At 43.0% G+C, this 72,089-nt stretch overlaps 1 long non-coding RNA gene across 1 annotated transcript; it reads left to right on the forward strand.

Moving 5' to 3' along the window:
* The first annotated feature begins 4,195 nt into the window (after positions 1 to 4,195).
* LOC110218960 (uncharacterized) lies at positions 4,196 to 31,212 on the forward strand. The gene is made up of 2 exons (XR_002327455.2): positions 4,196 to 4,284; positions 21,598 to 31,212. It is a non-coding gene; the product is annotated as an uncharacterized LOC110218960 (long non-coding RNA).
* The last annotated feature ends 40,877 nt before the right edge of the window (positions 31,213 to 72,089 follow it).

Below are 72,089 nucleotides of genomic sequence, written 5' to 3' on the forward strand. Positions count from 1 at the left end.
AGAATGTGGTCTACATTAGAGGGGATTGGGGAGAGGAATTTAGAATTGAGAAAGAACAGAAATGGGGATGTCTGTAAGTCAACAAGAATTATTCCAAAGCTACTGTGGTGCTAGGCACTGTACTGAGCACTGGAGATGCAAAGAAAGGCAAAACCAGTCCCAGCTCAAGGAGCCTGTACCTCCCTTCCATAATGCATGCTCTGTCTCTGGGTTGACTTTCCCACCTTTAGAATGTGGCTACAAACTCCGTGTTTTTAAACTTTCTTCTTAGCTCTTGGATTTGATTGTCCTGGAACCTCTGGCTGGACTTACCTACTGATTGTGTAGGGATCATGTTCTCTCTTCTCTTGACTTGGACCACCCCCCTTTCTCCCCATGAGGTTCTTTCCCTCTCCCTATGTCTGAAGGTAGGGTGAGGGAAAGCACCTCTTTCTCCCAAGACGGGGAGATTCATTCAGTCAATAAACATTTATTAAGCACCCACTAAATGCCAGGCATTGAGCTACGCACTGAGGATATAAAAAGAGACAAAAAACAGTTCCTGCCCTCAAGCAGCTCATAATCTAATGATGGGAAAACAGATGTGTCGAATAAGCTATACACAGGATAAGTAGGAAATAATTAAGAGAGGTAAGATGCCAGAATTCCGAAGAGTTGGGAAAGACACTTCCTGCAGAAGACTGGATTTTAGTTGGGATTTAAAGGAAGTTAGGGAAGCTAGTAGGTCAAGATGAGGGGGGAGAACATTCCAGGCCTGGAGTACAGCCAGAGAGAATTCTCAGAACCAAGAGATAGTGTCTTACCTGAGGAGCAGCAGGGAGGCTAGCGTTCTGGACTGAAGAGTATGTGGAGGGTAGTAATGTGTGAGAAGACTGGAAAGTTAGGAGGGGACTGGGTCATAAAGGGCTTTGAATGCTAAACAAACAGTTTGGTGTTTGAAGGAGGTAGTTTGGGAGAACAGGTGATGGAATGCCTGCTACTTATCTGCCTTATAGTCTGTTTTAAGTAAATGTCCTTTTGCCCTATTGTGGATGTCATGTATATAATCTGTCCAGGTTGAAGAGAATCAGCAGGAAATGGGGCTCATGAGCAGTGGTTTTGAATAGATGATGGACCCCAATTAGGGTTTTCCTGGCAAAGATACGAGTATGGTTTGCCATTTCCTTCCCCAGCACATTTTAGAGATGAGGAAAATGAGGCAAACAGGGTTAAGTGACTTGCCCAGGGTCTTCCTGACTCCAGGCCTGGCACTCTATCTGTTGTGCCACTAACTGCCTTCAATTGGCTCTGGGAACCTGGAAATAAAGGAAGAAGGGGAGAAACTTAGAGTTTACCATATTCTTCCTGTTGCTTCACTTTTAACTACCCAGTGTTCTGACATCATCTGAGCATTTAATAGAGAGTTCTGAGTTCAAGACTTGTAAAAAATAAAGCTGGTGACACCCAACTTGGGCAATTCAACAAACATTTTTGGGCATCTACAATGTACAAGGCTCTTCTTTAGACCAAGAGAGTGGAAATAGAGACTGACCCAGGGTATCTCTGAGGCTGATGGCATGAATGATGGAGCCCCAAGGCCTTGGGTTTCCTTCATCTGAGTGGCTTCTCTTTCTTTCTCTGAGCCTTTTGCCACCTTCTCAAGGTTACTGAAGGGTGTGGTAGAAACTGGATTGGGACATGGGGTCAGAAGACAGGCACTCTGGCTCTGCCATTTGCTAGTTGTGAGGCTTTGGGCAAGTCTGTAAAATGATGATGCCACATGAAATTGGAGGTAGATAAAGCATTTATTTAGTGATTATTATGTGCCAGGCACCGGCTCCTCATCTTTGAACTCCAATTCAAGTTCCCTGGGACAATTTGGTTCCTTGTGTCTAGATATCTACTCCACCTAAGTCTTAATTCAGAGGCAGCATGGTGTAGAACAGTGGTGTCAAACTCAAATAGAAACTCAACAATACACAAGGATCCCTGTAGGCCACGTTTTAACGCAGAAAACCACATATGAACATCATTGTTGTTAATCAGTCTTTTTAGTCATGTGGACTCTCTGTGACCCCATTTGGGGTTTTCTTGGTAGAGATACTGGAGTGGTTTAACCATTTCCTTTTCAAGCTCATTCTGGAGATGAGAAAACTGAGACAAATAGAATTAAGTGACTTGCCCAGGATCACGTAGCTAGTCAATGTCAGAGGCCACATTTGAACTCTGGAGGATGAGTCTTTCTGACTCCAGGCCCAGCGCTCTATCCACTTCACCATCTAGCTGCTCCACATATTAGCGTTATCTATATTCTATTGTATTTTTCTTCATTTTGTTAAATATTTCCCAGTTACATTTTAATCTGGTTCCAGTAGTATTGGGCAGTGTTGTGGGCTGCATATGGGCTACTGTGGCTGAGTGTTTGACATTTCTAGTGTAGTGTGGTTTGATACTTCTGACCCTGGAGAGACCATTTAACCTCTCACTCCCCCACTAGGCAATTCTTTAAAGACTTATAAGTCATAGAGCCCATGTTGAACTGAATCAGTCAAGGCTGTTAGTTTCTTACTGGGAGCCTCCTAAAATGGATGACATCATAGGCCCATTAAAAAATGTCCTAGTTCCCTGTTCTTCTCCACTACAGAGTGGATTTCTGCATCAAGCAGGGAATTGGATCAGTGATCTCCAGCTCTAAGATTCTATGAATTTGCATACTGCTGTGATGTTTGTGATCATTTAAGATCCAGGTTTGCAAAGACAGCTTTGGAGGCGGTAGCTATTTTCTCCTGGGTTCCTTTTTTCTACAATTCAAGTTAGCGGTCGCCCGGGGGAACGACAGTGCCTTAGGGTACCAGGCTAGGCAACAGGGAGATGCAAAGATAATTAAGACATGGTCCCTGCTTTAATGGTGCTTCCTGTATAGACTTTCCCTAATGTGTATGGGCCCTCGTGTCTGTCATCTGGACTTGTACAAAAACCTCCCCATTAGTCTCCCTGCCTAAAGTCTCTTCCCTCTTTAATGCATCCTCGACACTGCGGCAAGAGCCATATTTCTAAAGCCCAGCTCTGACTATATCGCAGTCCTATTTAAGAAGCTCCAGTTGCTTCCTATTACCTCCAGGATCAATTGCAAACTCTTTTGTGTGTCATTTACAGTCAGGATCTAACCCATCTTTCCAGGCTTATTATATGTCACTTCCCCTTCACACTTTCTATAGTCTGCCATATTGGCCTCCTCACTGTTCTTCCCATCCAGCTCTTCACCTGTCATCTTTGTTTTCTTCCTTTCTTCTCTTAGAATCCCTGGTTTTTTTCAAAGTTCAGTCCAGGGCCATCTCCTATATAAATTCTTCCTGTTCTTCTCAGCTGCTTGCGTATCCTACCCACCCCGTCCCACAAATCACCGTGTGTGTATGTGTGTGTGTGTATAGTATACACATAGGCAGACATATGTATATACACATGTACATACATGTATATGCAAACACATGTATATGTATATTTGTGTATACATATATATACACAAATATATGTATACACACTTGTGTACATGTTGTTTTCCATGACAGAATGCAAGCTTTTTTTTTTTTTGGTTAGGCACTGGGGTTAAGTGACTTGCCTAGGGTCACACAGCTAGTGAGTATTATGTGTCTGAGGTCGAATTTGAACTCAGGTCCTCCTGACTTCAGGGCCGGTGCTCTATCTACTGCGCCACCTAGCTGCCCCCAAATGCAAGCTTCTTGAAGGTAGGCTCTGTTTCATTTTTGTCTTCGTATCTCTGGTGCCAAGCTTAATAAATACTCCTGATTGATTATTTACCTGAATGGATAAGTTTCAGAGCTTTTAGCATATGATCGTGTCAATTTGTGACTTTTAAAAATTTGTCTTTATTGAAGTTATATTTTTTAATATAGATACAATATTCTTTATGAAATTATTTGAAAGCATTAAAGGGTACTACTCTTTGATAAGTATATGGACATAATTCTTTAATAGTATACGTGTCAACCTATTGCTGATAACTAGTAAGGTATAACACATTCAAGTTAAGATGTAGAACTTTTGAAAATAACTGTGAATGCCCAGGTACAATATTGTATCTCCTTGGCTAAATTTCAACTGCTTTCAGCCCTTGTTTAATTCAGCCTTGATTTTTTCCTGCCAGGGTAAGTACAAGCTAACCTTGGACTCACACTGAACATTTGCTTATTGTCAACAGTCTTCCAGGTTTCTAGTCCATGTCCAGCTCCTGGTACTGCTTGGTATTTTACCGTTCCTGCCTTTTGTAGCAGCTTGGAATAAAAGGTAAGAATATTCTCTGTGCTGGTCACCTACCCAGATTAGCCGCTCAAACAATTGGTTAAACAGTTAAAAGATAAATTTGATTCATCTGGGCATGTCTTTCTTGAGCCAGGACATATGCTTGGCATGAGTGGAGGTAGGGAGCTGAACCAGGGGCTCCTGACCCAAGAGGGGTGGGCTGTGATGGTACTGCTATCGGTGGAAGGCAGAATTCCTGAGTCAGACATAGTCCGCAGTTAGCTAAAAAGCTAAAAGATAAAGAGTCCTTTCACTTCTGCCTAATTAGATAGTAAAGGTCTTGCAGCAAGGAATAATGTTGAATGAGGAGTCGGGACACCTGGGTTGTCATTTTGGCTCTGTGTAAAATAGGCCGGGTGACCTTGGGTATCTCTGAGTCCCAGCCTCCTTGTCTGTAAAAGGACTGGATAGAACCTGATGATTTCTAATCTTGGAGATCTTCCAGCATTTAGTTAGTGAATTAGTTAAAAAGTTAAAAGGGATTGCTTTCACTTTTAACCTTCAAAATACAGTTAGCATTGCATCTGGTTGTATCAGTTCTGGGAATATAAAGGACCAATGACTTCTGGTCATAGTGGAGTAAGAAATAAACTCAGTCTTTTTCCTTTGCTTTTCTCCCTCCCTTCTGTTGAAATCAGAAAGATAAGGGCTGGGGGAAACCCTTAAATCACCCTGGCCTGGTTATGTATCCCACCCTGTGATTCTCACCTAATTCAGAAAAGATTCCCTTTGGGGCAGGACTCTCCTCTCTCTCAAGATCTTTAAAGCTCAGAGTTTATATAAAGGAATTAGAGAAAAGGGTTAACTGTGTTGGGTAGATTCCCTCTGGAGGAGGGATGGAAAAATGCAGACTCCAGCTGCCCAGGATGAGAAGGTGTGGAGTGACCGTCATCTGCATTTGGAAAGGAGAACCCACCGGGGTAGAATTCATTTCACACAAAGTACCAAGGTAATCGGCTATAGTGTCACTTATCTTTCTAATTAGTTTGCAGAGGCCTATGTGGTACAACAGCAGTGTCAAAGTCAAACAGAAATGGGGACCACTCATCTGTACAAAAGTATCCCCGTGGGTTCCATATTGACTTAGTTTTCGAGCGTAATGTTATTGACGTCTTATTGTATTTTTATTTGCTTTGTTAAGCATTTCCCAATTACACGTTCATGTGGCTTGGGCCCCACTTGAAGTATCTCCAGGGCTTCTTGGCACGGTATTTTGGTACATAGTACATTATTAAAAAGTGTTTGTTGAAATTAATTAAACTTGACCAATATTTATTAAACATTGTGTGTCAGACACTGGGTTAAAGCTGGGCATACAGAGACAAAAGGAAACATCCCTGCCATCAAAGAGCTCATTTTCTTTTTTTATTTTCTTTATTTTTTTCTGATTTCTTTTTTTATTAATTTATTTTGATTTATCAACTATCACTTCCACATACTTTTGAGTTTAAAATTTTTCTCCCTCTTCCTCCCCACCACCCTCCCCAAGACGGCACATAACCTGATATAGGCTATACATATACATCCCTATTAAACATATTTTCACATTAGTCGTGTTGTAAGTAAGAATTAGAACCAATAGGAGGAACCACCAGAAAGAGGAAACAAAACTCAATGGAAGAGAAAAAAAAAAGCAAATAGAGTGCTTCGATCTGCATTCAAATTCCATAGTTCTTTCTCTGGATGTGGATAACATTTTCCATCATGAGGCCTTTGGAGATGTCTTAGATCCTTGTATTGCTGAGAAGGGTTAAGTCTATCAATATTAGTCATTGTGCAACATAGCTGTTGTTGTGTACAACGTTCTCTTGGTTCTACTCACTTCACTCAGCATCAGACCATACAAGTCTTTCTAGGTTTTTCTGAAGTCAGCATGTTCATCATTTCTTATAGCACAATAGTATTCCATTACATTCATATACCACAACTTGTTCAGCCATTTCCCAACTGATGGGCATCCTCTCAATTTCCAATTCTTTGCCACCACAAAAAGAGCTGCTATGAATATTTTTGTACATGTGATTACTTTTCCTATTTGTATGAGCTCTTTGCGATATAGCCCTAGAAGTGCTATTGCTGGGTCAAAGGGTATGCACATTTTGATAGCCCTTTGGGCATAGTTCCAAATTGCTCTCCAAAATGGTTGGATCAATTCAACTCTACCAACAATGCATTAGTGTTCCAATTTTCCCACATCCTCTCCAACATTTATCATTTTCCTGTTTTGTCATGTTGGCCAATCTGATAGGTGTGATGTGGTACCTCAGAGTTGTTTTGATTTGCATTTCTCTAATCAATAGTGATTTAGAGCATTTTTTCATATGACTATAGATGGTTTTAATTTCTTCATCTGAGAACTGCCTGTTCATATCCCTTGACCATTTATCAGTTGGGGAATGGCTTGTGTAAAGAGCTTATTTTCTACGAAGGATCCAATCAGTCAACCAGTATTTGTTATTTTTGTTTATTTGTTTCTGACTCTTCATGACCGCATTTGGGGTTTTCTTGGCAAAGATACTGGAGTGGTTTAACCATTTCCTTCTCCTGTTAATTTTGTAGATAAACAAACTGAGTTGCCCAGGGTCACACAGCTAGTCAGTGTCTGAGGCTGGATTTGAACTCAGGTCCTCCTGACTCCAGTGCTAGTGCTCTATCCACTGGGCCACCTAGCAGCTCCTTGAGCTATTTATTTAAGGAGACTGAGGATCCTAAGAGGCAGAGATGAGGAGACGAAGTACATGCCAGGCAGGGAGGACAGACAGTGTGTGTGTGTGTGTGTGTGTGTGTGTGTGTGTGTGTGCTGGAGATGGTATGTTGGGGTCAGGGAATAACAACTGGGACAGTTTGTCAGTGATATAGCGTGTATAAAGTGGAATAACACAAGCTAAGAATGGAAAAGTTATAGGTTGGAGCCAGATTTGGAGGGGTTTGAATGCTGAGCTGAGGACAGAGAATGTTAAGCTTTTGTCTTTGTATCCCCAGAACTTAGCACAACATCTGGCACAATGAATAATTGTATGGAGTGGGGTGGAGTGAATGTTATCTGCACTGGTCCAGAGAGGAACTACCCTGATGAGAACACATACTAGGCAAAGCGCTTCAAAGTAATTGGACACTTATTGGTTAATTGATTATCGTAGAAGGTAATAGGGAGCTGCTCAAGGTTTTTGAGCAGGGGAGCGACCTGGTCAGGGCTACTGGAGAAAGGAGACACTGGAAGTAGGGAGGCCAGAGAGAAGGTGATTGCAGTGGGTCGGTTAAACAGTGATAAAGGTCAAAAATAGAGCTGGGGCCATGTGAATGAAGAGAAATTGGGAGAGCCTGTGGAAGTAGTAGCAGCAGCTATGGAGGTGAGGGGAAGGAAAGAGTCAAGGAAAATGGGTTTTGAACCGCATGACTGGGAGGATGGTGGTTCCTTCAATAGGAAGGACATTTTGAGGAAGGTAGTTTTAGGGGACCTCGATGAGTTTAATTCTGGGCATGTTGAGGCTGAAAAACATCAAGTCATCTAGGCAGTTGGGTTGGAATTCAGGAGAGTGATTAAGGCTGTAAAAAGGAATTTGGGAATCGTCTGCTTTACACATGATCATTGAACATAAGGTCAAAATTGAATCAAGGAGGGCTTCATAGAGAAGGAAGCATTTGATGAGTAGAAGTGGCATGCAGGGAAAGGCATCGCAAGGACTGCACAGAGAAAGAATATTTAGGGATGAGAGTGTGGAAAGAGAAGAGCAGGTGTCCTTAAGGGACTCCTACATTTGGTGGATGGGAGATGGATGATGAACCAGCAAAGGTCCAGTTAGACAGGCAGGAGAAGAACCAGGAGAGATCAATGCCTGAGAAACCAATGCAGGAGAGAGGAAGCAAGGTGGAGAGTGGGATGGTATGCAGTATTTAAAGCTGCAGAAAGGTCAAAGAGGATGAGGACAGAGAAAAGACCACAGGATTTAGCAATGAAGAAATTGCTGGTAACCTTGGAGACAGAGTTTCAGTACAGTGCTGAGCACTGTAAGGGATTGAGAAGTGAGTGGGAGGTGAGGAGGGGAGGGAACAAATATAAGTGATTCTTTCTAGGAGTTTGGCATGGAGAGAGGGGGCAATAGTTTGAGGGGACGGCAGGGTCAAGTAGAAAGGTTTAAAATTTCTTTTGCTTTGTTTTGAAGGGAAAGGTTGTTTGTAAGGAAGGAGAGACTGAAAATAAAAGAGGAAGGGAGGGAGGAAGAGGAGAGAGAAAGAGAGAGAGACAGAGAGAGGGGAAATGATCAATGAAACAAGGTCCCAGAGGAGACTAGAGGGGATGGAATCAATAGCACAAGCAGATTCCTAAGGTTCAGCTTTAGGAGAGAAAGGGTTATTTCTTTCTCAAAGACTGGAGAAAAGGAGAGGAAGGTGTGTGATGTATAGAGTGATTTTTGAGGTGTGGAATCAGGAGTGATGGAGGAGGTGATGATAGCTCACCTCATTTTTTCCACAAATTTCCAGCAAATTAGGAAGTGAGCTTTGGATAGAGAACTGATGGACTTAGAGTGCAGATTAAAACATTTTTTTCTCTTTCTTTTTTTCCCCCCTTTTTTGGAATTTGGCTAAAGCAGAAATATATTTTGCATGACTTCTTATGTGTAATGGCTATTTGTATTTCTTGCCCTGTCAATGGATGGAGGAGGGAGAAAATGTGCAACTGAAAATAAAATTGAATAAAAAATTAAAAAAAAATTAGTTGGTGAAGTAATCTGTTGAGAAAGTCATCTAGTTGACAAGCATTTATTAAGTGCTGACTAGGTACCAAGTCCAGTGCTAAGTTCTGGGGATACAAAGAGAGGCAAAACCAATCCTTGCGCTCAAGGACCTTGCAGGTAATGGTTGGGGTGGTGTTGGGGTCTTAAAGAGAGAAGAAAAAGTTTGGAAGAACCGTCGTGGGGAGAGCTAGAGAGAGTCAATTGGTGAGGAATTAAGGCCCAGTTTGTGATGGACACAGCCACCACATTGATGTCACTCAACATCAGTCACTCAAATGAACAGTAATACCTTATACTTCACCATCCCACAACTAGACCAACTCCATGACCTTGGACTCTGACTGCCACTCTGATCACAATCTCCTCTTCTCAGCCTCGCTCCTCCCAAGCCTAACCCATGAGAGGTGGTGTGATATGGCAGATAGAATGTTGGACTTGGAATCAGGAAGACTGGACTAAAATCCCCCCTCACACCCTGACTAGTATTACCCTCAGGAAGTTATCTCTTGTCTGTGAGCCTCAGTTTCCCCCTCTGTAAAATAAGAGGGTTGAACTTCATGATCTCTGGTCCCTTCCAGGTCTAAATTTGTGATCCTTCACCAGAACCATGGCCTCTATTCTCACCATCTCTACACGATATTCCATTCCCATCTTTCCCAACCCCATTTTCCTCCCTTCCCAATCTTGGTCCAATAGTTGACTAGTTCAACCATACATAGTTCTCCACCCTTGCATCCATTGCCCCTTTATTCTGCCACTATTCCTATTTCTGTCCATCCTCAACCATGCCTTACTCTTTGCCAACCTTCTCAGGTGCTCTTCCAGTGCTGCAGAATGCCTTTGGTAGAAGTGACATCAATGTGGTGGCTGTGTCCATCACAAGCTGGACCTTCACTACTCCATCCCTTAATTCCTCACCAATTGACTCTCTCTAGCTCTCCCCATAATGGTGCTTCCAAACTTTTTCTTCTCTCTTTAAGGCTGAGGTGGCTGGATCATCTGAGCTCTGGAGAGCTGAGCTACATGGGGCTAAAGTTGAATGGGTGTCTGAACTAAACCAACATGGCGAGCCACCCAAAGGGGGAAGGCCACCAGGTTGCCTAAGGAGGGAAAAACAAAGCAGGTGAAATGGGATTGGGCCTGTGAAATGCCACTGTACTTCCAGGCTGGGTGGGATAGGGAGACCCAGCCTCATCACAAAAAAAAAAACAAAAGAAAAGGGAAGGAGGGCTAATATTGCCCAGAGTACCTAATTCACAGGGTGTGTGTGAAGCTACAGTGAGATAATTATACCAAGCGCTTTGTGAACTTTAAAGTGCATTGTAAATGGTAGTTATTATTATTTAAAAATTTTAAAATTACCAACAGATACCAACAACCATGAATATTTCCATAGATAAGAGCAAAAGAGGAGACTTATATAGGAAACTATGAATCTATATTATATACAGCTAGCTCATTTTATTAAAATGATATGATGATTTTTAACACAGTAGGACCAACATTGCTCTGCGGGCCTAGTTATCGCTATTTTTACAAGGCCTGGTAGGTCCTGTTGCATTGCAAAGGCTTTGGGGTGAGGCCCTGGGGGACAGGTGGCGTTCTTGCTTTCTAAGCTGGCTAAGTATAGGGAGGCAGACTGATTATCAGAAGGTTGGCTGCCACTGGGTTTGCTTTGGCAACAGCAACTTATGAAGTCCCAGATCCTAAAATATGGGCGGTGGGGCTGGGTTCTAAGGCTGTCGAGGGAGCATAATTCATGATCATAATCTTCACAACATGCTAAGCAGAGGGATTGTTCTTCTTAGATGAGGGCTCCTAGTCTACAGTGTCTCCCTTTGTCAGTCTGTCCTCCCAGCAGCTGCCAAAATGGTAGCCAGGAGTGGCTAGGTGCTATGGTGGTTTGAGCGCTGGACCTTGAGTCAGGAAGATCTTGGGACAAGTCACTTAACTGCTGTTTGCCTTGATTTCCTCATCTGTAAAATGGGGTTAATAATAGCACCTACTGCACGGGGTTGGGGCAGCTAGGTGGTCCAGGCCTGGAGTCAGGAAGACTCATCTCTTTGAGTCCAAGATCCAGCTTCAGACACTTAATAACTGTGTAACCCAGGGCAAGTCGCTTAACTCTGTTTGCCTCAATTTCCTCATCTGTAAAATGATCTGGAGAAGGAAATGGCAAACCACTCTAGTATCCCTGCCAAGAAAACCCCAAATGGGGTCACGAACAGTCGGACACAACTGAAAATGTCTAAACAGCAACAACAGCTGAACACAGGGTTGCTGAGATGACATATGTGAAAAGCTTTGCCAGACTTAAACCGCTATATAAACACTAGCTATTTATTATATTCCTAAAGCCCAGGCCTGACTGGGACTTATTTCACACACGCTTATTCAATAAACTTCAGCGCCTCCTGGTTGAGCACATGGATGAAATCCAGGATCCTTACAGTAATGAGACTGAAGGCAAATTGACATCCCGCAGCCCTGGTGTTAATTGCTCCAGCTCCAGTAGAGTGATCCAGTCCTAACCCATACATCAAATGCCTTGCTGACCTCATCATGTAGGGGAGAGAGCTCTTAAGAAAAGAAAGTGAGTTGACCTGGGTTGAGAAGGACATATTCTCAGGTGCCCTGGTATTTCTCTGATGAAATTCTCTGAACCTGTATACACAGGCAGTCTTTGAAACACACTGAGTCAGTGTGAGACAGAGAAACTCGTTTGGCAGCTCCGGACAGAGAGATAGGCAATTAATTTCGCAATGGGACTGACAAGGGGAAGTGAGTTAATGACTGGGAGTTTTGCTTCAGCCAGGGTGTCAGTTTTTAATGTCAGCTCGAAAACCAGTCCCAGAGGAAAAAAAAAAATCTTTGTTCCTCCTAAGTGTGAATGTGTGCGTGTGCATGTTGGTGGGGTGGGGTGTATGTATGTGTGTGTGTGTGTGTGTGTGTGTGTGTGTGTGTGTGTGTGTGTGTGTGATGCATTTCAAAGATAAAAAGAGTAAGCAAAGGAGACCAGGTTAGGAAAGGGAGACTGTCTGGGAGATGCCAACAAGTGGCTGGCAGGTTAGCATGGTCCCAGCAGGGCTGTGATTTGAGGCCAAAGCTGGGCAGCCCAGATCCTGGCCCAGAAGTCCTTGTCCCATAGCCTGCTCCAGTGACTCTTCAGTTTCTGATTCCCCCAACCTGGCCCCTGCCTGTCACCTCACATCCACTCTCCTAGGTACTTCTCTTCTATGTTTAGCCAGACTCAATCCAAAATTCCCAAGCCACTCTGGGGCCATGGAAACCGTGCTTTCAACAGCGTGGGTAGCTGTCTGGGCACCTGTCAAGGCCTGTCTTTATCTCTGGCTCCCCTGCTCCCATTGCCCAGGACACACCCCGAAGTTGCCAAGCCCTGGAATTGGTTCCTGCCCTTACAGGAAGCCTCGAAGAGGCTTCCTATTGACGGTGAATTTTGTTTCCTCTTGTGACTCATGCTTTGATTATGTCTGCCTGCCTGGTTTCTGAGAATCACCAGGCTCTGAGGTAGTGTGAGCCCCCTCGGCTCCACCAACCTGACTGTTAAACTGTTGAGATTAGAGAGGACAGGGGCCATTTTTGTTTTGATTTTGTTTCCCTAGCACCCAGTCTTGTAGTAGCAGGTGTTCAGTAAATGCTCGTTGGATTGGCTTGAATTAGGTCAGACTAATTTTCAACTTGAGGCAACCAGGTGACATAGTGGATAGAGCTCTGGGCTTGGAGTCAAGAAGACTCATCTTCCTGAATTTAAATCTGGCCTCAGACACTTACTAGTTGTGTGACCCTGGGCAGGTCACTTAACTCTGTCTCAGTTTCCTCATCTGTAAAATGAGCTGGAAAAGGAAATGACAAACCACTCCAGTACGTGTGGAGAAAACCTCAGGGGGGTCATGAACAGTTGGACGTGCCTGAGCAACAACAAAACAACTTCTCATTTATGACCCTGGGAGGCCATGAGGAGAACAGGAAGTGCTGTGAATTTGGGTGGAAGCCACTGGTGACCGGGAGGCACAAAATCCTGGCAGGTCATTTCTCAGTGCTGCAATTGGTGGGAGCTCCTTGGGCATCTCAGCAGGGAGAGAATGAATATTTATTAAGTCCCTACTATGTGCCAGGGACTTTGTTAAGCACTTTACACATATTCTCTCGTAAGATCACGAGATCATAGATTTAGAACTAAAAGGCCTATTAGGAACCTTCTTGTCCATTCCCCCCATTTTACAGATGGGGAAACTGACATGTATAAGACCTCCACCAGGGTCATACTTGAAAAATAAGGGAAATACCCTACTGGTTACAATAGAAAAGATAGCTGATGGCTAGTGTCCCCCCTACCCCCCAATTGCTTTAAATCAGCTTTGTATATTTTTATTTCATTTTCTATGTACACATTGCTTTCCTCTAGTAGAGTGTAAGCCCCCACAGGGCAGGGACTGTTTGTGTTTGTCTTTATATCCCCAGTACTCAAATAAGTGTCTAGCATGCTATGGTCATTGAATAAATGCTTGCTGAATGAATGAATGAATGAATGCCAAAGCCCCCACAGCTTTGAGGCTGTCCAGACTCATGGCAAGTGACAAGATTCCACCTGTCTTCCTGCCTTTCTCCCTGAGCACTGGATGATCTGAGCATGAAGTGAGGCCCGTAGACTTGGGACCCTTACCCTACCAAGGTCTGATGGGGGCAGGAACCAAAGTCTTGGCAATTGGGCTGGATTCCATTTGGGGAACTCTCAAGAATTCATCTCTTTATGGTCTGTTTGCCTCTACCCAGAGGTTTTGTTGAGAAATTTGAGTTTGGTTTGCTATTGACTGGGATTTATGGTAGTTTACCTGCTAGCTACAGAGGCAGCTTTAAGCATTTGGACACATTTAACGCTTAAACACAGTTATTATAAAACAGATAAACATAAATGAGATTTGGACCTGAGTCAGCTAGTAAGGTATAACTTGGAGCATTGGTGACGAAGTCCCCATAATGAGGGTAGAATTGGAACTTCTCGGTGAAGATGCTGTTGCCTCTCACATCTGGCTGTTACTGTTGTTCGGTCATTTTTCAGTTGTGTCCAGCTCTCCATGACCCCATTTGGGGTTTTCTTGGCAGATATACTGGAGTGGTTCGCCATTTCCTTCTCCAGCTCATTTTGCAGATGAGGAAACTGAGGCAAACAGGGTTAAGTGACTTGCCCACAGTCATACAGCCAGTAAGTGTCTGAGGCCAGATTTGAACTCAGCAAGATGAGTCTTCCTGATTCAGGTCCCCTACTTTATCCACTGCTCCAGCCTGGCACATAGGAGGTACTTAATAAATGTTTATTGAATTATTGAATTGTGTGCACAGTCCAATTAGATTACTGTTAGTCCTGCAGCCTCTGCCTTAGCTGAGGAAGCCTTACACACTGGCCTGACAGCTAATGTCTCTGCCCGTGCCTCAGCTATCACTGCTCACAGATGCCTTCTTGCCAAATGCTTTTGCCTCAGGGGCAGGCATATGGCTTCTCTCCCTCTTCTCCACCATGCCTGTTCTTTGCCAATCAATGTCAGAGCTCTGTGCGTTCTCCAACGTTTTGTCATCCCAAAGCATCCTGGGAAATGTAGTCTTTTCTCTTTTCTAATCACTGCATACACCCTTCTTCCTAGAAAGTCAGGGAATAAGGGAAAGAAGTAAAGACTCCAATGTATGTTTGTTATTTTCTCCCCACAATTAAAGAATTTGAAGACCCTGAAAATTATCCTGGGTATTTAGGTATGGTCTATGGGTATGCATTGTACAATATTTATCCAATTATACGTAGTACAATTTCATGCAAATTATTCCAGATACGTAGGCCACGTGCAGTACAATGAATGCAGTTTCATAAAAGAATATACATATATGTCACAAGCAGATACATACTTCACTATGTCTCATGTAGGAACATGCTACCAAAGAATTCAAGTAGGAACACACTATATAGCATCACATATGAGTTGCACACATATGTTGTATCCATTCAGTGATCTGGGTGCCATCCTGTTCTGAGGGTAGCACACAGTTCTATGACAACAGTCACCTCTGGGCTGCATAAAAGGCATCCTTGCCCATTTGTAAAATGGAAAGGTTGAATTGAATACCTTCTAAGGACTCTTCCAGCTCTAAATCTGTTGTTCTACGACTTAAATGCCCTTACAGGGATGATTTAAAGCAGAGGTTCCCAAACTTATTTGGCCTACTGCTCCTTTGAAAAAAATTACTCAGTGCTCCCCTGAAAATCTACTTTTCTTAACACTTTAATTTTTTAAAAAAAATTTGTATCATTTAAAAAAAATTTTAAAAGACGCATCTTAAATTTCCTAATTTATTGTAAATTTGTGGGTTTTTCCTGCATTGAAATTTTGATGACACAATATTGTGCTATGTCACCATATAGTATCATATTGTAAACAAGTCATTACATGCACGTTTTCCTGCCGATGCATGCTAGACTGCCCAACAATGCATGACAAGCTTGCCTGCCAACACTCGCTTGTTAAGACCTGTTGGCATACTGAACAATTATAATTTTCATCTTGTGTGTTTATTTGGAAAATAATGTAATCATTACAACTTTAACTCTGTTATACAACAGATGGAAAGATGTACAAACAGCTTTTCAAAATTCTCTTCTCTTCTTATGATTCTACCACCCCTTTATTTTTATTCAATACCCCCTGCAATTGCACCCGAGGCTACTACCACCCCCCTGGATTGTTCTAGCACCCCTTTGGGGGTGGTATATTGAGCACTTTGGGAACCTCTGAAAGAAAACATTGCCCTCCATCATCTCTTTTGCTTGGGAGATAGGTCCTGAGCCATCTAGGACTCTGGGTAAAACTTTGGGAGATGGAGAAACAAGAGATTAGAAAACAGAGATCAAATAAAGACCTGAAACCTACAGATTGTTTTCTGGCCAAAGCACACAGATTATGGAGTGCAGAGCTGGAAACAGTGGGGAAAAGTTACAGGAAGGCATTTTATTAGCATTAATAGAAGGAAGAACTTCCTGACAATTGGAACTGTTCAAAAATTGAATGTCTTTGCCTTAGTAAATGATGAGCTCCCCATTGATGGAGGTATTCAAGCAAAAGTTTCAAGGGTTCCACAGAAGGAATTTCTTTTTCAGGCGGGAGGCTGGGCTTGATGATTTCTGTCTGCATCAGAAATTCTAAGATTCTATGAATGGACATCCTTTCCTGGATAAACTGGTAAAATTGTTACTCTGAGCAAGTAAAGCATCTTTGACATGCGATTATTCAACCCTTGCTTGAATAACTCCAAGTATGGGGAACTCACCCCTTTGCAAGGCAGCTTGTTTCATTTTCTTATTGCTCCATTTGTTAGGAAGCATCTAATTATTAAGTATTTTCCCCCTACATCGGTAGGAAATCTGCCTGCCTGTAACTCCCATTCATTGCTCCTAGTTTGGCCCTCTGGGACCACGCAGAACACGTATCAGTCATTCCTCTTCTATGGGACGGCCTTTCAGATACTTGAAGCTGGCTCACATACCTCCTGCTCAAGTCTCCTTTTCTCCAGGCTAACCACCGCCCTCCTTCCCCCAAGTCTTTTTTTAGAACATATTTTATTTTTTCCCCAATTACATGTTAAAACAATTTTTAAACTTTTTTTTTAAAAGTTTTGAGTTCCAAATTCTATCCTTTCCTCCCTCTTTCCCTTACCCCCTTTGATTGATAAGCAATCAAAGATGGGTTATACATGCACAATCATATAAAACATTTTCATGTTAGTCACTTTGTATAAGAAAATTGGAATAAAAGAAAAAGAATGAAAGTGAAAAATAGCGTGCTTCAGTCTGTATTCAGACAATATCAGTTCTTTCTTTTTTCTTTTTAATTAATTAATTTATTGTTAGTTTTCAATGTTAATTTCCATAAGCTTTTGAGTTTTAAATCTTCTCCCCCTCCCTCCCACCTCCCTTCCCAAGATGGCATGTGCAATCTGAATATCAGTTCTTTCTCTGGAAGCAGATCTCAGTCAGTCTTATAGGCAAGGGCTGTCCTTGGTTGTCTGAAATCCTCTCTGGATTCCTTTGAAAGCTGCCTGCCTCTCTTTCCCTGGAGACTCCTAATCTTTGCCTTCTTCTCTTTCTGCGCTTCCATGAATTGAAATGTTTGCCTTAGCTCATACTCCCACTGGACCTCTTGGTACTTTAGTCATCTGGTAAGTTCCTAAGGAGAAAAATCATTTGGACAGAGCATTGCCCTGTTGTCCCCATTCCACTATCAAAGAACTCTAGAGCAAACCAAATTGCTCTAAATTAGGGGGTTCCCAACTTTTAGGAGTCCACGTGTCTCTTGGCTTTCAACTAAAGTGCTTAGCTCAGTGCCTGGCACGTAGTAGGTACTGTATGAAATGCTAAAAGTGAATGTTAAGTGACTGTACTTCCTATTGAATAAGAAAGAAAATAAATTCTAATTTTCCTTGTACATAAGAAATCAGAGCAATTAATTTTTCTTGAATAAGATTATTCAGTACATACTTTTTTTTTTAGTATTATAAGTTGTCAAATGATCAGAACACAATTCATGTGATTATTAATTCTGGGTTTTTTTGTGCAATTTACAGTTTTATTCTAGGCATAATTTAAAAAAAATTTTTTGGGGGGCTAGGCAATGGGGTTAAGTGACTTGCCCAGGGTCACACAGCTAGTAAGTGTCAATTGTCTGGTCTGAGATTAGATTTGAACTCAGGTCCTCTTGACTCCAGGGCCAGTGCTCTATCCACTGCGCCCCCTAGCTGCACCTCTGGGCATAATTTTTGAGAGAGTTTACCCTCATAAAATGTTTAGCCTTTAGTTTGTTTCTTGCTTTGGATTTGATGGAGATAAGAACCAAGAATCCTGATGCACAGAGGTAAACTGATATAAATGCAATTAAAACTTTGGGGTCAGGGGCAGCTAGGTGGCGCAGTGGATAGAGCACCGGCCTTGGATTCAGGAGGACCTGAGTTCAAATCTGGCCTCAGACACATAGCACTTCCTAGTTGTGTGACCCTGGGCAAGTCACTTAACCCCATTGCCTAGCAAAAACAAACAAACAAACAAACAAAAACCTTTGGGGTCATGGTTAGCAACAATAGCATTTGCGTTTCTCCAGGGCATACACCACATTTCTTAATGTTATTGATTGGAAATCACTTTGGAGTTCTGATTATTGCAGAGATTAATAAGCTCCTCTTTCACTGGGTCCCTGTTGCCCGGTTTATTTGTTTGTTCCCCCTAGCTTATTATGAAAGAGGTTTTGTATTCAAACCTCATTCATTTGATTTTGGTCAATAAGAAGTATTTCTACACAATAAGAATAATACCCAGCACTTATTTGGTGCTTAAAGATTTACAAAGCACTTTACATGTAATATCTCATTTTATCCTCACTACCAACCTGGGAGGTAGGTGCTGTTGTGATCCTCATTTTACAGATGAAGAAACTGAGGCAGACAGAGGTTAAGAGACTTGTCCAGTGTCACATAGCTAGATTGTAAGCTCCTTGAGGGCCAGGGCTGTCTTTTGCCTCTTTTTGTATTCCCAGTGCTAAACATGGTGCCTGGCACATAGTATAGACACTTAATAAATGTTTACTGAATTCAACTGAATTGTCTGAGGTTGGATTTGAGCTCAGGTTTTTCTGATTCTGTGTACAGCTTTCTATCCACTGCACCACCTAGCTGCCTCATCCTCCTTAGCTGCTTCTTCTAAATTTTTCATCTGCTCTATAAAGCTCTCTCCCTTTCCCACCTCAACCCTACCTCTTGCCTTTCTTTCTCCAACCTGCAATTCCCACCCCCACCCCCATTTGACAGTATTATTTTTGGAATATTTCATCTGGTTGTATATTTTGATCTTCTTTGTCACCAAAGTAAGATAATATAGTCTGACTCTTTTTGCGCTGCTTGCTCATGATCCCAGCCAATTACTTGAGTTTTAAACTCTTTGTTAAGGTAAGAGTCTGCTTCCAATGTGGAGAATGTATTGTCCCAAGCTTCAGGGGTTTGTGTAGCTGTTTTCAGAGATACTTGTAGGGACCTGTAAATTTTCAGTTCTTGCAAGGTGGTATGATAAGGGACGAGGTATTTACTCCTTTCCTGGCCTGTGACCACAAGTATTCCTTTCTGTCCTGTAACTGTGAGGAGGGGTTCCTCTTCACAGCCACTCCAAGCTCCGCCAAGCCAGTGCTCCTCTTCACCCCAGCACCTACGCCCAGAACTGTGACCCAGATCCACACAGGGGCAAAGCAAGAGATTCCTGCCTCAGCACTGGCAAAGAGATCCCTGTAGTCCCTCTCTGATCAGCCACTGGATTCCCCCTCAGTCTGTGGGCTGGAAGCTCGGGAAGCAGATGCCTCCCCCAGGGCCACGCTCTTGGGGAATGGAGCTGAAACCCCGCCTTCCTTTCTCAGCACCGACAGAAACAGACTTTTCCCACTGACCTTCTAAGTTGTCTTTGGCATTGGTGGATTGAGGAGTCTAGAAACTTCCACAGCTGCCCATGATTCAGTCCTCTGAGGCCTGCTCCAGGTTCGCTGCAGCCTGCGCACCTACGCTGCGCTGCACTGTGCTCCCAGCACGATACACCTTTCTGATCAACCACCCAGGTTGTCTTGGGCTGGAAATTTGTTTCACTCTGTCTTTTTGTGGGTTCTGCTGCTTCAGAATTTGTTTAGAGCCATTTTTTATGAGTATTTGGAGGCGTTTGGAGGAGAGCTTAAGCAAGTCACTGCTTTCACTCTGCCATCTTGGCTCTGCCCCTGGAATATTTCAACAGGATAATACAGCTAATTACCAAATATTTCCCATGCCCCCTTGACCAACTTCTTATATCCTTTGAGGGCACATGTACCTCAGGTTGGAAACCCCTGCTCTAAACCATTCCACCAATTTCACTGTAAGACTGGATTGGAGAGGGAAGAGATGCAATCCTCTCTGGCCAGGTGAGGCCCTATACTAGGCAATTACACAATTTCCTTCAAAACCTCAAGGACCAGGGGACAGGTAGGTGGCACAGTGGATAGAGCACCGGCTCTGGATTCAGGAAGAGTTCAAATCTGGCCTCAGACGCTTGACACTTACTAGCTGTGTGACCCTGGGCAAGTCATTTCACCCCATCGCCTCTCAAAAGAAAAAAAAAGTAAAAAAAACCCCTCAAGGACCAGTAGAATGTAAACTCCTCAAGGGCAGGAGTTATCAATTTTATCTTGGTACCCCCAGCCTTTGCACAGTGCCTTGAACATAGTAGGCACTTAGTAAATACTTGCTGAATGAATGAATGAATGAATAATCAGTGTTTTCTTTTTTTTTAATCAGTGTGAGAATTTTAGTAGATCAGAAGGTCATTGAGGTCAAGAATGGTTTTTCCTTTTGTTTTTCTACCTCCAGCCCTAGATGAGGGCCTTGTGTATCTACTATGTGTGTGCTTAACAAACACTTGTATTTCATAAGCATTTCTAGTCCTTCTACATCTTAGAAGATGATACTTGTGTGTTTCTTTGGCCAATACACAAACAACCAAAAAAAAAAAAACCCAGCCCAACAATCATTGTGTAGTGGACATAGCCAGTAATCCGGTGATGAGCCTCTTTGGATTTAACCATGCTTACCCTCAGACAGTTTCTGCACGAACCCATACACAGAGTCTTTCCAACTTAGCAGGACTTTCAAGAGCTCCATTGCCGTTTCTCTGTATCTCCAGCACTTAACACAATGCCTGGAACACAGGAGGCGCTTAATATGTGTTCTTCAACTGTTTGACCTTTGATGTCTCTTGTAGTTCTAGACCCTATGATCCATGGATCTAGAGGTGCTTGAGACCACAGAAGTCATTAATCCAGCCCCTCATCAATCTGGCCTCAGACACTTCCTAGCTGTGTGACCCTGGACAAGTCACTTAACTTCTATTTGCCTTAGTTTCCTCATCTGTAAAATGGGGATGATAATAGCATCTACCTCTCACGCTTGTTGTGACGGACAAATGAGATGTCTGTAAAGTGCTGAGCACAGGGCCTGACAAGTAATAGGCACCATATAAATTCCCTTTTACTTTCGCTATCATCTTCTTTTCATTTTATAGATGAGGAAAGTGAGGCCCAGAGAGGTAAAACTACTTGAAGAGGTCACGCAGGTATAGTTAGGAACAAAGCAGAATTTGATCCTAGCTCTTCCAACTCCAAATCTAGCACTGTTTCCATTATACCCAGAGATTGCTGTCAGAGGCGTATCCCACATAACCCTCCCCTGGCCAACCAACAGCCTTAGGTAGCAATAACATGTATGATATCCATCTTGTACATCTATATAGTGGGCAGCTAGGGGGCGCCATAGTGCATAGAGTGCTGGGCCTAGAGCCAAGGAGACTCATCTTCCTGAGTTCAAATCTGGCCTTAGATGTTTATTGTTCATCCTTCTTTCTTGAAGAAGACCAATGACACCACGAGTGATGTCTTGACCCGAGCGTGAGTTGGTTTTAAGTGAGGCAGAGTTGCACAGTCATCAGCCTCTCTCTCTCTTCCAGAATCATCAAAATCCAGGGGCAGGACAAAAGTCAAGATGAGTGGCAATGGCCCAGGATGCACTGGATGATCTCTGAGGCGTGACCGAGCTCTAAGCGTTGCTGCTTCAGCCTCCTTCGTGGCCCTTGGAACAGAGTGTTTTCATCCGCCTATTTCTCAGGGAAGTCTTCTCATGCTAAAGGCAGACAGCCCCCTAACTCATGGGCAGTTTGAGGTCCGTTGGTTATTCTCAACCTGTTTTAGCTTGTCTGCTGAGAGGTTTTACTGGGATGTGGCCACCATGCATGGTCCAGCCTCTTGGAGCCATATGTGAGAGCTGGGTGAAGGTGGACCCCAAATGTGTATGAGCATTCCTGAAAAGGGCTCGGCAAGCCCTCACACTAGAGGTGCTAGTCCTCCCAGGACACCCCTAGGAAAGTCACTTCACCCTGTTTGCCTCAGTTTGCTCATCTGTAAAATGAGCTAGAGAAGGAAATGGCAAATGACTCCAGTATCTTTGCCAAGAAAACCCCAAGTGGGGTCACAAAGAGTCAGGCATGACTGAAAAACTACTGAAAAAGAACAACAACAACGCATTTACATAGAATACGTTCTAAACAAATCCCTTGGGGTTTCAAGAAGTGCCGCAATGTATCGTAGTCCACAGATTGCCTGAAACACAGATTGGGCCCCCCCAGACTGAGCTAACACTTGCGGCTTGGGGGCATTAGCTCCCCGGCTCGTCAGCCTGCACATTGCTCTCCTGCTGCTTGCCATGTGTCCCTGATCATCACTTCTGTAGAAATGACTGTCTCCTGGAATGCTGCTTCACCTCATGCTGGCTGAATGGTGCTTTTTGGGGAAGAGCCTAACTTAGCCCCTAGTTTGACCTGTAACCCTCTTCTACTTCCCCTCGATTTATTTCCCACTTCCATTTCCCTTTTCTGAGCTGGCTGGTATATGATTTACAATCTGAAGAACTGTCCGGGTCTGCACTTGGATATGCAGAAAGAACTTTGAACTCAACATTGGGGCATAGATTTTCTCTGTCTGGGTTCAAATTCCTCCTTGAAAGACTTTGAATCTATCCTGTCCAGAATAAAGAGGAGGAAACTGAAGCTAAAAGAAGGAAGTGACATATTTATGGATCCATACACAGAAAGAACATGTAGTAAGAACTCTATAGACAATGGAGCTCTCCATATGCAAATACAAATAAGCACATTAGTCCCTTCCCTCAAGGAGCATACAATTCAAATGGGGGTAAAGATGAGGAAAGAGGAGAAGTCTGGAGAGTGGAATCATGAGTGAGGAGAAGCTGGCAATGGTAGACATATAGCTAGTAAAGAGCAGAACTGAGGTTCAAACCCAGGTCTCCAAGGTTCTCCGACACTAGATAGCCTTCCAAAACCAAACGGCCCAGCATGTCCCTCTTCTTTGCTTTCCTGTTTTTGGTGGTGGCAACACCATCCTTCAAATCACCCAGGCTCAACAGCTCCATATTTGACTGACTTCTTCCTCTATCTCTGCACTATATCTAATTACTCATTAATAATCATAATAATAGTTAACATTTATATAGTATTTACTATGTGCCAGGTATTGTGCTAAGGACATTATAATTATTATCTTGTCTGATCCTCACAACAACCCTGGGAGGTAGGATCTACTATTATCTCATTTTACAATTGAGGAAACTGAGTCAGGCAGAAGTTAAGTGACTTGCCCAGGATTACACAGCTAGCTAGTAAGTGTCTGAGTGTGGATTTGAACTCAGGACTTCCTGATTCTGGGCCTGGTGCCCTATGCATTATACCACCTAGCTGCTTCCAAATCCTATTATCTCTCTCACACACATTCATTCCTCTTCATTATCACCATTCAAGCTCAGGCCCTCAAAACCTCTTTCTTGTCTAGACTACCCCAGGTCCTGATTAGTGTGAACAAGGAATCCCTTGAAATGTTCACTTCATTTGAATTCACGTGGCATATTTCCATTTGGGCTGGAACCAATGACCATATTTTAAATAATCATTACTTTGAATAGTGCAAATTTGAACACACCTATTACTTTAGTTGATTCATTATTGTCACCAATTGGGACTTGACTATATGGAAATGGCCTCCTAGTCATTTCCCTACACTTGGCCACCAGGTTAGCCTTCCTAAAGGAATTCTTTGACGTCACTCCTCTGTCTAAAAATCTATAATGACACTTGTCGTCTACAGGTTCAAAAATATATTCTTAATATGGCATTCAAGGAGCTCCGTAATCTGGTCCCAAACTTCCTTTCCATCCATAGCTTTAAAGACCAGCCAATATAAACCCTATGTGCCAGCCAAGAAGGCTCTAACCCCAAAATTTATCTCGTGCTTTCTCGACAGTTTGCCCCCGTTTCTGTCACTCCCCAACATTTGTTAGTAGAATTCCTATCTTCCTTCAAAGCCCCAATTAAACATTACGTTCTCCATGAAGTCTTCTATGATACCGCAACCAGTAGTGACTTCTCCCTCCTTGAGTCTTTCAGAACACTTTGATTCTACTTTTGAAATGTACTTAACGTATTATAATTTCTATTTCAGTGTCTTGGCTCCTGCAGTAGGCTAAAAGCTCCATGGATACATTCTCTGGCTCAGCACTGAAAGACTTACCTCTCTGGGAGTGAACCAGGGTCCAGAAGATCAGACCTGATTACTTCCATAACACATAGAATCAAGGCATATGGTGTCTCAGAATTGGGAGGGAGTAGGATTTATCTCTACTGCTGTCCTGAAAAACAGTCCATCTGGCCTCTTAAAGATCCCTGCCTATGGCATGCCCATAATCCCTGGAGGTTGCCTACTTCTAAATTTTAGGAGATTTTTCTTTACACTGAAATGCCACCGAGTCTCCCCGATCTTCCATTGCTCCTATTTCTACCCTCTGAGACCAAATGAAATACATTTAATCTCTCTTCAAATATTTGAAGACAGTTAATCACATTTTCCCAACCCCAAGTCTTATCTTCTTTCCTTCAGACTAAACATTCTTGGTTCTGTACACCAATCTTTGTATGACATGGTTTCTAGTCCCTTCACCATCCTGTTTGCCTTTTTCTGGACCTGTTTTTGCTTGTCAAAGTCTTTCCTAAAATTTGATGTCCAGAACTGGATTTAGTTCATCCTTGTGTTCCATCCTTTTTTTTTTTTTTTGGCTAGGCAATGGGGTTAAGTGACTTGCCCAGGGTCACACAGCTAGAGTGAGTGTTTTGTGTCTGAGGTTGGATTTGAACTCAGGTGCTCCTGATTTCAGGACCAGTCCTCTATCCGCTGTGCCACCTAGCTGCCCCCTTGTGTTCCATGCTTAAGGCCTTGAACATTGTGGTCATCAGTAAATCAACGGACATTTATTAATCTCCCTTGTGTGTCAAAATTGTGTTAGATTGCTGGGGAAAGACAAAAATTTAGATAAGGCAGGTTCTCAGAATTCATGAATGTCATAGTCCTTCAGGGAAACAAGAGAAACCAGAGGCAGGGAAGCCAATTAAAAAGCCATATACAGTCAAAATAATTGTCCTCTTTCCAATGACTACCCCATCCCCCAAGGACCTATGTAGTCCTCTAGACTTATGGTACTACCTTGCATTTGAGGCTCCCTCTCAAGAGGAAAACACTTTAGGTTGATGAAAAGTTAACTACTCCTTCCTTGAGACCTATGCACTCCTTGAGACTAATAGGCCAGCTGTCTTATTCTCCCTCTGGTCTCTTCCTCCCCAGTAAAAGAAAGTTCTTTGGGATCATTAGAAAGTCAACTTCTTTCTAACTCATCACACTAAAGAAGAACAAATTCTGGTTTTCCTCTCCCACATCATGGCTTTGTTCTTTGCTACTCCTTGGCTCCAGCTCCAGCACCATATTGGTCTCAGAACAACCTCTGCTTGCTCTGGGAACTCTTCTTCTATCCAGAAAGCTCAGTTCAGGATCCTGGCTTGAGTCATGATCTCCTCTTTCATCTCATTTCTGTGTGACTGCATGGAAGGAGATTCCCAGATGGCTCTTCTTCCTGGGACCTGAATCTGGGTATTCCTTCTCTGAATCTCACCTCTCTATCTCTCCACCTCTTCATGTGTTCAGCTGCCATTTAAAGGCCAATACCAAGGGTATAGCCCAAAGTAAATGAACTGTCCATGGATCAACCCCTTGAGTGGTGTCAGTAAACCTCCCAAGGTAGCAAAATTTCATACTCTAATCAAAGAGATGCTGTTAATTCCAGAACAAAGGCCTTTTCTGTGGGTAGCCATGAAGACTTTTATAGTTTGGATAGGGAGACATTAATTAAGTCAATCTACAAGCTCTCATTTGTGCCAGGCACTGTGCTAAGCACTGGGGCTACAAAGGAAGGCAAAAACATGGGCCCTTCCCTCAAGGAGCTTATATTCTAACGGGGGAGACAACATATAGACAACTATGAACATATAAGCTATGTACAGTGTAAATGGGAGCTATTGCAGAGAGAAGGCACTAGGGATGAGGAGATACCTGCAAAAGGCCTTTTGCAATACTGGAACAAAGCAGGAAGGCTTGGATTACAATCCCATCTCAGTCATTTCCTAGCTGTGAGATCCTGTGCGTGTCTTTTTTTTTTTTTTAAAGGCAATTGGGGTTAAATGACTTGCCCAGGGTCACAAAGCTTGTATGTGTCAAGTGTTTGGTCCGAGGCCAGATTTGAACTCAGGTCCTCCTGACTTCAGGGCTGGTGCTCTATCCACTGTGCCACCTAGCTGCCCTGATCTTGGGCATGTCACAACCTCTCTGGGTCTCAGCTTCCTTATCTGTAAAATGGGCACGTTCCTCCCTGGGTTGTTATGACTGATCAAATGAGATAATAATTGTAAAGCACTTAGCACAGAGCCAGGCACATAGTAAGTGTTATGTAAGTGTTAGCTGTTATAATTATTATTTTTATAACGGGAACGATAACAACACTTACCTCCCAGGCTGGTTGGGTGGATCAAAATGGATAAAATAAAGGCAATGCTTTGCAAACCCTAGAGCCATATAGAAATGTAAACCACTTTTATTGTTGTTGCTGCTAACCTGGTTAGCCTGATTAAGAAAGAATAAACCTAGATTAGGTTTGTCTTGTACATTCTCTAAATGATTATACACAGGGAACAAAGCCCCAAGCACCTGTCAATTTCCCTTTTAACAAGGCAGGCAGACAGACACGCAGACAGACCCGCAGGAACAGCCTGTGAGAGGTGGGAGGGCAGGAGCAGGGCTGGGATATCCCCAGGGAGCTGCTGGCAGGGACCCCTGGAAGCTCAAGGTCCTGAATTCATGAAGCAGGAGGGGTCCTTGAGCTGGGTCTCTGGCATGGGGTGATCCTGTCCCCAGAAGTAGCGTTTCTGTGCCACAACAGGTAAGAGCTGATGTATGCTGCTCTTTGAAATTGTGAGCTGGAGTCTCAGTGAGGAAGGTCTAGAATCACGGGATCATAGATTCAGAGCTTCAGAGGAACTTAGAATCCTTCATTTTACCGATGGGGAAACCAAGGCCCAGAGACATGAAGGGGCTTGCCCAAATTTATGCAGCTAATGTTTGAGGCACAGCCTAGGCCTTCCTGACTGCAAGTTCAGTGCCCTGTCCACTATGGCAATGGGCCTTCCCTCAAGGTCTCACAGGGGCATAAAAACAACAATCATAGGGCAGAGCTGTGAGCCCATTTGTCTTAGAGATGGAGTATGTGCCTCCTTTTCCACTTCCTTTAATCACTGTAGCTTTGAATGCTTCATGGCAACCTGACAAATGTAGGACAGGCAGAATGGCTCTGAAGGGCAGCATGGAAGTCACGAAAGGCTGACGGGCCCAGCCTGTCCACTCTGAGAGTAGTCTGTGGGGCGGGCCTGGCTGGCAGAGTGCTGGGACCCCGGTAGGTGTCTGACTGAGCAAGCACAGGCAGGGTCCTGCTTTAGCTGGGCAGCTCCTGCCTGTCAATCCCTTTGCTTGCTGCCAGGCTCCTGATGGAGCTGCCTCCGTGGGACGGATCTGGCACAGAAGTAAAGGACAGCAGGATCTACCTTATGTTCATTCCCTTTGCACCTCATTCTGTTATCTGGAAACAAAATGGCAGCCAGAGAATCTTCAAGCGAGAATCTCATCGGTGACATTTCAGGGCTCAGTGGCATTTGATGCATGGATAGAGGTTACAGAGATGCATCCTCATACTTCATGGGTTTTATGGGTCACTGGATCTCAGATTTAGAGATTTAAGGAAACTTTGAAGTCATTTAGTCTAACCCCCGACATTTTACAGATGGGAGCTAATCACATCAACCCTGGGAAGTAGGTGCTATTATTATCCTCATTTTACACTTCAGGAAGAGGGTAAGTGACTTGCCCAGGGTCACACTGTTAGCATTCATTCATTCATTCATTTAACTTGAATTAAACTGTGTGCAAGGAAGGCCCTGTTCACCTACTAATTTGACATGAAACTCCTTTTATGCATCATATATTTAGAATTTATCTGCTTTACTGAGTTAGTTGCTTCCCAAATCAGTATCATTTGAAGCTCAATTATAAAGAGAGGCAGGCAGTTTGATGTAGTGGACTGAGGACTGACCTTGGAGTCAGGAAGACTTGTGCTCAGGTCTTCCCTCTGGCACATACTGGCTGGTGACCATGGACAGGTCATAACCCCTCAGAGCCTCAGACAACTCTCTAAGATTGTAAGTTACTGGAAGAGTCATTGATCTGTATCTTTGTGGGGAGTTTCCATACTGGGACTTTCTCACACTGAGGAAATCACAGGTCAGTGGCAACCCCTCTTTATGGGGAAAGGAAGAAGGGAACAAGCATTTATTAAACACCTACTATGTGGCAGTTAAGTGATTTACTCCTCCATGGTCACACCATTAGTATATAATCAGATGTAGAATTTGAACCCAAATCGTCTTGCCTCTAGGGCCTGCCCCTCTATTTACCACATCATGTTGCCTGTCACTTTTCACTACAACTATTAATAGGAAAACTTTCCTAATAGGAACCGTGTGAAGTATGTAGAACAAACATCACCGCCATTTTGCAGATGAGGAAATAAAGTTTCAGAGAGATTAAATTCTTTCTCAAGGTCATACAGCTAGGAGGCAGTACAATTGGGACCTGACCCTAAGTTTTTGATGCCAAGCCCCATCCTCCTTCCAATATACCAATTGAATTGAAGATGCCTTTATTAAGAACCTAATGTGTGCCAGCTATTGGATTAGGTGTTGGAAATGCAAAGACAATGCTGAAGTAGACCTTGACCTTCAGGAGCTTACTTATCCCCAGAAGCTACTGGCTCTAATGGCCCTTTGTGTTCTTTCTCCTTCCACTTTTTAAAGGGACCGGTCTTAGCCAGATCTTAAATTTATTGTTTTTTAAAAAATCCATGAGACCACATGGCATGGTGGATAGAGGGCCAGCCTCAGGACCAAGAAGACCTGCATTTAAGACCCACCTCTGACACTTACTAGCTAGCTGTGTGACCCTGGGCAAGTCACTTAACTACTGTTTGCCTCAGTTTCCTCAACTACAAAATGAGGATAATAACAATACCTACTTTCCAGGGTTTTTGTGAAGCTCAAATGATACAATATTTGTAAAGTGTTAGTATGGTGCCTGACACATAGTAGGGGCTTAATAAATGGTTGTTCCCCTCCTCTTCTCCCTCCAAGCCTAAGTCTAGACTACTCTCTAAGACCATTAATTGTCAAGAAGTTCCTGTCCTCCCCTGGGAGTCCCCTATACCAGTGAAGACTCCTTAGTCTTCTCTCTAGCCTGCGATGTGGCTTTAGAGTGAGGCTGGTGATTTTGCACACCTCTGCCTCACCTAAATTCAATTCATTTGCAAGTCAAGACATCACCATCACCTTCCTGATGCCATCCTCCTCTTCGAGAATGAAGGACAAACAACGACAATGGGGGGAGGAAGAAGGGAATAAACATTTATTAAACTCCCACTCTGTGTCAGGCACTCTGGCTAAGCACTTTACAAATATGTCTCATTTGATCCTCACAACACCTCTAGGAGACAGGTCCTCTTATTAACTTTCCTCATCATTCTTACGGCTATTGAGTAATGATACCCGACTAGATATTGTCCAAGGTCCTATTCCAGCTCTATCCATTCCTAGCTTCATGGATAATGGATCATCCAATAACTTGGGCTTAGACTCATCTCTTTTAAATTTTATTCTGAACATAACAAATACCAAATTGCATGGCACTGGCGTATATGTAGCGAAACAGAAAAAGGAAATGGTACATGAAACTGTGACCCTTTGCTCTGCACAGCTGCTTTTTGTTAGAAGTATAGAATAAGATCAACCTGTATTTCAAAGCTGTCCTATTTGTCTGTGCTTCTTTCTGGCCTTTCTTCTGTTCTTTCTCACCACTGACTTGGGCTTAGATTTCACTATGACCAATTAAAAAGACTTTTAGAAAAACAAAGGAGATGTTTGTAAAACTGTCCTGTAGTAAAGACTATCTTGAAATTCTCAGATACTGTTGGTTCAGATGATCACAGTAATGGTTCCCATTCAGAGGGTGCTGTCTGGTTACACAGAACACTTTCCATAAACTATCTAATTTCATCTTTCGGAGGCAATGCAAGCTGAATCCTGAAGGTGGAGGACCTGGGTTCTGGTCTCAGTTCTGCCACCACTGGCTATGTGACCTTGGGGAAATCCCAGAGTCAAAACTAGCAATTACTGCACCAGGGGCAAACAAGCAAAGACATTTGTCCTGGGGCAAGCAATATGACATGGTCTTAAGTAAACTTTTTAGGACAAATTCAAATGGGGATGTAGTGGGGAAGGGAGAGACTCAGGGACACTGCCTTATTGGGGGAGACAGCTATGTAGCTAAGTAGTAGTGTAGTTGGACTACTGGGCCTGGAGGCAGGAAGACCAGAGTTTAAATCTGGCCTTAGACACTTACTAGCTGTATGACCCTGGGCAAGTCACTTAACCATGCCCATTTCTTCAACTATAAAATCGGGATCATACTAGCATCTACCTTGCAGAGTTGTTGTGAGGATCAAATGATATAATATTTGCAAACTGCTTGGTATAGTGCCTGGCACATAGTAGGTACTTACTAATGAACTGATTATCTAGATCCTAAACTCAGTTGTTTCTTTAAAAAAAATTCTGAACTTAACACAAAATAAAAAGAATATTGCTTAGTATTTCAAACAGAAAAAGAGGATCATACATGAAACTGTGGGCCCCTGTTATGTGCAGCTTACTTTTCTTTTAAATATATAATAGAATTGATTTCATATCGTTTGCTTGCCTTCTCAGTGGGTAGGGGAGGTGCATGAAAGGGAGAGAATTTTGAACTCGAAATTTAAAAAAGTGAATGCTAAAAATAAATAAAGCATGTAAGATCAACTGTAGCTTTGAAACTGTAGGTCTCTAATCTGTACAATTTGCTTTTCTTTTTAAGTATATAGCAAGAGTCAGACGTGACTGAACAACAACATGAAACATAATCAATATTATATTGCTTGTCTTCTCATTGGAGAAGGAGATGAGAGAATTTGAACTCAAAATTTTAAAAAGTGAATGGTAAAAATAAATAAATCAATAAAGTATATAATAGGATCAACTGTAGCTTTGAACTGTGGATCCCTACTATGTACAGCTTGCTTTTCTGTTTAAGCATATAACATAGTCAATATCATTTTGCCCGCCTTCTCAATGAGAAGGGGAGGGGTGGGTGGGAAGCAGAGAATTTGAAATTCAAATTAAAAAAAAAAGAATGTTAAAAATAAAGACAGACACTTGTAGCTTTGAAAGAGATCCTGCTTGTCTGTGCTTCTTTCTGGCTTTCCTTCTGCTCTCTGCATTTTCTAAAAAGATTCCTCAATAACCTTCTTTTCTTTCTTTCTTTCTCTTCTTTCTTTCTTTCTTTCTTTCTTTCTTTCTTTCTTTCTTTCTTTCTTTCTTTTTTTCTTTTTTCTCTCTTTCTTTCTTCTCTCTCTCTCTCTCTCTCTCTCTCTCTCTCTCTCTCTCTCTCAACTCAGTTTTGCTAAGCTGTTGAAGGACTTAGAAGTGTTGTCAAGAGTCTGCTGAATTCCAGCACCCTGGGTGAAAGCCCTAATCACCTCTTCTTAGGTATAGTTATGGCTCCAGAAAGTCTCTAGATACTGGGAGTTGCAGTGACCAAAGTGCTTTATAAAAGAGAAAGGCTCTGTCAGACCTATCCTGTTTTGAGCCTCACCCTTCATAATCCTTTAAGTGCTCTGAAAACACAATATCATAATCTCCACCACTGGTCATAGATTCTGGTAGTGCAAATGTTATTGTTTTGATTTAGCTGGTGAGGAAAAGCGGACTCAGAGAAAGGAAGTTAATGATTCGCCCAAAGTCACTCAGCTAGGAAATTGCAGAAGAGGAAGGGAGCATCGTCTTTGCTAGCATCCCTGACTCCCGGGCGGGGCCTTTTTGCACCACACCACCCTCCCTCCGGAGCATCACTGTGGAGGATTTCTAGACCTGCCCGTGTCTCCAGTGCAGCCTGGTTTGCTGGAAGCTTATTTTCCTCTCCGGACTTTGGAAACTAAACTTTCCTCCTTCTTGAAATGTCAGTTATGACTTTCGGAATCTCGTGGAAGCCGCAGCCTGTTCAAGAGGAATGATAGTTTCATCCCGCGTCAAGGTTGTTTGCCCAAAGCTGACTTAGGATAGTAATTAATTCCCTGTAGCTCTCGGCATTCTCATTAAACTGCAGTCTGGCCTCCTGTGTCTTTCTGCATTCTGCTTCCATTTTCGTTTCCGCATCCAAGAAGTCATTTTCAGGTCTTTGTCGGAGGGCCCGCTGTAGTTAAACATGGTGGGCACCGATGGAGGCGAGGGCTGGTCTCCCGGCCAAGAGAGGGTGTGCTCAGCTTAGATAAATATCCAGCCTGTTGGCTCCTTTTATTGGACAAGCACGAGGCTTAAACCAATCTTGGAGAAAGCCCAGGAGGTGTGACGGCGAAAGAATGACTGTTAATCACGGTGTTAACAGCCCTGGCTTAATTAAAAAAAAAAAGCCCATGTTTAATAATTCATTTGAAACAGTGTTGTTTTTGAAAAGACAGAACAGTTGCTTGTGTATTGGCAGATTTTGCCTAGGGAAATCGTGTACTCTGCTCAGCTTTGGGCATGTTTTAGTTTCACATAGGATTGAACCTCTATAGCATCTTGTCCCCAGAATTCCTGGTGGGCTCCTCCTAGCCCATTTCCAGCTGCTGAAATCCTGCCCATCCTTTGAAGCCCGTGCGAATACTGTCTCCTTCATGAAGCCCTCCCTGATTCTTCCAGCTGGAAATATTCTTTTCTCTTTCTAGTACTTTGTATCTCTGCTATGCATTTTTTTGGGGGGGGTGGAGGGGGTGGAGAGGGGACGTTGTGGGAGGGGAGTGTCTCATCCTGTGGTTTCATTAGTGTGAGAAAATCCAGGTGTGGAAATGTCTTCCGTGAATGGAGATGTACAACTCTTTTGCTACTTAGGGCTGGGATTTGTAAAACTATTTTTTAAACAAATATAACTTGCTATTTTAAAATATAGTTTGATATTTAAAATAATTTTGATAACTGCTTCTCATGTATTTGTTTTCCTTCCTATGCATTTCCTTTTCTATGCATTTTATTTTATACATTTAAAAACATGATTCTGAGAAGGGGTCAATAGAACACTAAAAGAGTCCATGATGCAAAAAAAAAAGGTTAAGAACCTGTGATCTTAAGAATTTTCAGAGTTGCCGGAAGACACAGAGAGAGAGAGAGAGAGAGAGAGAGAGAGAGAGAGAGAGAGAGAGAGAGAGAGAGAGAGAAAGTGACTTGCTGGTAATCACACAATCACTGTGTATCAGAGGCAGAATTTGAACCCGGATTTTCCTGATCCCAAAGTTGGCCCTTAACCATTATACCAAATTGTCTCTCCTGTGCACTTATCATGTTACATTTTATGCTGTAGCTACCTGTATGTGTGTCCTATCTCTCCTATCAGACTGTAAAAGCAAGGCTTATATCTAATTCATCTTTCTGTGTCCTAGTACCTAGCATTGAACCTTGTATAGAACAGAAGCATAATAACTGTTGGATGAATTGAATTTATTGAGTGGACCAAAGACGAGCCCTATAGACATCCAGGAGTTGTGGGATGGTGCAAAAAGCATGGGCCTGGGAGTCAAAAGACTGTTTCAAATCACCCCTCTGACACCTAATATAACTTAGTATAACCAAGTCACTGGGCCTCAGTTTCTTCTTCTGCAGAATGAGTGGGTTGGACTAGATACCCATTGAATGGAGGCTCCTTCAAGCTCTGATACCATGACTTGGCTGTTCTTTAATGCCTCAGCTAGAAAGAGTTCGGGGAGATTAAAACTCTTGGGTCAGCCCTAGGGGTTTGTCCCCATCAGGAGGAAATCCTTTGTGAGTTGGTTGCCACAGGACAGAAGTGAGATCTGGAGGCAGTTAATTGAGACACAAAGGATTGGAGAGAGGCTGAGTCATGGGGCCATGGGAGAAGTAGGTTTTGCTCTTCTCCAGGGTTGCCCCCTCTACTGGCCGAAGCAGGTGGTACCTCGGAATCAGAAGACTGGCATAAGCCTAAAAATTAGTTAGCCCAAGGTCAAGCAAGACCAAATAATCCGATCAGGCCAGGACCCATCCACCATCAGATCCCTTCAGCCTCGTGCAGATACCCAGTAGATAACTGTAATGAACTTAAACTCTCCTAGGGACCCAGTAGGCATTCTTAGCTTTCCTGAACCAGATATCCAGGGCCTCCTCAAAGGAGCATTACAGGCATGCCCAAAAGACTGGGAACGGAAGGGCCTGCTATTAGATGCTATAAGAGCAGGACTCTTCAGTTGAAAGAAGGCTCCTTTATCTCGCACATGTTCAGAAGCACACCCATGGGCTGAAGAATAGTTAGTACCAATGTGTTAGGCACAAGTTTGAATTTTGTTGGTGGTCCAAACAGGCATGGCCTTCTGAGGGTTGCATGACCACAGCCAGGGCTGTAACTCTATTGAAGATCCCAGGTCCCCGAAGGGGTCAGGAGATTATAGATTTAGAGTTGGAAGAGACGGGAGCTATAGTGTCAAGCCTCAGAATAGGAAACTGAGGCACAGAGAGGTTGTCATTGCCCTGGTCTGAGGTGGTATTTGAACTCAGCTCTTCCTGACTCCAGTCTGAGGAGAGAGGGGCTGTTTACAAACTCTAGGTGATAGACGAATTAGGGGAATAGATAGATTTCTTGAGAGATACAAGAATTAGGGAGAAAGGGAAGAATGCCTGACAGATAATTCTAGAAATAGGCAGCAGACATTTATTTAATACCTAAGGGAAAGCACAGTAGCTTAGGAGCAGAAGGAGAAACCACATTCCCGGTGAGGGAGGGAGAAGTGAGAAGAGGAGAGAGATAACCCTGAAGCTCCAGAGCAAGCGGGAGGGAGGAAAGGAGGGAAGATAGCAGCTGTGAGTAAGAGGTCTGGCAGCAAGCTTGAAGAGGGAAGCTAGAAATCGAGAGGGATGAGCTGGCAGCTGAGACTCGGGCTCTCTCCACGCTCAGCAGGATACAACCAAAATGCTTTGTAAGCACAGAAAGCACATTTGGTAACATGGCTCACCAGCAACGATTCCGAGTGTGTGTACCCAGTGCCCAGAACGCTGTAGTAGAGAGCACAGCATTGTGGGGAGGGAAGGAGGAGGGGGAGATAAACAGAAGATGTGTATGCCTCATGGGACAAGCATGGGATGTGCTCTCAGCCCTGGGAGGGTTTGCAATCTGTTTGAGAACACAAAACATGGAATCAGAAAGGATCACGAATCTAGAGGGGCTCTCATTTTTATGGAGCACAAAACAAGCCTGTCAGTTTTATCAGGGGGCATATTCACAAAATGAAGGGGTGGTAAGGGAGGACTGAAGAAACAAGTGTCCTCTGGGGTGAAAGGGCGTGGGTTCTTATCTGGGTCAAAGGCATTGGGGGGTAGGGGTAGGGGGAATATGTAGGTCAGGACTCGGAGGACTGGTATTGACTCATGCTGGGGAAAGTACCTGCGGGTTCATGTGCCAGCTCCCCGTATGGGAAATATTTGTGGTCAAGGAAGTTATTGTATTCCCTATACAGGTAGCAAGTGATAGCTACAAGATTTGAATCCCCTGGAGGCAGCTAGGTGGTGCAGTGGATGGAGCACTGGCTCTGGAGTCAGGAGGACCTGAGTTCAAATCCGACCGCAGACACATAACACTTACTAGCTGTATGACTCTGGGCAAGTCACTTAACCCCAATTGCCTCACAAAAAATAAAGAAAGAAAAAAGAAAAAGTTTGAATCTCCTCTCACTGCAGGGCCAGTTTGATTTCCACTGTGGCATGCTGTCCATCTGGGGGCCGCATCAAAACAGAAATAATGGGGCAGAATTCAACAAGGCCATCGTTTACATTTTGCAGAGAAGAACCCGGCCCTCTCCCCCACAGAAGGAAGGGACTTGCTGAATTTTACACTGTGAATTAATTACTGAGCCAGGACTCAGATGAGCTAGGGCTTGATGGTTAAATTTACTACCCGGAGCCAGCCTGCATGACTCATACTCCAAGGCTCTATTTATTGTCCCATAGTCCTCCAGATCTATCAAAATGTATACATTAATACAGTATAAAACCAATTACCATGTGGAGACAGAGCATGGGGGCTAGTAGGTAGGTTTTAAAAACCAAAGTAATTGCATTCAAGAGAAAACAATGATGTTCAATTTAATTCATTTCACCTCAGTTCAGTAAACACAGAGTAAGTGCTTTCTCTGTGAAAAGCCTGGTCCTCTGGGAAGCAGGAATTTAGAGTAAGACTCAGTTGCAGCCCTCTTGGAGCTGACAATCCAATAGCACAGTTAAGACATGTATGCAGATAACTACCATAAAAGGGAGAAGGTTGTAAGCAGTTCAGGCTAAAGAAAGCAATGTGAATTCTTGGGAGGGAATATTAATAACTGCCATTTATAAAACCCTTTCAAGTTTTCTCATTTGGGTCTCAAAACAACCCTGTGAGGTAAGTGCTAGGGGCTCTATGATCCCCATTTTACAGATGAGGAAACTGAGGCTGAGTTTCTCAAGGTCATACGTCTAGTCAGTATCTGAGATGGGATTTGAGCTCAAGTCTTCTTGAGTCCAGGTGTAGTGCTCTATCCCTATACCAGGCTGCCTCACTGGAAAAAGAAAAGACCATGATTCTTTAAGATGAGGGCAGATGAGCTAGGGTTTGATGGTTGGATTTACGAGCAGGAGCCAAAGTGGGGGAGGGCGTTCCCAGAGGAACGACTATTCCGAGCCAAGAAAAGACAGGATGGGTATGAAGAATACTGAAAAGTCCACTTCAGCAGGAGCCTAGGAAGAGAATAACATTTGCTAGCAAATGTTTACCATATGGAAAATATTATTGCCGCAGTGAGTGGTTTTTAGGCTGACAAGATAGCCAAGTGTTTTAAAAATGTCTCCCAGATGTCAGAGGTGCATTTTAGAGGCCTCTCAGGTCTTTCTTGAACTCTAGACCTGTATCATCAACTGCCTATTGGATATCCCAATTGAGATGCTCTATGGGCCTCTTAAATTCAACACATCCAAAACAGAATCCATCACCTTCCCTATCCCCTACCCCCAACTCATCCCTCCATTTAATCCCCCTATTTCTGTCAAGGATACTGCCATCCTTCCAGTCGCTCAGATTCACAACCTGGGAGCCATCTTTTATTTCTCTTGCCTTCATCCTCCACATCCACTTGGTCGCCATGTCTTGTTAATTCCACCTCCACAGCATTTCTTGCACGCTCCTCTTCTTTTAATTAAATTTCATTTTTAATTATTAAACATTTATTTTCTTCCCTCCTCTAGCCCTGGAAAAATAAACAAATATACCCAGCCTCATAGCAAATATACATAATCGAGCAAAATCAGCTTCCGTGGTGCAAAGTCCAAAAATGTGTGTCTCGTTTTGTCTGTTAGTCCACCACTTCTCTCTCAAAAGGCCATCCCCTTCTTTCTCCCCTCATCACAACCACCCTAGCTCAAACCCTCATTACTTCTCAACCTGGACCGTCGTAACAGTTTATTAACTGGTTGGTCTCCTTGCGTCTGTTCTCTCCTCTCTCTAGACTATACTGCTCAGGAAGCCCAGCGGCTCTTGATGGCTCTCGTATACAATACAAGTCTCTCCATTCCTTCACCACCTGGCTCCAGCCTCCCTTTCTAGACTTATTGCCTATTATTCTCCATCATTCACTCTAGATTCCAGTCAACTGACATGCTTGCTGCTCCTCATACAACATTCCGCCTCTGATCTCTATGCCCTTGCCTCCTTCCCTCCTATTCAGGTGCTACTGAGCAGAGCTGGGTTAAAATCACAACACTGTGCTGACTGGGTGCACTGCAAATTTACATTCCATAAACTCACTTGGGCTCTCACTGCAGCAAGGCAATCCTTTTATACCTCCTTAATCAATTCTCTAACCCACTCACCAGAAGGGGCTATTCCAAACATTCTTACCTTTTCTCAAGTCCCCTACAACACTCCTTCCCCTCAGCTGTTCAGCTGAGAATCTTATCCCATACTTTGCTCAAAAAATCGAGTCCCTTTGCTGAGAGCTCCCCTTTTTCCTCATCCTGGTGCCTTGCTCATAGTAAGTGATTAATCTTTGTTGATTTGGCTCGTCCCTTCTTCCTCATCTTACTTTACTCAGATGTCTCCCTCTACTCTCTCCTACGTCTGTGGCTCATGTGAAGAGGTGCTCCTGAATATCGCCAAAGCAAACCTGTCAGCATACACCTAACCCATCCCTTACCATTTTCTCCAATAGATTGTCCCCTCTCTCATACCCACTGTTTCTGTAAACATCAATCTCTCCATAGCTATTGCTTCTTCTCTACTGCCTACAAATTTGCCTGTGTCCCCCTCATCCTAACCTGATCCAGTCATTCTTGGTAGCCCAGTCCTACAACTTTCTTCTCTTTATGGGCTAAATTTCTTGTAGAAAGCCACCTACTGTATATATTCTACTTTCTGTCTTCTCATTTGATTTTAAACTCTGCAATCTAGCTTCTGACCTCATCATTCAACTGAAATTCCTCCCTCCAAATTTACAATGATCTCTTAATTGTCAAATCCATTGATCTTTTTCTCTTTTAAAAATTTTTAGTTTTCAACATTCACTTCCATAAACTTTTGAGTTTCAAATTTTCTCCCCCTCCCCACCTCCCTCTGCAAGACAGTGTGCAATCCAATATAGGCTCTACATATACATTCCTACTAAACATATTTTCACATTGGCTCATTGCTGTAAAGAAGAACTAGAGCCAATGGGAGGAACCACAAGAAAGAAGAAACAAAATAAAACAGAAAAAAAGGGCAAATACTATGCTTCAAACTGCATTCAAACTCCATAGTTCTTTCTCTGGATGTGGATAGGTATGAGACTTTTGGAGATGTCTTAGATGCTTGCATTGCTGAGAAGAACTAAGTCTGTCAAAGTTAGTCATCCTGCAATGTGGCTGTTACTGTGTACAGTGTTCTCCTGGTGCTGCTCACTTCACTCAGCATCAGTCCATACAAGTCTTTCCAGGTTTTTCTGAAATCTGCCTGCTCATCATTTCTTATAGCACAATAGTATTCCATTACATTCATATACCATCACTTGTTCCGCTGTTCCCCAGTTGATGGGCATCTCCTTAATTTCCAGTTCTTTGCCACCACAGAAAGAGCTGCTATAAATATTTTTGCACATATGGGTCCTTTTCCCATTCATATGATCTCTTTGGGATACAGCCCTAGAAGTGGTATTGCTTAGGTCAAAGAGCGTGTACGGTTTATAGCCCTTTGGCCATAGTTCCAAATTGCTCTCCAGAATGGCTGGATCAGTTCACAACTCCACCAACAATGTATTAATGTTCTAATTTCCCACATCTTCTCCAACATTTATCTCAATGATCTTTTTTCAATTTTTATCCTTCTTGATTTCTGGGCAGCCTAGACCAGGGATGGGGAACCTGCAGCCTTGAGGCCACATGTGGCCCTCTAGGTCCTCAAGTGCGGCCCGTGGACTGAATCCAAACTTCCCAGAACAAATCCCCTTAATGAAAGAATTTGTTCTGTAAAACTTGGACTCAGTTAAAAGGCCACGCCCAAGGACCTAGAAAGCCACATGGGGCCTTGAGGCTGCAGGTTCCACACCCCTGCTGTAGACCACTCCTCCTGGATACTCTGTCTTCTTTAAACCTCTGGGTAGGCATGAGTGGGGTTATGTTGTTTCTGCATCCTGCCTGAGAGGTGTACTCATATTTGGTACCTCCCTGGGGAAAGAGAGCTGTTTCCCTGGAAGGGCCAGTTTCTGATGACTGGTCAGCTCCAGTCAGTTTCAGATCTGTCTGCATTCCTACAAATGGGACTCATCTGACCCTTGCCCCATTTCCCTAGAGGAGCTCTTGAGAATGCAAGAGGGTACCTCCAATAGCTTAAGATACTTAATAATCTTCATATAATAATCATATCATTGCCTTCAGAAACCTGAGGGCTAAGGTCATAGGATTTAGAACGGGAAGGAACCTTAGATGTCAGGCAGGCAAACCTCCTTCGTTTAGGAGGTGAAACCGTTTCACAGGTTTAGAATGGTATCAGCTAGTAAGTAGCGGGAATGATCTTGAAATCTAGGTTTAATGACTTCAAATCCAGAGCTTGCCAATTCCTGCTAAGTTTAAGTTGTTTTTGAAAGTATAATTGTAATAGACAGCATTTAAATATAATTTTAAAGTTTACAAAGCAATTTGCATATATTTTATCACTTGAACCTCACAATTCTACGTGGAAGGTGTTATTATAACCCCGTTTTACTGAAGCAGAAACTGAGGTAGAAAGAAGTTAAATGACTTATCTAGGATCACCCAACTTATTAAGAGTGTGAGGCAAGATTTTAATTCAGATCTTCTTGAATCCAATTCTAGCACTCTTATCCACCTAGCTTTGTTGCATTGTGCAGCTAGCTTGAAAGAGTAACAAAGCTAATTATAGTTATACTTGCAATTAATTGATTCAATATTTCAAAAATCCATGATTTCATGATGTGGGTGGTGCTACCACTGTTGTAAATGAGAGCATTAGGAGATTGTTTCTGAGTTTCTATGGACAAAACAAATCCACTCCCTAGGGACCAGTCTTATGATGCCTCTCTCCCCTCTTAACTCCACTGGCCCTTAGGTAACACAAGCATTCTGTAACTTAGCCCATGCCTGAAGCCTTTCTTGCTTGGTCAGACCTGCTTTCCAAGCCAGGATCACCTCCACGGCAATGAGAAAACAGAAGAAGAGACTGGGGAGAAATACTTAACAACCAGCTCTCTGGGGAATGCATATACACATACAGACACATACATATATGTATGCACACATATCCACACATATTTAGGACACACTTTTAAATTTAATCTATATTGTTATTAATATTTTCTTCACTACTTTCTTAAGTTTAGACAGTCAACAAATCAGTAAATCAAGTCCTGATTTGCAGGGTTTGCTGATTTCAGTCTAAATGCTCATGTTGAAAATTTAACAATTAGCTCTTGTCATCCCACTTGAGCTGGCTGCAGTATACCATTGCAATTTAAGGGCGGAAAGGACCATCGGATACATTTATCCATAACTTATTAATTTCACTATTAAAGTCACTGTTTTCATGCTTCATGGTTGCACAGAAGTGATCCTGGGTTCTTGATGTCTTAGCTAGAATGATGTTAAAATCTGGGCCCAGGGTGGACAAGATGGCTCTTAACTGAGGACCAGCCTATAGCTAAGGTCAGAGTGGCTCATTGTTGAGCTGGCTGGGGGGTGATGGATTTTTTTGGCCATGTCAACTCTCTAGGACCCTTTACTAAGTTGAAGAAGCGTTGGTGGATGGGGTACACGCCCTGGCAGGACCACGGATTCGTAATTTATTAGAGTAACTCATTAGTCAGCTCTTTCCTCTGTTTCCCCTCTCTTAGCTTTTCTTTGTTTATTTATCCCATTATTTGTGTATATATATTCCCTTTTGTCTGATTTGATTCAATCAATTCAGCAAATATTTATTATATGCCTACTTCATCAAAACAGGAAATATAGTTTGTCCGACCTAGCCTTGCCTTCACAGAGCTAACAGTCTAGTATCAAATGAGATGACATGTACAGTGCTTTGTAAACCTTAAAGTGGTATATAAATTATTATTATTATTATTATTACTATTATTGGTAGTAGTAGTAGTAGTAATAGTAATAGTAACAGTAGTGGTAGTGGTAGTAATGTATATTTGTAGTCAATCGATTTAGTGTTACTCCATGGTTTCTGTTTTCTTCATTCTTTCTGAATTATTGTATCATGCATTTTTCACATTTCCTTTATTCCTCAGCCTTGCTGTCCTTCATGCCTTAGAAGAAGCATGATGTCATGGAGAAAGGGCCCAGCTTTGGAGGGGGGATGAGTTGGATTGAAATCCTCCCCCTGACCTAAATGAGCTAAGTGATCATGGCCAAGTCACTACACCCTAAATCAGATTATAAAGTCTGATCATGACATTCTCCTGCTTCAGAAGCCTTAAGAACTCTTACCTCTAGGATCAAATGCAGACTCTATTTGGAATCTAAACTTGGCATCCATAATCTGGCTCTTAACTCTTTTCTCCCCTTCCTGTACTTATCGGTGTACTTGCTACGCCTCCAAAATGATATTCTAGACCTCTGTCTAGGCTGTCCCCAAGGCCTAGAATGTACTTGCTCCTTTTTTTACCTCTTAGAATCCCTCCCTTCCTTCCAGATTCTGCTCAAGTGCGGAGTCTTTTCTGATGCCTCTAGCTCCTATTCCTTTTTCCCTCCTGAAATCACCTTTTATTTACTGCATGTATATTTTCATCTGCTTACATGATGGCGTATAGTTTCCCCTGACAGAACGTAAGCTTCTCGAGGGGAAGCATTATTTAACTTTTTGTCTTTGAATCCCCAGCATCTAGCACAGTATCTAATGTATAGTAGGTGCTTCATAAATTCTTGCTGCCTGATTGATGATAACCTCTCAGTGTTATAAACAGTTCTTCGAGGCCAGAAGTTATGGAAGAATGGATGATACGTGACACGAGAGGGAGTTTCCAAACCCAGGATTTAATTGGAGACTTTCATTCCATTACACTGACACGGCCCAGTTCTTTCAGCCTTCCCCCGCTGTTGGACATTCAGGTTGTTTCCAGATTTTCAAAGTTTACAAATAATGTTGCTATAAATGTCTTGGAAGGGATAGCTCTATCTGTTTTATAATCTGGGTAATAGGATTATTGGGGCAAAGAATGTGATTATTTTGGAAAGTTTTATGATGTGCCAGATGGCTTTCCAAAAAGACTCCACCAATGTTTTATTCCAATGGGCCAGTGACCTCATCCTTCTGGACATTCTTTGAAACAATACAGATTGCAGTCTATCCATGTCTGTCAATCCATGTATACAATTCTGATCCATGAACTCCCGTAAGTGTGCCATGGGGGATAATAGCATGACGAGGGTCTTCCTTCCTTCTCCTGACCTTGTAAGGACATGGGTGGAGCACTTAGGCTGTGGATGGTTTATCTCTTGCTCTCAACATGTGGCTAGGCCATTTCTAAGGGATTTGGGTTGAACATCTGGCCTTCTTAGGGTTTTTATTGGACATATTCATCACAGGTATTCTCCAGCTAAGCAAGTGAGCTGTGTAAGGACCTGGAAGGTGGGTCCCCTGTCATCTCCAGTCATCTTCAGTCCATCATGGCTCCATATGTTGCAGTAGGGGTGAGAGCTATATATTTTTAGTTATACCTGAATTAGGAAATAATTATTGCGATAGCATAGCCTATGCGAAGAGTACTGAGAGGATTGTCCCTCAGCAAGGGGAGCTGGGATGCTTCAGTTAGTCAGAATGTCGCTCCTGTGGGGACTGATGGCTCTTGGTGGGGGCGAGTCACTGACTGTGGGTGCGTCTGGGTGAGGCAGGCCTGATGGGGCTGTTTCAAAGCAATTGCTCTTCTCTACCCACCCTTGACCCACCAAGCTGAGCCACCACAACCACTGAGACAGACCGTATGTCAGAAACACACAAACCAGGCCATTATCCTTGTCTTTGGTGTAAGAAAGACTTTGTGGGGTTAGGCTTCCACAGCAGGATAAGAAATGCCAAGATCTCATGGATAGTCCCTCAACCAATCAGAAAGTGCTCCAAACTTTTCAGTAGCCAACTAGTTCCTTAAGAAAGAGCCCTACAGGCTAAACCAGTCGCAATCTTCTGGTTCAAGGACAGGGCTTTGATAGGGCAAAGGCTTTTCTCCTTTACGCTTGCTTAATAAGCTTATTGAATATTAACTGACACACCCCAAGGGCAGAGATAGCCGCGATTCTTGAACATGAGGCCCATGAAGTGGGCAGAGTTAATAGAACATGATGAACACACGATGAGCCGTCCAGTAAGGGTGTCACTCAGAAGAACCAACCATAGCCCAGGTAGGTGGAGTATGGATCTTACTAACGGTTTAAAAGTTGATTCTACCACTGAACCAGCACCCACATGCTACTAGAGTGTGTTGTGCCCACTTCTCTTGCGAGAAGTGTAATAAAGGCTTTCCTTCACTCGCTCACTGTAGTAGGTTTTTGCTTCAGATTTTTCTAACTTTTGGCTTCCTTTGCTGTTAGCCTAGATTAACTCTGGGTCCTCTGGTCCTTCCTGGATTGACTGACCTGAAACGTGGTTTCTTTACCTTTTTTCTAGCATCTAGCATAAGAGTGCTCATAAAATGCTTCTAGCCCAGCCACAGCCAAGAATACGGTTTAATTCTAATAGCTGAGTTTGACCCCTGGGGAAAAAGGTGAGAGAATCCACCTCCTTCACTTTTTGCAAAGATGGGGAACTTTGCAAAAAACCTCTGTGAATTGAATGATGTTGACTAATTTTGTTGAGCTATTTATTATCCCTCCTTCTCTTTTATTCTTTGTTATAAAATGTGGTTTCCTGGGTCAGGGAGGGGAGAAAGGGTATACTAGGGAATGAAGGTCTAAAAAACAAAAAGATGTTGAAAATGCTTGCTGAATGGAATTTGGTATGAGAATGCATGGATGAGAAAGGGCCCTTTAATGAAATGGAGTTGGGGTGCCAAAGTGAGGAGACTCAGTCTCTTCAAAAAAGAGAACCTTTCGATGCCTTATTAGTAAGCAAGCATCCTCAGCCTGGGCTAGATCTCTGGCAAGCCTCTGTTATTGATTGATCCTGGTTCCAGCTAAGATTTATAAATGTCATTTCCCTCCCTCGTGCCTCAGGCCCATGGGAGCTTAAATGTCAGAGAGCTTTCTCTCTGTGGCCTATGATAGTACTGGCATATTGGACTGTAAATTGGGCCATAGCTTTGGAATCTTTTTCATTAAACTAAAGCCCAGTAGTCAATGAACTGAAGAATTTCTCGACTCAGAGCATAAATATCTCTTGTTGGGATACATAAAGGAGTGCAGATAATAATAAATAAATGAAACGGCTTTCAGACTCATTCTGCGTTCAGATTGACTTTAGTGGGAGTTGTGGGTAAGAAATGGATATCCTGACTTGACTCTATACATAGAAAATCTGTGCTTAGACCCTGAATATGGAAAAGGCTTAGCTAAAATATTATATAATCCTGGAGTCAGAAATGTCTCTAGAGGTCAGTCATCCTCACCAACCTCTCACCCAGTACAGGAACCCCTAAGAATCGAGGAACCTTGTTCATTTTTATCTTGTTAGTGTCAAAGCAATGTCTAGTCTTAGAGTTAGGAAGATCTGGGTTCAAATTCTGGTTCTGGAGCTTATTGATTCTTGGCTTTCTTCTGAGCAAGTCACCTAACTACTCTGAGTTTCAGGCAACTTTCCAAGACTAGAAATTTAGATGAGTTGGTGAAGAGAGTTCAAAATCACAGACCTCTGGCTTATCTGAGCGCCATCTTGGGCAAGGAAGTTACCTAAAATAAACTGCCTTTTGTTTACCATCTACTACTGCTCCTCTGTATGGTGTGGTCTCAGTTGACCTTATGTTAACTTCCCTAGCTTTTTAAACCATTGGCAGACCCTATCTCCTACCTTGTGGAATAAAATCGGTATTTCAAATTTCCTTTGACTTAAGCCAATACAAGCGCTGGTCTAGTCTACCTTTTATCTGGACCTATCCCATTCCTCGTTTCTATAGGAAGGGTTTGCTCTGGAGCCAGATGAGTGCCCTTAATTAGCAGCGTCCATAAGGCCCCATTATGCTGTTCTTCCCTTCTCATTCTTGTCATCTGTTGGGTAAGATTAAATAGTGAGCTTTGGCCCATCGTTGCAACATGTTGCTATTGCTCTGAAGCTTAATTTTTGTTATTCATCCCTCCTGGCTTCCTGTTATCAGAATAGCTGATGAGCAAGCCTTTCATTAAAGTCATCAATAAACAATATTGGGTGGTCTTGGGTCAGCAACTCATCTATCCTATAAGGCACTCCACTGAAGGCAGCCAGCCCTTTCCCTCCTCACCCTTTGACCCCCATTGGTATTTGTCAAAGGAACACACATTTACAACTAGCAGAGAACTTAGGGGGCTATGGAGTCTCCCTCCCTCATTTTATGGATGAGGAAACTGAGGCCCAGAAAGGTGAAATGATTTGCTAAAAGTAACAAAACTAAGGATGGAATTCAGAGTCCCTAATTTCAAATTTAGCACTTTCCCTATTATTAATGACTATTCTTGGTGTTTACTATTCAGACACTTCCACTGAATTTTCTGCTGTTTAGCTCATCTTTTTCCATCTTGTCCTTAAGGATAACTTGTCAAATGTTTTGCTAAAGCCTAGGTGTAGTATGACAAGAGTGTTCCTCTGATCTTCCCATCTAGAAGATCAGATGAAGAGATGAAGAGATGAAAAGATGAAGAGGTAAAGAATTAGTATGACACTTGCTTATGAATATTTTATTAGCAATGATGCCATTTCTTTTCAGGATAAACAACCTTGCCGTTACCAGATGCTTGCTCATGGAGCAGGCTAGATTGTGTAAACCATGTCTAACCCAGCACTGCAGGATGGAATACATCCATGAAAGGCAGGATTCCAAAGAGCCCAAAATCTACCTTTTGATAAATTTCATCTTCCAGAAGCTGCAGTGGGCAACCAGACACACTGGGGGTTTTCCCAACATGCTAATTGGACTAACTTCCCTGTATTTTGTTATGAGTACATTATACAAATCTAAATTTTCTTTTCTTTTTTTTCTTTTTTCTTAATTAATTAATTTATTTTGATTTATCAACAATCACTTTCATAAGCTTTTGAGTTTTAAATTTTTCTCCTCCTCCCTCCCCACCTCCCTTCCCAAGATGGCACACAATCTGATATAGGCTCTACATGTACATTCCTATTAAACGTGTTTTCACATTAGTCATGTTGTAAGGAAGAATTAGAACCAATAGGAGGACACCAGAAAGAGGAAACAAAACACAACAGAAGAAGAAAAAAGAGCAAGTAGTATGCTTTGATCTGCATTCAAACTCCACAGTTCTTTCTTTGGATGTGGATAGCATTTTCCATCATGAGGCCTTTGGAGATGCCTTAGAACCTTGTATTGCTGAGCAGGGTTAAGTCTATCCTAAATTTGATTTTCAACAACAAAATATACACAGGATCACTAAATGTTAGAACAGAAAAAAATTGTTTAGTTTAACTTTATAGATCAGTTAAGCGCTTAAGTGTGGGACTTGCCTAGAGACCCAAAGCTAATAGGCAACAGAGTCAGAATCTGAATTCAAATCTTTTGATTCTATGCTCTATCCCTGTTACCATATATGGAACTAATTGAATGTGGTAAAGGTGAATGGAGTTAAAACTTGCTAATCTCAGTTGGTGTGTGCATTAAGTGATGGGAAGGAAAGAAATAAACATTTGTGTTGAGTCATATCCATTGTGTCTGACTCTTTGTGACCCCATTTGGGTTTTTCTTGGCAGAGATACTGGAGTGGTTTGCCATTTCCTTTTCCAGCTTATTTTACAGATGAGGAAACGGAGGCAAGCATGGTTAAATGACTTGCCCAGAGTCACACAGCTAGTAAATGTCTGAGGCTGGATTTGGACTCAGATCTTCCTAACTCCAGGCCTAGGCTCTATCCATTGCCACCTTGCCATGCCTAGTGATGGAGAGCATGTAAGATACAAAAAGTAAAAGAATACGCTGCCCACAAGGACCTCTCAATCCAATTTGGGAAATAATGACCATTTTCTGTAGGAATTAGGGGAAGGGTCTGACTTCTTATTCCATGGAGCAAAGGAAGGTCAGGATGGCTCCCAGATGGGAATGCTCTGTCTGAGCTCAGCAGATGTTTCTGAATTTTTTCACCCTCTGAATTCAGCCCTCCTCCATCTCCCCTAAAGGCAGTATGGTATAATGGAGAGAGTATTGAATTTGAGGGTCAGGAAAATCTGTATCTAAATCTTATTTTAAACACCCACTATGACCCTGGGCAAATCATGTTAACCTCTGTGCCTCATTTTCCTCATCTGTAAAATGAGAAGATTGGACGTGGTTTCCTCTTGGGCTTAAAATCTAGGCTCCTATGATCCTCTGTTTTCTTCTACTTTGTACAAGCTCCATGCCATCCCCCCCCCCAGTTCCCCCCCTGCCCCCAGAGGCTGTATGGTCTGGTGGGGATCTTGTCTCTCTCTCTCTCTCTCTCTCTCTCTCTCTCTCTCTCTCTCTCTCTCTCTCTCCTTAGGAAGAGGCTGTAAAGCTTTGTGGGGACCCCATCTTCCCATGTGTCTATGTGAGGCAGTGGTGACATCTGCAAAATGGACCCCACCCCCACTAGAGAGACAGTTCCCAAAACACCAAACATGCAAGAATTGATTGCTAGAATAAATTTATAGACCAACCAGTCTGGGGTTCTCAACCTCAGTCCTGTGAACTTGGATGGGAAAACAATTACATCTTTATTTTACCATAATAGATATCCTTTGTAATTCTATTGTATTTTCTTTTCTACATTTTCTACGTTGCTCTGAGGAGTTTATAAGCTTCTCCAGACTGTTCAAAGGGCTTCCTTAGACTACCTGAGGGGTCCATAGACTTCCCCAGAATGCCTGAGGGGTCTGTGGGCTTCCCCAGACTGCCTGAAGGGTCCATAAACTTCCCCAGACTGCCCAAGGGGTCCATGGGCTTTCCCAGATGCCATATGGGTCCGTGATTCCAAAATATGCAGAGTTCCTAATCTACTCTGGGGCCCTCATTTTACAGAGCAGAAAAGTGAGGTCCAGAGAGAGGGTGGGACTTGCCTAAAGTCACACAGCTTATCACTGTCAGGGCCAAGGTTTGAACCCAGGTCTTTTGAATCTAATTGCTTCAGGATCAAAGAATTTTGCAGATGAGACTATGCTCCTGAGTCAGTGAGTAGTGACGGTCGCACAGCTGCTAAATGTCAGTGGCCTATGAGTTTTCTTTATGCCTAACGAGTCAAGAGAGAAGGACTGGACTTAATCCTCCCTCCCACCTCTCACCTCCCAACCCCAATTACTCTTATTTGCTGTGTTTTCCATACGGTTGTAGAACATTCAAACTGGAAGGGGCCTTGGAGACCACCTACTCCAAACCCCACATATAGCAAATGAAGAAACCAAGTTGTAGAGTTTATGACCCTCCTTTCCAGCCTCTGTGCCTTTTCTGGGCTGTGTGTCCTGCTTGTGCTTGAGATGTTGGTCCTCCTCACCTCTACCCCTTGGAAGTCCCAGCTCTCCTCAGATCCCCACCTAGGTACCCAAGCTGATTCTCCCCAGTGATGGTGCCCCCAGTCATTGTGTATTTATTTTGTAAGGATGTGATATCTCCCTAGAACAGGGATTCTTCACCTTTTGTGTGCCATGGTTGGACTTCTTAGGGAGTCTGCTGAAGCCTATTAAATTAAGCTTTTAAATGCATTTAATAAAATACATAGGGTTACCAAGGAAACCAATTATACTGAAATCCATTTATCAAAGTATTAAAACAAGTTCATAGACTGTAGCTTAAGGACTTCTACCTCAAGGACACATAGGTAATAATCAGCTAAGTCCACCCAGAATTCAAACACACCTTTTCTGATTCCACAGCCCTCATGACCCTGATACTTAATAATAGTAATGATAGCTAACATTTATATAGCGCTTATATAGCTGTGTGCCCAGCACTGTGCCAGGCACTTTAAAATTAGTATCTCCTTTAATCCTCAACGACCCTGGGATGTAGGTACTATTATTATCTCTACTGTACAAATAAGGAAACTGAGGCAAACAGAGGTTAAGTGACTTGCCCTACAGCTAGCAAGTGTTTGAAGCCAGATTTGAACCTCAGTCCAGCTCCTGTATTTTATCCATTGCACCACTTATCTGTCCCAGGTATGAGGATATACGGTATTTTCTAATCCCTTCCCTTTGAGGGAGTGTATATATCTTAGTTGTACATAGTTGTTTGTATATTATCTCCCCCATTAGAGCCTCTTGAGAGCAGGGACTGTCTTTTGTCTCTCTTTGGATCACTAGAACTTAGCACAGTGCTTGGCACACGGTAAGTACTTAATAAATGCTTGTTACCTGACTGACTTCCCTGGGTCTCAGTTTCCTCATATGTATAATAAGGTAGTTGGACGAGATGACCCCTTCAGGTCCCTTCCACCTTTAAATCTGTGGTCCTATGAACTCTCCCTCCTAGGTGTTTTTTTCCGAGGAAAACCCTCTGCTATGGTATTTCCACCAGTTTTTAGGGTTTGGCTCTGTGCAGTTCTCATTTCCTCCACATGGTGTCACTGTGGATCAATGCAACCTCTGCTAGCCCCCTCCCCAAACTTCGAGATGCTGGTGCCCAAGGGCTCTCTCAGCTCTATATGTTAACTAGCCCTCACCCAGTTTCCCTGCCTTATTCTGACAGCAAGCACTGGATGTTATTGCCTTGGGGACCAAAGGGAGTGATCTGTATGGTTGTGAAAAAGCCTGACATCAAGGTTTATTTTGGAGAAGAACAGATACAGGGGGGTGGGGGGTGGGGGGTGGGGTCTAAGAAGTGTCTGCAAATATTTGCAAGGCTGTCATGTATCAGACACATTAGATTTGTTGTGCTTGGCCACCAAGGAGAGAACTAGCAGCCCAAAGAGGCAGATTTCCATTCATTATACAGAAAATTTTCCTAACCGTAAGACCTGTCCAAATGTGGGATAGACTGCCTTGGAAGGCAATGAGTTCCCCTTCAAGGGAAGTAGTGAGTTCCCCTTTACCGGAGGTCTTCAAGCAAAGCCTTGTCATTGTTGATGCTATAGCCTGAATTCTTGGTTAGGGGTGGGACTAGATGGTCTCTGAGCTCTCTTCCAGGTCTGGGATTCTAGGATTCTATGCAGCTAGAGGGAAATCTTTGTTAAATTTAAGCATCACTTTTTGAACCGCGGTTTGTACTGTATATCTAGAAGCACAGACTGTTATAAGGGACCTTAGAGATCTGCACTCCTTTCTGGGGAAGGAGATGCTTTGGGATCTTAGGGGACCATTGCAGACTGAAGAACATTCCAGTGTTTCTCCAGTTTCCAGGGCCTTTGGTCTCTTTCAGACTGAATCTGGCCCCTCAAAGCCCAAATGTAGGTAGAGTTGCTAAGGACGGGTCAATCTACAAACCCAGATCAGCCAATCTCAAGTCCAGACCCATTTAGTCTCTCTAGACCTTGAAATGTCATCATACTACACTTTCAAATGAAATGCTTCAGAACCACAGGTTTACCTGCCACTCAAACAATCGCTGTAAAGACTTAGAGCCTTAGAGGAGTCACTGCCCAAGGCAGCTGAAGATGGCTGGGGGGTGGGTGTGGGGGTAAGATTTCAGATGCAAGTAGAAGGGTCAGGGAGGAAGGAAGGATTTCTGACATAGGAAGGGGGAGTATAAGTCACCCCCTGGGTTTGGGATCAGGGAGTAGATCATCCTCCCTGAAGCAGGGGGAGCCTCCTTAGGTTACCGCGTCCTGAATGGGCAATGACCTGGGTTTGTGGCCAGGGGTGCTGGGTTCTTCCTGTGGTTTCCTGTTAGCAAGCCATAGGAAGCTGGAGCCGCAGCCCTCCCTGTTTCTTAGCTACAGGATGCAATATCATTGTTCCGAGGACTATTGGGCCATTTGATGGTCCTGCAATCTATTCCAAATGGAGTCCCATCTAATTCAGATTAAGGATCACACTCCCCTCCCCACTGACTCTCTGCATTTTTATTTCTGCTCCCCATCCAGCTATAAATACATATGAATAGGGACATCCCAGATGTACTGGGGTGATATGAGCTCGTGCTTGTTTATTATAAAACTGATTTTACCAAAGGCACTGACTCCCATGGAAGAATGGACATGAGGGATCATTACTATCCTAACAACAGGGAATTTACAAGCCCCCTGGGCTGTCTACCCAAAGATGGAGTCAGAAAATGAAGGACCTAGTCTTACCCAGCCATTGTGTTTTACCCAGCTCTATGACCTGGAGTAAGTCCCCTTTCTTCTCTGTGCCTCAGTTTCCTCCTTTGCACAAGGAGAGGGGTTAGACTAGATTGGTTCCAATATCTTTTCTGGCTGTAATGTTTTATGATCCTGTTTCTTAATTCCCCATAGTGCTGGCGATTGATTCTATTTTAATAAAACAAACATTTTAAATTTAAGACAGTATGCAATGGGTAATCTACTAGGTTGATACTAGGGGCATTGAAAGCCTCCTAAATAGTCTCTGGGGCAGTTAGGTGTCTCAGTAGATAAAGCGGGAGGCAGGAAGACCTGAGTTCAAATCCAGCCTCAGACACTGGGCAAGTCACTTAATCCTGTTTGCCTCAGTTTCCTCATCTGTAAAATGAGCTGGAGAAGAAATGGCAAACCACTCTAATATCTCTGCCAAGAAAACCCAAATGGGGTCAAGAAGAGATGGGCATGACTAAACAGCCACAACAATGCCACACTGGCACCCTTTGCATTAGATTCTGGTAGGCTCAGACATCATTCCAGAGGTATGTCTGTGTCCACCAATCAAACCTCTCAAGTTGTGTCCCACCCACCTTAAACCTCTTTTTACTTATTCAATAGCTTAAAAAAACCCAACCCAACCCAACCAAAACAACTCTAAGTAAGCAATTTAATCAGATAAGTAAAAGGATGGTAAGGGCAGATTATTACACTCAACCTCTGAAGAAGCCTGTACATTCCATTCAGTCCCAGAACCATGATTCCCTCCACCCCCAGTCAAATCAAACCAAAACAGAAAACCTCAAACCCTGTTTGAGTGGGCATCCATTTTTTCCTTAGCCAAGGCGAAGTTCATGGCATTGTAAGAAATAAAGCATATGGTAAAAAAAAAAATCCCAGTTCCTTGCTACAGTTTGGGGTATCAGAAGATGTAGTTCACTCATAAAAGATGTGGTAGCTCAAGGTCTGGGAAGCTCTTTCCCTTATGCTGGGTCTGACTTGGAACCCTTATACCTGCACTGTTCACCTAGGTTCAGAGGGGTCTAGGTGAGGTCCTTCTCCAGGTAGAAGGCATGATGATGGTATTCATCTCTTTCCTATTCCTCTTTCATTCTTTCTCACTTGGAAGTCTGTGGCTGGGATACATATCTATCCTTGAAGCCCCATCTTCTTTACGAAGGATCCTAAGACAAGTATGGTCCAGAGCCTAACATCAGAAATACAGGTATGTTTGTTTTCATCCATTTCCACCATCAAAAATCTCCACACAAAGACAGGTGCCCTCCAATACAGTTCCCTCAAGCACCTCAATCTGATCCTGGTTGATCCGGAGGCAGCACCATCAATTTCCATCTAGTGGCTTACATTGTCTCTCCTCTTCCTTCCCCTCCTTGTTTGTCCATTGGTCTGAAAGTGAAATTATCTAGTAAAGTGATTAGATAGAAACATGGGTATAGCACCAAAGCCTCTCAGGGTCATCATTATGTTACCTGATAGGCTCAATTGAGTCTGGGATTGGAAGAATGTTTAATGATCTCACTCCAAGCCTAATTGGGCTCATCCCTAAAATGGGTTGAGGGCAGGGTAGTTTTTGTTCCTCAGTGGCCAGCAAACTACCTTGTGTAGAGTATGTGCTCTCTCCCCTCCCGTCTTCTTGAGCATTGGTTGGGGGTTATCCCCAGAGAAGAGGCTGAATCTGAACACTAGGCGAAGTCAGGGAGCCAAGAAGTTTTGAGATCTGAGTGGTCCTGGAGGTGGTGCCCATTCTTACTTAATTTCCCTGAGGTACTGGATGGCTCAAATCAAAGAGGCTCAGTCCCTCTGCACTTCCTCCTCAGTCTCACCTTAGCTGGAAAACAATCTCCTGAGGAATTGTTTTCTTTCCTTCAGGAGCAGATTAATTTTAACGCTGATTTACAAAGCTTACAGATTTCCCATCCCATTTAGAGTGTGGTATTTCTCTCTGGCAATATGAGTCCCTTTCCTACCCTAATAGCCCAGATTAATTGCTATGATAGATAACTCTCTTTTCCCAATGACGTGTGTGGTGTGGCTGTATTCCTTCGCAGCCATAAGCAAGCTTTCCTGAGTAGCTGGATATGAGCCTGGGATTTGGGAAGCTTAGTGTGCAGGGATCCTGAGGTGACCCACAGGAAACACAACAATAGTAGGGTGGATGAGGGTATCGAAGGCAATGGTTATGGTTCAAAGACAGGATGCATGATGACTGAGGTGGGGGGATTGAAGTGATGGTGGGTCAGGACAAACTATAGATAGGGTAGGAAGCTGGGATCTAAAAGGCTTCTGAACTCCCTCCTTGTGTGCAGCCCTGTCCTAAGTGGCGAGGGTATCAATATAGATAGTCAGTCCCTCCATGCTTCACATTCCACTCCGGCCATCTTCTTTCTGCCTTTGTCTCTCTGACTTGAGGTTCAGTCTCCCCCGCCCCCTTCCAAGCCTGATACCAGAATCAAAGCAATATTGGCATTGCTGCTGGAAAAGGCAGGTCATTCAGCTTCCCTGTGGTTCCACCCACCATCTCTGGGACTTCTCAAAACAAACCAGCCCTCCCTCGGTACCACTTTCCTACGTATGCAGGCTCCCCTTAAACCCCTTCGAGGATTGTCTTGCTTTTCTATTTATATCTATAGTGTTTAGCAAATGTTCAGACATTTAATAAATGCTTTTTATTCATTCATTCATTGATTCATTCATTCATGGCCATAGTAGGTAGGTAGAAGGTGGAAGAACGTAGAGAAGCCAGCCTGGGCAAAGAAATCAAAATGAGAAGCCAATATTCAGGGTAAAGCTGGGGAACATTCTGATGCGAGGTTTTTTTAAAAAAGTTTTTTATTAATTTATTTTGATTTATCAATAATCACTTCCATGTGCTCTTGAGTTTAAAATTTTTCTCCCCCTTCTCCCCCCCACCCAAGACGGCACACAATCTGATATAGGCTATACATTTACATTCCTATTAAACATATTTTCACATTAGTGGTGTTGTAAGTAAAAATTAAAACCAACAGGAGGAACCATCAGAAAGATGAAGCAAAACTCAACAGAAGAGAAAAAAAAGTAGCCATTCAACTTTCATAGTTCTTTCTTTGGATGCGGATGGCATTTTCCATCACGAGGCCTCTGGAGATGTCTTAGATCCTTGTATTGCTGGGAAGGGTTAAGTTTATCAATATTAGTCATCACACAACGTGGCTGTTATTGTGTGTAATGTTTTCTTGGTTCCGCTCACTTCACTCAGCATCAATTCATTTAAGTCTTTCCAGGTTTTTCTGAAGTCAGCCTGTTCATCATTTCTTATAGCACAATAGTATTCCATTACATTCATATACCACAACTTGCTCAGCCATTCCCCAATTGATGGGGTATGCCAGGCTTTTCACAGGGACCAGAGAGAAGATGGTTCACCCATGCTTAGAACCTGACAGTGAGACCAGAACCTGGGCCTATCCCTGAGCTGCTAGCACTGTAGACACAGCTTCCAATACTAATCTGAACACTTTGGGGATGAGCAAGGTCCCTTGGGAAGGCCCTTCAAGCCTGAGGAATGCTTTGGCTCTGGAGTTCTGTAGAAGCTGGGGCCTTGGGGTTGGTGGGACAAGAGACCAAGGCATAAGAAGACCAAGTAATAGAAGTACAAAAAGAAAGAGCAAGATGAACGAATGGATGAGTAGGGATGGAGTCTCTTTTGGGTGATACTTTAGAGCAAGAGTTCTTCTGGGGGTCTGTGAACTTGTCCTTAAAATATGTTGATAACTGTATTTCAATGCAGTTGTTTATCTTTGTAATCCTCCATATCTTATTTTATTCACTTAAAAATATCATTTTTAGAAGGGGTCCCTAGGCTTTGCCAGACTGACAAAGAGGTCCACAGGCTTCAGCAGGTTTCCAAAGGAGTCCATAGGTTTCCCCCTGATGCCAAAGAAGTACATGGGCTCTCCTTGTCTGCTCAAGGCATCCACGATGCAAAGAAGGTGAAAGAGCCCTGCTAAAGAGGGAGAGGTTGGCCCGTATGCTCTTTGACATTCCTTCCAGACCTGACAATTTATGGTGCTGTGATAATGGAAGAAGAAGAAAGGGACAGAGCAGGAAAAATGTCAGCTCTAAGGCACGTTTGATTAAAGGTTCTCATTGCCAAGGATGTCCGCTCATGTGTTTCTAACTCTTGCTGACATTTCACTCGCTGATGCCAGGCCAATTTGAGATCTCATTTGATTAGAAGGATGCAAGCTGATGGCAGGGCCTGGTGTTGACAAGGGATGTGCTGCCATCCTAGACAGTCTTCTTCGGGGCTCATTGCCTGGGGGGCCCATGGAAACACCAAGGGCTCAAGTTTTGAGGGCACTGATGACAGGTGTATATCCTTGTTCCCACCCTGCAGTCGTAAACCTACTGTGTTTTAGGGAGAGAAAGGAGAGGGATTTAGACATCTTTTTTTTCAGCACTTACTGCATGTGAATAGAGTGCTTTTTAATTTTCTTTTTAGAACAATATGTTATTGATGCTTTTTTTTTTTAATGCCACAGTAATTTTCCAATAGACCTTTTGGAGCAGGGAGCAGTTTAGGATTGTGACAATAACCGCACAATTTCCCAACTGTGATTTAGACCAATCCATTCCTCAGTGGAACAGATTTCACTCCCATACCTCCATCTCACCATAGGTGTTTTATACAACTTAGGAATTCTAGCAACAATTACTCATTTAGTGGATGGAGAGCCAGACCTGGAATCAGGAAAACCTGACTTCAAATCTGGCCTCAGACACTTACTAGCTGTGTGACTCTGGACTTACAATCTGTTTGCCTCAGTTTCCTCATCTGTAAAATGAGCTGTTGAAGGACATGGCAAGCCACTCCAGAATCTTTGCCAAGAAACCCCCAAATAGGGTCACAAAGAGTTGGAAACGACTGGAAAATGACCGACAATAACAAGGAGAATATCAAGGTTATCTCTATCTCATCTTGTTATACACTCTATCCCTCCCTTGGTATGTTTATGGGATAGATTACCATTATATGTTCTTTTCTTGGGTACTTGCTTTTTTTTCTTCATCAATAAAATTTTTTAAAAGTCTCTCTAGCATTTTAAAATGGACTAATATTGTACTCAGAAGCACATGACCCTGATTTAAGATGCTTACTCTGTGCAGCAGGAGGTGCTTTGGGCCTGAGAAATTCACACTGATGAGAAGAGGACAAGAAAGTTCCTTCCCAGCTGGGGAGCAGCCATTTGGCCCCAGGCTGAATTGCTGATGGCCCAGAGATGAACAACATTAGGGAAAATGAGAACCAAGCAGAGGCCACACATACAGGGTTCTGTTCTTTTGGATGATTAAAAGAGGGCAGAGGGGAATGGGTGCTAGATTTCAGGCTAGAATTTCACTTTTATGTCTGGCCTCTCAAAATACCCTTTCCAGGAGATGGCGAAGAGTATTAGAATGACCAGTCAAGTCCCACGCTAGCTGCATCTTTTCTGACCTCATCCCCCAATTCTGGGGCTTTCCCCTCTTTGGAACTAACAGTCCTCAGCATGTGAACTGCAAGGTGACTTGACTTGCACAGATCTTTTTCCTCAGTCACTCCTATGAATTTGTCAGTCTTCTACGCAGCTGCCTCCCCTGGCTTCCCATTGTCTCCTCAAGTGAAGTATAAATTCCTGATCCTTCCTCTTCAGGCACTCCATGATCCGGTCCCAATTTACCTGCTGCCAAATAAATATTCCCATCCAGGGGTGTGCCAGAGCCAATTCAGACTGATTGTTAAATTTTCAGTGCGAGCACACACACCTCTGAAACTGGCCAATGCTACAAATTAAGGCTTGACTCGTTGTTGATAGAGAAAATCTTAATAATGCAGATTAAAGTGCATTACACGTGCACCCCAGCTGGTTGTTAAATATTTACCAGCATACCCCTGCTCCCATCCATGCCTTCTGCATTCCAGCCACAGTGGGCTGCTCTCTGACTTCTGTTCTCATCTTGCCCTCTCCTATCTCCATGCTGTGGCTCACACTATCCCTCACGTCCAGACATCTCTCCCACACTTCCAACTGTTGTAGCCTCTGCCTTCCTTAGATCCTCAGCTCAGATGCCAACAGCTCCATGAAAAGTTCCATGATACACAAAACTGGTCTCTTCTCTGAGTTCCTCCTAGCTTTGTGCTGTGCCCTCTGCTTTTTTTTAAAAAAATTTTTTGTTAATTTATTTTTAGTTTTCAACAATCACTTCTGCATGCTTTTGAGTATTAAATATTTCTCCCTCTCTTTCCCCCCTCCCTCCCCAAGAGGATGCACAATCTGATATAGAATCTGCATGTACATTTCTATTAAACATATTTTCACACTGGTCACGTAAGGAAGAATTAGAACCAAAAAGAGGAAACAAAACAGAAGAAAAAAAATAGCCAGTAGTACGCTTCGATCTGCATTCAACTTTCATAGTTCTTTCTTTGGATGTGGATAGCATTTTCCATCACGAGGCCTCTGGAGATGTTTTAGATCCTTGTGTTGCTGAGAAGGGTTAAGTCTATCAATATTAGTCACTGCACAACATGGCTGTTACTGTGTACAATGTTCTGCTGGTTCTGCTCACTTCACTCAGCATCAGACCATACAGGTCTTTCCAGGTTTTTCTGAGGTCTGCCTACTCACCATTGCTTATAGCACAATAGTATTCCATCACATTCATACACCACAGCTTACTCAGCCATGTGTGCCCTCTGCTTTGCACTTGGCATGTCCCGTCCCTGGCCTTGTGTCAGCTCTCCTTGTGTCCGGGTCTTTTCCTTTTCCGCTGTTACCTCCTGGCTCCAGTTCACCTTTCCAGGCTTATTATCCTTTACTCTCTAGTTTTCACTTTAAGTCCCAGACAAACTGGCATATTTTCTTGTTTCTATATGCAACATTTTATCTCCTTTCTTCGTGCTTTTGACGTGTTGTCCTGATGCCTGGGAATATATTCCTTCCTCCTCTTTGCCTTGTAGAATCATAGCTGGAAGAGACTTTAGAGTCCAGGATCCAACCACCTCATTGTCCAAATGGGCAAACTGAGGCACAGAGTGGTTAAGTGACTTGCCCCGCATAATACAGCTAGAATCCCTAGGCTCAGTTCAAAACGTTTTTCCTTCTATCCTGCTTTGCCTTTCTTGCTTATGTGCTGTCCTCAGAGCTCCTTTGTACTTACTTTGTTTATATCTTAAATTTACTTATATGTGCATGAAGCAGCTAGGGGCCTGGTGATAGAGCTCTAGGTCTGAAGCCCAGAAGACCTGTGTTCAAATCCTGCCTCAGGAACTTACTAGCTGTGTGACCCTGAGAAGTCACTTGCTTAACTGTCTGCCTCAGTTTCCTCATCTATAAAATGGGGACACTAATAGCACCATCTTTTCAGGGTTCTTGTGAGGACAAAGTGAGATAATATTGATGAAGTGTTTTGCAAACCTTATTATTAAGATTCTATTCTAGTATATAGTATAATTAAAATTGTATGTAAGCTCTTGAACGCAAGTACTTTCCATTTTTGTCTTTTTTTTTGTCCCCAGTGTCTATCACAATGTCTGCCACATACATAGTAGCAGCTGATTAATAAATGCTAATTGAATGAAGGACTGTGTCTTTTTTAATCTATCTGCCCTAGCTCTTAGCAGAAAGTTTTACATGTAGTAGGTGCTTAATAAGTGCTTGTTGAATAAAGGACTGTGACTTATGTATCTTGTTATCTCCCTTAGCTTCTAGCAGAAGGTTTGCACACACTAGGGGCTTAATAAATGTTTGTCAGACTGAATCCTACATAGAATGGTTCCTTTGATTTTGGCTTGGGTATATTTTGAAACTTGCCTTAGCTTGGATGAAAGGGGAAGGGTGGGATTCTTTACAATTTTTTGTGTGTCATGGACCCTTTGGTAGCCTAAAGGAGCCTAGGGACCTCTTTCCAGAATAATGTTGTTTTTAAAAGAAAATTCATATAGAAGGAAGTGTTAAATTTTTGTTGGAGATTAGTGAAAATAAAGGTGTAGTTTTTACCCCATCGCCACTCCCAGAGGCAGCTAGTGGTGCAGCGGATGGAGTCTGGGCCTGAAGTCAGGAAGTTCTGACTTCATGGTTAGCCTCAGATACTTATTAAGTTGTGTGATCCTGGGCAAGTCACTTAACCTTTGACTGCCTCATTTTCCTTAACTGTAAAATGGGGATGATAATAGTACCTACCTTGCAGAGTTGTTGTGAGGATCAAATGAGATAATGTTTATAAAAAGTGCTTAACCCAATGCCTGACACCCAGTAGGTGCTTAATAAATGTTTGTTGATGGACCATCCTCATAGGATTGTTGTGGGCATCAAATGCCCCAGTGACTTGGGAAAATGCTTTGAAAATCACAAAGCCTGAAACAAATGTGGGTTTTATTATTACGGTTCTTTCAGGATTCTGGAAACTTCTGATGATCCAAGTGGCAATGTTCTTAGAGACCTGTCCCTCTCCCCTTCACTCTCATGATGTAGTTAACTCAGTGTGACCCACATGCCACTCGCATGCATCAAGCATCTTGCATTTGCCTCTTTCTGATTCTTTCCTCTGCTCTCTGAGACCAGGCCTTCCTAGCTTAGTAGGCTCAGCCATAAATACTGAGGCCAGCTTCTGTTAAATCTCTCCTTCCTCTCTACTAATCCCCAAATCTGCCATCAGGAATTTTCCATTGAAATGCTCAGCCTTCTGCTAGTCTGCTTTTTGGACAGGCTATTCAGTCTGCATCTGACCCTTTGACTTTGGGTCCAGAATGGCCTCAATTTTTAAACACCCCAAACCTGCTTGGCAAATTGGTAGAATGAATCCAAGGGCTGAGATTTCCAGTTGGTTGGCCAAGATCACAGACCCTGAAATCTCAGCTGTTGGACTCATTCTATCTTCTTCAAACACATGCTTTGGTGAGGAGGGCAGAGAGACATTGCTTTAATTGAAGTAGTTTCTTGTACACTGGAAAAGCATCCCATAATTCTAGTCAGCAAATGAATATAAGAAAACCTTGTTTGCTGAAATTACGAGGCCACAGAACAAAAGGACTTTGAATGAGCGATTCTGGGTTGTCCAATGTTTTGACTGAAGAATGTGAGGGAATCTGAGGGTCTGGGGAGTAGCATCAGGACTGTTTGGAGGTGTGGAAGTTGGAATATGTCGAGGTCAGAGAAGCTGGGGTTTCTGAACAGGGCTAAGATTCAATGGTCCGTTGAGGTATACACCCTGGGGCTGCTGGTTGGTGGGGGTGGCCTTCCTGAACTGCCTGTAGGAAGCTGAGGAAGAAAGGTGAGGTACTTATTGGGCACAGGTCCAACTGCTGAGGCATGATGCTTACAATCTGGGGAGCTGCCAGAAGGTGAACTTGGCTTATGTTTGTGCAGGCCAACTGGCAAGATGGCTTTCCCTGGCCAAGAGTAAATGGGAAAGCTTAGATAAGTATACAAGCCTATTAGACGTTCTCTACAAAACAATAGCTCACATTGGCAGAGGGTTTTAAGGTTTACACAAGTTCTTTTAAAATTACCTTATTACATCCTCATTTCAACCTTGTGAGGTAGGTAGTCCTGGTATTATTATTCTCATTTTCCAGATGAGGAAACTGAGGCTCAGCAATTGGGAAGAGACTATTCCAATGTCACCCAATAAATGGATTATAGTGTCATAGAGCAAGAGCTGGAAGGGACTTTAGTGGTTATTTAGTTCACCTCAATTTACAGATAAAGAAATTGGGAAAATGAGAGATTAAGTGATTTGCCCGGGGTGGTGTATGTAGTTAGTGTCAGAGGAGGGATTTGAACCCAGGTCAGAGTTTTGACTCCCCAGGCACTGTTCTCTCCATTAAGCCACACTGACTTCAGATGGTCTCCAATTCCACACTATTTCCAGGGGACATAACTGAGACTAGAATCCAAGGCTATTGACTTCAAATTCAATGCTTGTTCCACTATGCCATGGAGGTTTTTATTTCAAAAATCGATATCTATGTAACTTGTTACTAAGTATATGTAAAATGATAGACTGTTTTGAACAACACTTAAAGAAATATAACAATGTGGTACCTTTGTTATCCTAAACTCTGTTATGGGCCAATAAGATATTATATTATATAGAATGTATTATATATTTAATATAATATATTAATATTACATACAACATAATATATTATGATAAAATATATGCACTATTTATGTATACATGCTCTAAGTAATATAATAGAGAAATGACACATCACATATAATATATAATAATAATAATACATACGTAGCAAGTGCTTGGTGGGCTCTTCATGTGTAGTGAGGCTACACGTGTGGTAAAACGTGTCTTGGGGGCTCAAAGAGAGGCAGAATAGACATCTCTAGCTTCTTCTCTCCCCACCCTTATTCAAGGGAGACTTTTATTCTTTCTAGGAGGGGAAAGAAGAAGTTGGGAGTAGAGGCCACCACTCTGCTCTTCTCAGAGAGAGGGGCTGCTGGGCTAGAAGTATATCTATCCGCTCCCTTAAATCTTGTTCATCTAAGGAATATGACTGGGCTCCATCTAACTTTGATTGCTTTGTCATTTTGGGAAGAAGGGGGACCCCAAACTCTATATCCAAGGCTTGACCACTTTCCCACCCAATACCCATCCCACAATGAACCCACAGGGCAAATAGCAAAGAAATCCAAATCATAATGAAAGAGAAACCAGAGAAGGTATACACAGGAAAATATGTATCAGACAATGCTGAATGAAGGAGCACTTCCATCGGGAATGAGGTAACTCAGCTCAACCAAGAGAGGGGGTCCTGGAACTCACCCATGGGGAACCTCCCTGATGTCTCCAGAGTAGGAAGCTGGGAATAGAGACATGATGGAGATTATCAGCTCTTCTCATGAATTCCCAGAGTCTTTTCCTTTAGCAACCTTTGTAAGTGGGGTTGGCTTCTTCCATCTTCTCTCTCCAAACTGACTTAATGTTATACTGAAAGAATGTTCTTGCTTGGAAAATCTAGAAGCGGGATTGGATTTTCCGAGTCCCAAAAGGGGACTCTCTCTTGAAGAGTCCTGAAAGGGAGAGGTGGAAACTTGAACTTTCATGCCTCTCCCAACTCTGCCCGGCCCTTCCAATAAAGAGAGGGTCCCATTCCAAGGGGCTTTGGTTTGGGAGTTCCATATAACAGCATCTTACAAAATTAAAAGCACTACATTAATGTAATCTATAGCAATCACCATCCACATCATTATCATCACTAATTATTGGAACCCTAATGATTCTACTTTAAGGAAAAGCTCTTCCTCTCCCTTAGATTTCTGTTATTATAAAACCCTAAGCCTTGGCTTGTCCTCACCTTTCTGGGGGCTCTTTGCTTTGACTTGCCCTGCCAGGTGTAGACCTCCAAGCAACTGTGGGTCTCAAAGCCTTTAAACACCTGCTTGTGACTTCCCAGGAAGAAGGCTTTGTTAGGACTCATTCCTAGCTCAGGACCGTTTTTTCTAGACCTTCTCTATCTCTGCCCTTCCTCAACTGTTTTGTTGAGAAGAAACAGGAGCTCTCCTTCAGTGAGAAGAAGCAAGATTAGCTGGGGTGGGGATGGGGAGGGGAGTGTCTCTCCAACCTTGTCTTGCCCATGGGTTCAAAGCTCCTGACTTCCTTGTGTCTTTGTAAAACCTCATAATGTTCTTTGCAACCATGACAGTATCATCTATCTATCTATCTATCTATCTATCTATCTATCTATCTCTATCTATCTATCTATCTATCTATCTATCCCTATGTGTGTTCAATCCATCCATCTATCTATCTATCTATCTATCTATCTATCTATCTATCTATCTATCTATCTATCTATCTATCTATCTATCTATCTATCCCTATGTGTGTTCATCCATGCGTCCATCCATCCATCCATCCATCCATCCATCCATCCATCCATCCATCCATCCATCCATTCATTGATCCATCTGTCTGTCCATCTGTCTCCTATATACAGCTTTCTCCTCCCTTCTGGCCCCTGCAGCTGGCTTTGTTGTCCCTGTTATTTCACACCAAATTGATCAGGCTTCTGTAATAACTACCCAAGAAAACCTGCAATGTTCTCCCCCACCCCGTCTCTGTTTGCTTTCTAGTACATAAAGTACCTCCCTCCCAATAGCTCTGGGAGAGTGGGGGGGGGGTAAATGTGATCACCCCGATTTTATAGACAAGGAAACAAAATTGCAAAAAGACAAAATGTCAAGGTCACAGAGTGTTGGACTAGAACTCAGTTCTCTTGATAACCAGTCTAGGGCTCTGTTTACTCCAAAGTACTGTGTCTTCATGCTACGATGTTATCATGCTAAGCATTCATTTTGATGGGACCTTTTAGAATCAATAAACTCATTCAAAGAGCAATTCTAATGCTGAGAGTTTTTGGCACAGGGGCAATCTGGTAGGGATTTCTGTGGACAGACTGGTAACTAGGGGAGGGCAATTGGGGCTTTGTTATAGGTTGCCAGCATTCAGAGAGAATCTGCAGCAGAAATGGTTAGTTATGGATGTGCATGAGGGCACTTTTCTACCAAAAGGCTGTCCCTCAGGGGCACACCCTGGTTAACCTAGTTGTCTGTTCCGAGGATAAGTTTCACCCCTCTTTCTGAGGCAGAAAGAATCCATTTCTCCAACTCACCAGCCTCATGGGCAAGGGAGCTTGGGCTAGAGGCTCCTTTGGGTAGAGGTCCAGGTTTTCTATTAAAAAGATATGGGAAAAGGGAAGATAAAGAAGAAATGTACTTTTATGTGCCTTTGAATCTTCAGAAATGTCTTTTCTTTCATGCTAAGAAGTCTTCACCCATGACCAAAGCGCTTTCTCACTGAGCTGTGGTCTGTGCTCTTTGAACAATCTTCTTTCAGAAAGAGATGAAAGAAATGAGTTCTGTTCTCACAGATATAGAAAGCTGTTTTGAGGAAAACATGTGGTGTTTGCAGAAGTGAGTGATGTTGAGAAAGAAAGATATCCATGGGGGAAAAGGAGAAGAGCAGAGGAAGTGGGCCATAGTGGATGGTCCACTGGGCTTGGGGTCAAGACCACCTCCAGGTGCACAGCCAGCCCCAGACACTCACAAGCTGAGTGACCCTGTCTGAATCTGTCTGCTCTCTTAGGGGACAATAATAACATTTACCTCCCAGGAAAAAATGAGTTAATGTATATAAGTGGTTTGTTATTGTCCAGTTATTTTAGCTGTATCTGACTCTTTGTGACCCCATTTGGGATTTTCTTGGCAAAGATACTGGAGTGGTTTGCCATTTCCTTCTCCAGCCAATTTTACAGATGAGGAAACTGAGGCACAGAGGGTTAAGTGATTTGTTCAGGGTCACTCAAGTAATGAGTGTCTGAGGCCAGATGTGAACTCAGGTTGATGAGTCTTCCTGACTCCTGGGCCTGGTGCTCTATTCACTGTACTACCTTAGCTGCCCTTGTGTAGAAAGTAATTCCCAAACCTTAAATTATCATGTAGCTGTGAATTATTATTATCATTTTTGACAGCATTTCAAGATACATCTATGTCTATTAGAATAGCTTAATTCTGACCTGTTGGCTGGAACTGAAGGGGAATACAGGTTTCTTGCCTGGGCCTGAAGAGGAATTTGCGTCTATTCCTTGGGGCCTGAGGAGAAGAAGAGTGGGTGGTGGGGCCTGAAGTCATTCTGGGTTGATATTTGGTCCCAAGGCCAATTTGACAGGGCAAAGTTGAAAGAAGAGGGCAGAGGTTAGGGCAGCTTAGGAGTTGGAGAGTTGAGGCTGTCCATTCCCTTCCCCTCAGAGACTGGGAAAATCACTGAACCTTTCAAGGTCACATCCAGTGTCTCCCCCTTTCCAATGGGCTCCATGCTAGGGGAAGATCAATGAGAAAGCAATAGCAAGGACTGCGTACCATCTAAAAATAACTCTGCAGAAACTCTCCACTTCACTTAAGTAAGGAGCCAAGAAGGACTTTTCAGAACACTAGCGATATTATTTTTTGAAGAAGAAAAATGGATTTTTCAATATACCAAACAGAGAAGGATCCTTCAATTTAATATAAGTCAACTCATCTCTTTTTTGGTTCAATTCAACTGAGAGACGGAATGAAGTAGCAGAAAACCAGTCACCAAGCCAGAAAGACTTGAGTTTGAATCCCAACTAGTTGACCAGGGGCAAAACATTTAGTTTCTCCAAAACTCAGTTTCTTCATCTGTAAAATCGAGATAGGAATTTTAAATGTGATTTAATTAGAACGGGGACCTCTAGGAGGAGGAAATGACTTCTGACAAAAAAGGTTGGCATCTTCTCTATAACTCATAATTTTAGAGCAGGGATTCATTGTCTGGGGTCCATAAAGAGATTTCGGTGGATCAGAAGGAAGGAAGAAAACAAACTTTTATTAAGCACTTACTGCATGTCGAACACTGTGCTAAGCCATGGGGATATAAACACAAGCAAAAAAACCAAAAGATAATGCCTGGCCTCCAGGAGCTTACATTCTAATGGGGGAAAGAACACTTTGAAGGGAGATGAAAAAAAGGGTAGGGAGATGAAGGTACCTGGCATGGAGTCATGATTTTAAAGTCCAGAAAAAGTGAAGAACAAGGCCAGGAGGGGAATGAAGGCAGGCTGGCCTGGGCCCCTTCACGACATGGAGGCTCCAAGGACAGAATCACCTCTGGGAAAAGGGAGGCAGGGCTTGTAGAGGATATCCCAATGTGAGCCCACTATGAGGATGGTAATATGCTCTAGGCCAGGTCTTCCTAAACTTTTTCCACTCGTGACCCCTTTTTGCCCAAGAAATTTTTATGTGACCCCAGGTATATAGGTATATAAAATGGATAAACAAATCAAACATTTACTGATAAGAAATCATAAAGAAATTTATTTTAAAATAATTCTCTGGTATACGTATAATTTTACCATTTATTAAAAATGAAAGCGAAATTGCATACTAATGAGATGGATGTATTTGTTTTTACACAAAGAATTAAGTCTTGGCTGAACATTTGACACTGCAGGATGTAGATCATCTTCAACATTTTTCAGAGTTGATCGATATTTTGATTTTATAATTGTCAATGCTGTGTTCAGAACCAAGGCTGCAGTGAAGTGGCGCAATGCAACGTGGGCAAGCATTGCCAGAAACACTGTGCATTCATTACGTGTTTGATTTTTAATTAATTTTTGGTTGTTGTGTGTTCAGAAACCTTTTACCGTTGCCGAATTTTTCACAACCCCCACATTCCGTTACACAATCCGCAGTTTAAGAAGCACTGTGCCCAATGGTGATCTTGAATGGGGAAAACATGTGCATTTTCACTAGCCTTTGGTTTCCTTTGTAATCCCATGTATTTTGTTTTATTCATGAAATTTTTTTCCCCTTGAGAACTCCATAGGAGTCAACAGATTGCCAAAGTCGATAAACACTTATTAAGAGCCAACTGTGTGCTAGCACTGTGTTAAGCATTCTGTTAATCTCATTTGATTCTCATAATCACTCTAGGAGATAAGTGCCATTATTATCCCCATTTTACATTTGAGGAAACTGAGGCAGGCCCAGTTAAGTGATTTGTTTGGGGTCACACAGTAAGTGTCTGAGGCTGAATTTGAACTTGGGTCTTTCTAACTTGGTACCCTAATTCTAGCATTCTGTCACGTGACTAGGAAAATATGGGCAGAAGATGTGGGTGTTGGGGTGGATTGATATTTCTTTTCAGCAGTCTTTTTGCTTTCTAATTCCAAGGTCATCGTCTTCAATGTGAAATTTAAATAGGGGACTTTACATTCTGGACACCCCATGATCAGTAAGGTACGGGATTGATACTGTTTCTTGAGGCATAATAAATGGGAAAAAAAAATTGAGGCAGAGAAAATTTCAATCCATCTTTCCACTGGATGTCACCCTCAGCTTGGGTTTGAATCATTGCCATGTGGCTGCAGGCCCTGGCAGATGGATTTGTCCCGTGGGACCATCCCAGTTTAAGGCTGGGAATGTAGGGTTGCTGGGGCTGCGGCATCTGGCCCAGCGTCCTTGGGACCGCTTCTCAGACCCACCCAGATTCTGGGGGAAGGAATGATGGAGCAGGGAATGTGATTGGGCGGCTCAGCTTGGCCCTAAGTGCTCTTTTGTATTCAGAAAGCTCTAGTGGGCTATAGTAAGCAAGGAGGGCCAGAGAGGAGAAATGGATTACATGTCAGGGTGATTCCAGGTCAGAGCCCTGCCCTAGCTCAGGACGGCAGCAGAGGCTGAGAAATCTCAGGACTGGCCCACTGCCTCCTCAGCTCTTCTGCTCATCTGGGGCTGTCAAAGCCCTCCGTCAATCAGCCCAGACTATTTAAAGCTCTGGCTAACTGGCTGGAGGCTGGACATCTGCTTGCTTCCTTGTTTCTTCCTAGGTAGCTATGTAGCGCAGTGGAAAGAGTGCTGGACTTGGAATCAGGAAGCCCTGTGTTCAAATCTTGCCTTAGTCCCTATTAGAGGCAACAAGGTGGCACAGTGAATAGATTGCTGGGCCTGGAAGCAGGAAGACCTGAGTTCAAATCCAATCTCAGATACTTACTAGCTGTGTGACTATGAATATGGCACTTAACCTCTGTCTGCCTCAGTTTCCTCATCTGTAAAATGAGGACAATAATAGCCCCTACCTCCCAGGGTTGTTGTGGGGCTCAAATGAGATACTATTTGTAAAGCCCTTAGTACAGTGCCTGGCACATAGTAGGCACTTAATACATGCTTGCTCCCTTTCCCTTTCACTGTATAACCCTGGGCAAGTCACTTAACTTCTCTTGAGTCTCAGTTTCCTCATCTGTAAAATGGGGACAATAATAGCTTCTACCTCCCAGGGTTGCTGTGGGGCTCAAATGACATAGTGTATGGAAAGTGCTTAACAAACCTCATGGAACAACAGAAAGGCTGGCTACTGTTCTTCTGTAGCTCGAGTCTTGGTAAAACTGAAGGAGAGAAAAAAGATCACAGTCCAAAGATGTATGGGGCCTCAAAGGCTAGCCAGTCCCTCCCATTCATTTTGCAGATGAAAAGACTGAGGTCTAGAAATGGTAAGTGACTAGCTGAAGGTTAAATAGGTAATCAACATCACGGGCAGGATTTGAACCCAGGTCTGCTGACTTCAGAGCCAGAGTCCTTCCCACTGTACCACACCATCAGCCTTTGCAAACCTTAGAGGTCAAAGCATCATAGATCCACAACTGGGAGGGATCTCAAAGGCCATCTACTCCTACCTTCCCATTATACAGATAAGGAAACTGAGTCCCAGGGAGTCCCGAAGGACTGAAGCATCTTTGAGCCCTGCAGTCTGTGAGGCATATGAGTGAGAGGCATCATGGCACAGTGGATAGAAAGCCAGCCTTGACTCAGGAAGACTCTGAGATATCCTGGCTCTGTGACTCTGAGCAATTCACTTAAGATCTTGGACCCCGGGCAGCTCTCTAAGACCACATTGCAGAATGGCTGCTGGTCTGCATTGGGAGAGCGAGTTTGCTTACCCTGGTGAAATCACTGAGCTGGACATCACAACTTCATTTAAGAAGATAAACTCTGTCCATTGAGGGCAGGTGCTGTTGCCTTCATAAAATCTCAGAGTCAGGAGGAACCTTAGCAGGCTTTGAGTCTAACCTTGCACGGGAATCCCCTTCACAGCACTGCTGAGGAGCGGTCCTCCAGCCCCCACATAGAGACCTCAAGTGGTGGGGAGCTCGCGGCTTTGTGAGGCAGCCCGCTGTAATTGGGGCAGCTGTCATGGTGAGGAAGGCTTTCCTCACGTCAGTAGGAAGCTGCGAGTTGTTGATAAAAATGTTTAATAGAACAAGAGCAAAGACAGATCTTTGATGTATTCTTGTACTCGAGTTCCTTTCTGGCCAATGTTGATCCATCAACATCACAAATCCCTATTCTACAGCAGCTAGGTGGCACAGCGCACGGAGTGCTGGGCCTGGAGTCAGGAAGACTTAAATCTTCCTGAGTTCAAATCAGGCCTCAGACACTTATTAGTTGTGTGACCCTGGGCAAGTCACTTCACCCTGTTTGCCTCAGTTTCCTCATCTGTAAAATAAGCTGAAGAATTAAACAGCAAACCACTCTAGTATCCTTGCCAAGAAAACCCCAAATGGGCTTGTGAAGAGTCAGACATGACTGAAAAATGACTCATCCCTATTCTACGGGTACAATCATTTGACCTAATCTGAATCCACTTAACTATATTTATCATCCAGCCCACTATTTTGTCCACAAAGATGTCATAAGACATTCTGTTGAATGAATACTTGGAGGCAGCCAGAAGCCACAGTGGATAGAATGCCAGGTCTGGAGTCAGGACGACCTCAGTTCAAATTTGGTGTGACCCTGGACAACTCACTTAATCTCTATCTGCTTCATTTCCTAATCTGTAAAATGGGGACAACAGTAATGCCTACCTTCAGGGTTGTTGTGAGGATCAAATGAGAATATTTTTAAAGTGTTTTGCAAACCTTAAAATGTAGAAATGCTAGCTGTTATTATTATTACTTGGACATAATCCACATGTACTCTATCTTTGGAAATTCCCTGATCTACTGACCTAGTAAATCTGTCAAGAAAGGAAAGGAGGTTTAGTCTGGCATGACTTGTCCTTGAAAAATCCGTGCTGACTCTTACTGATCAGTGTTTCTCTATTTGAATGCTGATGAATTACATCTTTGATAATATGAGTTAGAATGTGGTTCTCTCTGGGCCACCTTCACTCAGCAGTCTCTCTTTGTGAGAGTCATTTCCTCTGTCTCTATCACTGTCCAATAATTTCAAGTTGTTTTCCCCTTGATTAGATGGTTGTCGTTCAGCTGTGTTCAACTCTTTGTGACTCCATTTGGGGTTTTCTTGGCAGAGAAACTGGAGTGGCTGACCATTTCCTTCTCTACCTCATTTTACAGATGAGGAAACTGAGGCAAATAGGGTTAATTGACTTGTCCAGGGTCATACAGCTAGTAAATCATCTGAGGGTGGATTTGAACTCAGGAAGAGGAGTCTTCCTCACTCCAGGCCTTACACTCTATGCACTATGGTGTCACCTAGCTGCTTTCACCTACCATCCCCTATATCACTCTCTCCTTTCTCAATTCAGTCCTTGACTTGTAGTTTTTTTTTTTTTTTGGCAATTGGGGTTAAGTGACTTGCACAGGGTCACACAGCTAGTACGTGTCAAGTGTTTGGTCCGATTCCAGATTTGAACTCAGGTCCTCCTGACTCCAGGGCCAGTGCTCTATCCACTGCGCCACCTAGCTGCCCCCTTGACTTATAGTCTTGGTCTCCCGTCCATCCTTTGCCCTCTCTCGGTGACTTCAGTATTCACACTGTTATGCTTTTAAACACTAGTGCCTCATGATTTTAAACCTCAACAACTCTCATGATCTTTGTTTCCATTCTAGTTCAGCTACCCATGGGGAGGTCCTATCTTAGAGATTACTATCACCCTCTAACAGAAGAAAACAGCTCCAACTGCTTGTAAATTCTCAGTTCAAGAAAGAATGTAACGTCAGACTCCAAGATCTTGGAATTCCCCATTCTAATCTCCACCTCCTCTCTTCCCATAGCTCCCTCTTTTCTTCCCTGTGCCTCATTCTTCCTCCCTCCACCTTCCTTACTCGGGTTAGGACTTCCTTCTTTCCTTTCAAAATTATTTCCCTCTTTTTTTTTTTTTGCTTTTGAAGCTCTTCTCCTTGTTAACCTTGAGAAGAGAGAGGGATTCCTCCAGCCCTTTTGGTTCCTATAAATACTCAAGGCAAATGGCAGTTTAAACACACAAAGCTGTCACTTCGCACCCCCAGAAACACAAACATATCACATTCTGGAGATGCTGGAAAATTCCTCGTCGACCATACTTTCTGACACTGCATCCTTAATTCTCTGTCATCCTTACAACAATCTCCCTGTGACTAAAATAGGCAAACAGCCTATTTAAAAAATTAGCTTTTTAAAAATTACCAAGCA

This window comes from Phascolarctos cinereus, unplaced genomic scaffold (genome assembly GCF_003287225.1).
Source record: "Phascolarctos cinereus isolate Bilbo 61053 unplaced genomic scaffold, phaCin_HiC Scaffold_9;HRSCAF=440, whole genome shotgun sequence".
NCBI lineage: Eukaryota > Metazoa > Chordata > Mammalia > Diprotodontia > Phascolarctidae > Phascolarctos > Phascolarctos cinereus.